Source organism: Lytechinus pictus, chromosome 11 (assembly GCF_037042905.1).
Source record: "Lytechinus pictus isolate F3 Inbred chromosome 11, Lp3.0, whole genome shotgun sequence".
Lineage (NCBI taxonomy): Eukaryota > Metazoa > Echinodermata > Echinoidea > Temnopleuroida > Toxopneustidae > Lytechinus > Lytechinus pictus.
The window spans coordinates 32,338,768-32,407,788 of record NC_087255.1 but is presented as its reverse complement, the minus strand read 5'-3'; the positions used below and the strand labels follow the sequence as shown (position 1 = coordinate 32,407,788).

Sequence of the window (69,021 nt, the reverse complement as noted above, 5' to 3'; positions counted from 1 at the left end):
TAAACATCATGGAATCATTCCCATCAAGAACAATCAAATTGGTACACGCCTCCTCCCGATTCATAAAAACATCCTCTTGCCAAGAATGGGAGGGTTACAACCAACATTTCCTCCAAAACAAAACAATTTCCTAACAACTGTCAAAGTCAAGGTTAAACCTATACACCCTCAGCTGTGCACTACAAGCCCAATTCACATTCTCCTTCAAAAACCAAACGTAAAACCTGTCCAAAGCTTAGGTTCCAATTTCTAAATGGCAAATCTGTATTCTCTGGTGACTGATATTGCGGAACAATATAAAAAATGCTAAAAGAATGTAAGTTTCATGCTGATAAAGTTTGTGAATGAATTTTCATGTTCACTGAATTCTGTGAAATTTTACCTTTTTCTGTATTGTGGAAAACTGTGGACTATATATGTACATGTACATGTAGCTAATATATGGAAAGGTTTGAACAAAAATACATGATTTTTTTTCAAGTCTAGTGACCCTTATATCCTAATTCATCAAATGATTATTGGTGGTAATTTGAGTTTGACAACAGATACATTCTCTTGTAAAGAATGCAATGTAATCATTTTTGCTTTATGGAATTAATTAAGAGTGTCCAAACATTCATCCTATAAATTTAAATAGTTTGTATCAGAAAAATAAATGCTGTTATAAATGCAGATATTGTATCTGCAAAATGCTGTCTTATTTTATGCTTGACAAGTGGATTTATACCAAAAAGACAAAAATTAACCTTTGTCTCAGACCCAACTTTTTAAAATACACAACAATACAAATTTTGCTTGTTATCAGATTTTATATTGCATATTTTCTATTTTCGCATGAATGTTTTTGTGATAAAACTTCATTTCATCTGAATATCAGAAAGTTGAAAATGAACATTCATATAAATTACCAAAAGTTGATGTTGGTATTTCATGTCACTTGTATGTTTTTCACACTGCACATATTTTCTTTAACCCCTGGAAATTGGTGGGGCTCAGGGGGGGGGGGGTTCTTAGACCCATCAATTTCCTGGGGTTAAGCTTTACTTCGGTTTCACACTACGTTTTAGCAAAGTGGGCTAGCACGGTAAAAAGTATGGTACTACATGTACATGTATCTGGCCCTGCAAAAATGCAGGGTTAACCGGTTTATTGCAGTGCTAGCACCACGCGGTGCTAAGAGATGCAGGGTAAAATGAAACTGGGCAAAGGAAAAGGGGGGGGGGGCTATGCATTAGCCAATCACAGAAGTCGAAATTGCAAATGTGGCAAAATCGTCAATATTCATGAGCTGTGCGATAGTCCGGGGTTAAGGCATTAACCCTGGCTAAGCAAATAGCATGGGGTTAAGAAAGACAGTGTGAAACCAAAAAAAAAGATAGTATGGGTTTAAGGGTAGTCTCGTTTTTTTTATAAGGATAGTATGGGGTTTAGGAAATGCAGTGTGAAAAGCATATTGGCGTACTGTTCCTTCAAACAACCCAGGCAAAAAATTACACAGGGAATGGGGGTAATTTAGCCCCTGAAATGCTAAAAACAAAACGAGCCCTGGAAATGCCCATTCATTGCAATGTAGAAACTTAACCAATGTTGCAGACTTACATGTTAACGTTGTGAAAAGAAGCACCCAAATTAAAAAGGATATAAAAAAAAATTGCATTCAAAACAACCATACATATTTTTATCTCTTTTGTCTGAACACAGGTTGCGATGAGTGAAGAGGATGGATACGGGACAGGCATGGCTATTTCTCACGTGTGTGTCATCACCAATGCCCCTGGTTATTAGCCATCTACAATCACAAACATGCAACTTACATTCGACAGCTATTTCAACTATTTGACCTTACACTGTACATGTATATGTATATGAAGGCCCTATATTATATGTTTATGCACCCCTCCCCCCCCCCCCCAACCTCTTCTACACTCTGGATGTTGAAGAAAGGTATGGCATAATTTTCAAATTTTGCTGTATTTAAATGATAATAATACAGAATACTGCTAGAATGCAATCAAGAGACTCAATGATATTACACATTCTTTGGTGAAATTTCAAATATTTTAGTTTCCCAAATGATCCTAGAATACATGTAAGAAAAATCATGGTCATTTAAACTTATCTTCAAAATCAATACTATAAAGATTTGGATAATGGATACAGTATATTTCATGAAATATATAATGGGTGTTTGACATCATAGAGTTCTGCATTTGTATTTTGAAAAGAGAAATGCCTTGCTTTCCTATGTTTCACATTATAGAATTTGATGAAATTTTGAGTGTTAAAATGCATTGCTGTATTTGACTATTAATATTTAGAAAGTCAAAAAGGGGCCTAAGCTTTCGATCCTAGCAGAATCTTCGTCGGAGGCAAAATGACAAACATATAAAGTGGAACAACCATAATATAGACCACAAACAAGCTACAGCAACACTAGAAACAGGGAGACAAAAGGGGCATTAGTGAGTAGAGAAGACCAATCAGGTTAGTGAAGGGGATGAAAGAAAAGGAGTAGGCAGACACAAAGGGAAGTTAGTGTAAGTAAGGCCAGTAAAAGACCTCAAGCCAAGAGGGATTAAAATAATGAGGCAGGCAACATCAAACAGGATCTGGAACAAAACAGTGATAATGGGATGAAAAACAAGAGAATTAGTGAGAGGTGGGTCAAACAGGTTACAAAGAAAGGCTTAATAAACTGGTGCATAAGAGTGGGGGGAAAAAAAAGGAAAAAGAAGAAGAAGAAGAATGGGGAACAACTGATAATGTGCAAAAGACATATAAGTATATATGATAAAGCATTAAACAAACTAAGAGAAGAAGGTAAGTGTAAATATGTATCTATAAGTGATATGTATATAAATATATCCAAAAAAGAAATGTATATGAAAAAATATATAAAAACACATATGGTGTAACTGATATTGTAATCCGCTAGGTGTGACGGGAAAAAAACATAAGACTATATAGTAGGGAAAAAAAAAAAAAAAAAAAAAAAAAAAAAAACCTGTATATGTGAAAAAGAGGAAGCAAATTGCCTAAAAAGGTAAAAGCAAATATAGAAGAGAGGGGGTGTATTATGAAGAAACCATAGTATACATGTAAATAAGCAAATGTGGTAAATCTAAAAGAGGTGAGTGGAGAAAAAACAAATATATATATATATATATATATATATATAATAATTATTATATCGTCTGAATAAGGAAGGAAAAATTGGAGCTGAGCTTGTATGAGATATGGGAGGAAAGTAGAGTAAGAAACTATAATGTGACTATTCAAAAGAGCTGAGGGGAAAAATTATATGTATATATAAATTGAAAGTGGATAGGAAAGAAAAATCAGTCGTTCCCCTCTTGGATGTTCAGGCCATGAGGTTGGGTGGTGCGAAGTCGTCTCATCCAGAGCTTCTCCCTGCTAGTACGGACTGAGTCAGGACGGGTACCTAAAGATTCGATGCCCTGTAGCATCATGTCAGTGATGGAGTGGTTGGGGAGGTTAAAATGGCGGCCAACTGGAGTGTCCAGCTTTGCTGTGTTGACGGTGGATCTGTGCCCGTAGAATCGTTTCTTGAGTGTGGTCTTGGTTTCCCCTATGTATTGTACCCTACAAACTCTGCAAGTGATGAGATATACAACATTAGTGGTAGTGCATGTGATGTTGCCCTTGATTTGGTGAGACAGGCTGGTAGAGTTGCTGGTGAAAGTATCGCCCTCGTGAAGGTGTATTTCACATATGATGCACCTGTTGCTGGTGCATTTGAAGGTGCCATGCTGTATGGGAGAAGAATGGTTAGTGAGGGAGGGCACTTCAGCACGAACAATGAGGTCCCTGAGATTCGGTGGGCGTCGGTATGCTAGAAGGGGAGTATCGGGAACGGCCTGTTGGAGACGATCAGAAGTGTGTAAAATGTGGTGGTTATCAAACAGGATTTTGCGGAGAGGGGGTAGATTGGGATGGAAGGTGGTCACAAGCGGTATTCTGTCGGTGGTCTCCTTGTCACTTTTTGGTTTGAGAACTTCAGATCTGGGGAGAGAACGAACTTTGTTAATTGCCAGTTGGACTGCCCTGGCCCCGTTATTAATATTTGAATCAATTTTGGTGGGATGGATACGGTTTATTTATACACAGGAACTGCACTGAATGTGGAATTGAAAGCTGTACCAACATATTCATTATTTTTTCTCTTTCTGAACATACATTGCTGCCATTTAGGATAGAAATTAACTGCACAAGTTTCTCCCATTGTGCACTGTCACTACTAGAGTTTACAGTTTGAAGGGACATTCACCCATACATGTACGCAGACCTATATGTATTTTGTGGTATTATCAGGAATAGAATTTTAACAGTTCTAGTATAAACATTTATTACAGTTAAATCCTATTATCATCATTGAATCAACCTCACAGACCTTTGACATTAATATAAAATTCTATTTTCTGAGGTGATGCAGTAATTAGGTGGTCTGTCTATGACAGATCACCTATTATGTTTGTCCGAATTTTCTTTCTTTATTATTTATTATTTATTATTTATTATTTCTTATTTTTATTTCCTCCATTTCTTGTGGACAGCAAATCTCAGAAAGTTCATATTCAATAATCATCAAAATATCAGCACATATCAACATCAATAAGACCTCAATTCTGCAAGAATCTTAATGTCATGACGTCATCATGACGTCATCTAGACGCCATTTTGTAAAATCACATTATCAATCATATCTCCATTATCAATTATCAAAAATAAATCAAATTCACATGACATAAACTTCAGATCAAGGGTCATCAGGTCATGTCATCAAAGGTCACCTGAAGGTCACGACGCGCGCGTACGCGCGCGTCAAAATTTTAAAATGCTAAAAATCACTTTTTGACCAAAACAGAGTACGTTTTAGGTCATTTTAAGCATTTCAAAAAATTGCGCGCGCAAACGTATGCGCGCGCGTTTCCGCGCGTAACGCCTTGAATGCAACTCAGAAACACCGTTTTTTTTATTTCATTGCATTGATCATATAATTTTGAGCAATTTGATACCTTGATCAACCTTCTACGACCATTAATAAGGAAATTAACACCCGTTAAAGTTTGCAGCACGTGTGCGCGCGAGCTCTCACTATAGGCCATATATGGGCAAAAACATGCCTATAGAAAATCCGCTGTAGCTCTTCAGAACGCATGGGGACCCCCAATTTTTTTTTCATATTTTGATAGAGTATGAACTAGAGATATAATTTCATGTCTCATTTGACCCTCAATTATATTATGACGTCATCAAAATGGCGTCGGAATTCAAAAAATCCATTTTGCCTATTATGACGTCATTATAATTATGCAAATCTTGCTCTAACTCCGTGAATATTGGTCAATTTTCACCCAATTTTTGATATGTTGTAGCTTAGTTCTTACTCTTTCTGAGTTATTGCCTTTATTTTTCATTTTGATAGACAAATCATCCTCAAAAATTGCAAATAATAATGGCATGTCATTTTTACTCATTTTGCGTGTAATCTCTATGGGACATGACTTTTTCTCAAAACTAGATTCTACATTCTTCTATTTCGTAAGCCATATCTCCAATTTTTGTTGCTAGTTATCCCTGAGCTTTTAGTATGTTGTAGCTGAGATTCTAAGCTTTCGGTTGCGTTTCCTTCATTTTCCGATCAGATGTCGGGATCATGCCCGTAATTCACTTGCAAGATTGGATTTGAGATTCTGGTGTTTTGCTTACGTGTTAAGTCTATGGGAAATATTCTAGCTCAATCGGTTAGGCGTCAGACTTACTTCTCATTCCATCATGCAGGCAGGGGTTCGAGTCCGCGGGTGAACATGATTTTTTTTTTTTTTTTTTTTTTTTTAGCTATCTTGCCCACGATCAATTATAAGAATTCTAACAAAAATAGCTAAAATATTGCAAAATAAAACAGATTATAATTACTTTTTTATATCATATCTATTTATCTGTCTGTCTATCTACCTACATGACATATCTATCTCTCTGTCTAATATATATCTTTCTGTTTGAATACGTCCCTCTCTCTCTATCTATCCATATGTCTGTCTGTCTATCTACCTACATTGTATATCTATCTGTCTGTTTATCTCTCTCTCTCTCTCTCTGTCTAATATATATGTATCTATCTGTTTAGATATGTCTATCTATCTATCCATCCATCTGCCTGTCTCTATCTATCTATCTATCTATCTATATATCTATCTATCTATCTGTCTGTCTGTCTCTCTATCTATCTATCTATCTGTCTATCTATCTATCTATCTATCTATATGTATGTCTCTCTATTCATCTATATGTCTGTCTCTCTATCTATCTCTGTCTCGATCTCTATCAATCTATATGTCTGTCTCTGTATCTATCTATATGTCTATCTATCTATCTATCTATCTATCTATCTATATATATATCTATCTATATGTCTGTCTCTCTATCTATCTATATTTCTGTCTCTCTGTCTATCTATATGTTTGTCTATCTATATGTCTGTCTATCTATCCATGAAGCTATCACGAGAAGGAGAACCATCTTCCAATTTCTCTCTTAATCCTTTGTTATCGCTTCCTTCGGGCGAAGGAACGATATCTAACATCAATTGGCGAGCCGCCAGGCGAAAGTTAGAGCCCGCTTACATAACGCGATAGGACCACGCAGCATGAAGCTATTACGAGATAGCTCGTAATAGCTTCATGATATGTCTGTCTCTCTATCTATATATATGTCTGTCTATCTATCTATCTGTCTATCTATCTATCTGTCTGTCTCTCTTTCTATCTATATGTTTATATATGTTTTATTAATATAACCACCAATCATCTCTCTATCTATCTATATATCTATATATCTATCAATCTATCTCTCTATCTATAAGTCTGTCTCTCTATCTATCTATATGTCTGTCTCTCTATCTATATGTCTGTCTCTCTATATCTATCTATATATGTCTATGTTTTATTAATATAACCACCTATAATTTATCTCTCCATCCATCACTCCATCCATCTAATATAATTATCTTTCTTGTATGTATCTGTTTGATTATGTAAATCTGTTTGTCTATCTATTTTTCAATCTAATATCTGTTTAAATATTTTTTTCCTGTTTATCTATCTATACGACAGACCACCTAATTCGTCCGCATGACGAATTAAAATCTAGTTATGTATTATGCTTGTCGTACCCCAGAGGGTCCTTGAAAAATGTGTCTAACTATATGACTGTATGACGTAAAGATGGTCTAAAATAAAGTGCCGCTAGCATCGTCTTCGGTGGCAGAGGTTTAAAAATAGGGACAAAGGAAGGGAGATACCGAAGCAATTTCCTTCTAAATCTGGTTCAATTAGAATGCTGAGCTAGACTCAAGTTTATTGTATTTTGTCTAATCACAATCAAATTTCTAAAGCTACCAATTTCTCAGCATTTTGAAAAATGTTTTTTAATATCTGCCATGTAATCATTTCCTCTTGACAAAGATTTGTCTTTAGAATTAAATTGTTCAAATGAATATCTAAGTTGAACTTCTATGGAAAGAACTGTTTGCACACTTTTTAGTTAATTTTCTTGTACATTGTAGCATTTTTTTAATGATATAGGCCTATTATCAATTTATCATTTAATGCACACTGTACATATATGTTTGTTGTTGATATTTCTAGAGGGGATTTATTATTGCTTGACTATTAAAAGCAATGATGCTCAAAGGTCATAAATTATAAGACACAAAGTAAAATAACATGTACATGAGTGTGTCACTAAAAGAATATAAAACTGCTTGGTTTTTATATTAGAAACAGCTCTGACATAATGCATTTCTCTATAAAATCAGCCTGATTTTGATACTTGAACTTGCATTCATTTGAAGGTTGGGTAGGCCTAAATCATAAATTCATAGTAGATATTATTCTGCATAAATAACTAATACATGTACTAGTTTCAGAGACACAATTCCTCATTGTAATATTTGACATTTCAAAAGGTTTAAGGTTGTACATCCAGAGTATGTGTTTATTGGCATCCTTATGCGAGAGCGGATTATACTTTGTATGCTGAAATGTAGGTCTGCAAGTCACAGACTACATATACATGTATGTATATATACCCATGAATTCTCATTTTCTCTTTTGACATTTGAAGGATTTCTTTGTACCGTAATGTATTGGGATGGAAATGAGAAATTAATTTTAATGTACACTGTACTGTGGAGGAGGGAGTGCCAATTCCATACACAAAAACTGGTAAACAAGTGATTACCGGTATACATTACATGTACTTAAAGTGTACTGTACTACATATTATGAAAGACACCAAAACATCAGCTGCATTCGTAATGAAATATTCTAATTTCAACTGAGTGACTGCTATTCCAGGATGATACATGTACGCCATGCAACTTGGGGATTTGGTCGAGTGGGTTTTTTTATTGGGTAAAGATGAAAAACAAAACAAATTCAAGTGAAACAAATGAATGAAATTCAAATCAAATAATAGAATGTAGATATCTATCCAAAATAATTTTTTAATTATTTCAGAATACATGTATACAGTACATATAATTGCCTGGTGAACTGGCATATTCACAGATATCATTCTCCTTTTTTACAGCACTTCAACGTCAATGCCACCCAAGTTTTGTAATCTCATTCATAACTATACTCATTGCAAAAAGAAGGGAAAATGGACTTGAAACAAATTGAAGGTGTTTTTCGAGACAAATGTGATAAGGCCTACCTAATGTGTCTGCATATCAAAGTGTAATTTTATTGAGAAAACTATTGTGTCAGGAATCTTACGAATCAAAATATTTTAAATACATGTAACTTGGACAATTAATGAAAAATATTAATAGTTATTATTTCAAGTACCATCAAAATTTCCAAAAAAGCCCCTAAGTGGTCAAATAACATGGTTGCCTATTAAACCTGCACATTTAATGTTGTATAGCATTTCTCGAGACTGAATATGTTGCAAAATGTGGGAGTTACAGCACTCCCATATCAGAAAAGTCAAAGTTGAATATAAACATCAAATATAAAAAAATTCTGTGACCAAACAAATAAAAAGCCTTTAATACTATTTTTCATCACAAAATTTTGTTTATCTACATGGTACTCTAGTATAGAGTGCTCTCATTTACTGACTGAATCAATAGGAATAGCAAAAGCAGATCCTTGGAATTCAGAAAATGTGGAGAGTGATTTCCTTGTTTGATATCATGTGACTAATCATATGACTTATCATGTGACTTCTTACACTTATATGTTTTTTTTACAATACAACAGAAATATACACTGTACAAGTAAACATTGGTTAGTTACTAATCATGTAGGTATTGATTTTATTTGTCTTGAAAGATTGATGCCATATTAAGGGGGGGACTTGGTAGAAATAATAAATGGAGGCAAAAAAAAATTAAACAGAGTTCATGATGTTCATCAGACGAGCACATGTACATGCTCCTGTCTTTCGATGTTTGATCACTCATTAAACATGCCCTCCAATGGCACTTTTCTAGAGATACCAGTTCAAGACCCGAACTGGTATAGACTTGCTTTTTCTTCAAGAAAAAAACGGTTTAAAATGAGGTACTCCGGACTGAAAATATTTTAATAGAGTAAAATGCACACAGTAAAATGCTGAAAATTTCATCAAAATCTGATAACAAATAGTGAAGAACTTTAATATTAAAATTCAAAGTTTAGCAATACATTGTGAAAACAGTAATACGCTTATCGTCATGAATATTCATTAGGTGGGCTGATGATGTCATATCCCCACTTTCCTTTTTCTTATGTTATCACATGAAATCATAATTGTTTCATTTAATTGTATATTTGTGAATGATATGTTTCCCTTATAATGAAATAAGTTGCAGCAATGAATATCTAATGCACTATTAAAATCAGTTGTCAATCCAATTTTTTTAGTTGTTGGAGGAAAAAAATTGAATACACCTAATTTCTTATGATAAAATAAAAAAGAACAAGTGGGGATATGACATCATCAGTTTGCTCATTGAATATTTATGAAGGCATGCCTAGAACTGTTTCACCAGAATAAAGAAAATCTTTTAAAAGCCATAGCTTTGTTATTCTTTGTTCGATTTTGATTAAATTTTAAGTGTTTTGGTTGTCTGTTTTTTTTTCTATCTGTGCAAATCATTTTATTTTCAGCCAAGTCAGCTTTGGAAAGAAGCCATTCAAATACTTATTCATTTGACTCTAGTAAAATGACAATAATATTTAGCTGCAACCTGCAACTAATGTCCAAATGGAGTTGTTATCAACATTGACTTATTTTGTAAATGCCTCTGAAATGGGCTATCTGCCATACTTTATATGATTTGTTAATTTTGAACATGTATATTTGAGTAGAGTTTTTCTAATATGGAATTGAATACCAACATTAACAAGTGGGGATTTTCATTTTAGTACAGGTAGATAGAATGGGTGGGTAGGTAGGTATATATATGGAGATCAATGATAGATAGATAGATGTAGATAGATGGATGGATAGATAGATAGATAGAGATAGGTAGATAGATAGATAGAGGTAGGTAGATAGATAGTTCAATGGATGGATAAATAAGATAAATATAAAATAAAGAGAAATAAATGTAGATGGATGGATTGATGGATACATGGCTGGGCTAGGGGATTGATGGATGGGTGGATGGATAGATGGCAATAAGATAGCTAAATAGATAGATAGAAGTCTTTGGTAAAGACAATCATACACTTTACATGTATCATGTACACTGTACTGTTAAGTATGCATGTGCAGTACGATACAGACCGAGGCTCATTTTAAAGTTCACTATTTTTCAATGTGAGACAAAATAACTACATGTACAAGCAAGTCTACGAAAAATGCAACATTAATCTTGTATCAAATATTAAAGAAATTTAGACACTGTAAACTATAAGGTGTAATGCATGAAGTTGTGGACATTGAAAGAATGTAAAAGAGGAAAAATAAATCCCACTCCATATTAAAAGGCATCTTGATTGAGGCCACTTGACATTTGCTCATTCAACAGCGTTTGATAATGGCAGAGTGAAACAGAAGGATTCCAATCAATTTCTACGAGGGTGTCATCGTTATAGAAAGGCTTAGCCCAATTCCTGCTTCGTTCCTCCGCTTGCTCAAGGTTCGTGTCGCTGATGTGACATTTGTCTGGTTTGCAAGGATGCATGCTCCAGGATGAGAGGGGGTGAGAAATAGAGAGAGAGTGAAAGAGAAAGAGAAAGAGAGAGGAGGGATGATATGAATAGGAGATGGAAAGAGACAGAGACAACAAGGTATAGGCCTACATGTACATGTAGACAGGCATTGACAGGGGTGGTGAAAAGTGAAAGCAAAAGAGAAGGAGAGAGGAAGAGGGAAACAAGGGGAACGGCTTTATCTGCAGACTGAGATAGAAAGATGTAGACAGGTACATGTATAGAAATAGGCAAGGAAAAGTGAAAGTGAGAAAGGGGGAGTGGGAGAAGACGGGATGGTATGAAGAGACAGCAAGAAGTAGACAGGCATAGAAATTGGCTAAGACGAACAGAGTTTGAGAGAGAATAAAAAGTGAAACCGAGATTGACAGGTAAATTGTAGATGCCTGATAGAGTCAGAGAAACAGAAAGACAGACAGACAGATACAGAAAGAAGGATGTGTAGAATACATGTAGATTGGAATTAACAATTAAACACAGCAGAGATGATTTACATGTAACTAAGGAAGATTTGTTTAGCTACTTCTCAGGGGTGATGGGACAAAAAGCCACCAGGGCGGATGCGGCTCTGAAATCGGAAGTGACAGCGAGAGAGACATTGGAGAGGAAGAGTAGATGTAGAAATGAGAGAAGGATGAAATAGAAGATGTAGACAAGAGGAGAGGAAAGAGGAGAGAGTGGGTGGGAAGAGAAAAAAAGAAAGGAGATGGAGAGATAGTGAGAGTTATGAGAAAATGAAGCTGAAGAGCTAATGAGATACTTGGCTCACGGGGTGAGATGGATGAGCAAGTAGAGGCGGTACATATAGGAGAGATGGAAGATATGAGAAAATAGAATGGAGTAGCTGCATCAGAGTGAAATGAGAAGAATCATGAGGTGAGATGGATGAATAAAGAAAGGAGATACACGTAGGAGAGATTGTGATGTCAGGAAGAGAAGATGGAAGGATAGTAAGAAGAGGAAAACTGCATTGAGAGCAAAATGAGAAAATCATAACATGGAACGAATGAATAAATAAAAGATGGGAGAGATGGAGAAAGATTGGAAAACAAAACTAAGAAGAGTGACTGACAATCAATAAGGAATGGAAAATTTGAAAAAAAAGAGAAAACATAGTCCTTCTCCATTATTACAGTATTACCCTTGGTGTCCAAGGGGAAAGGACAGTCTTTCCCAATCTTATCTCTTTGTCAGCCGACTGTTTAATCAGATCTATAAGTCAGGCGCAGGTACAGACTCTAACAGTAAAGAGGATACATCAAGAAATCTCTGAATATCACCAAAGTCATTACTGTCCACTTAAAACGTACCTTGACAAAATTATTGAGATGTCCAAGTTTCTTTCCTTTAGTGAGGCCATTGTTTCTGGTCAGGCTTGTAAGAATCTCCTGTACATTATCCCTTGGAGCTGGAAAAAAAAACATATTTCATTAAACATCGCAAAAGCAAACTGCAGTCCAATCTCTTATTTGGCTCCATGGAATTGGTGCCGTCCCTAGGTGAAATGGCTGGATATGAGAGCAATGTAGTGGGACACAAAGGACTCATTTCATAAAACTTGCAAAATAGTTTAAAGCAACTGAAATCATTCAATATAATAAGCTGAAAGTAAACTTGTTTATTACAGAAATTATGCATTTGTTATTGTAAAAAAAGTCTTTTATTGGGACAAAGGGCTAATCAAAGGCCATTGAAGGCCTTGGCTATGGATACCCTTTTGATTGGCCTAAAATGCTTTTCTCATTGGTCATGGAGATTTGCCACGTCCTTTATTCTTTCTTTATTTGTACTGTAATATAAAAATGCCGCCACAGAAAATTTGTCATAACCTACAATTCCTACGAATATCTAAATCTATGGCATGGGAAAGAGGGTGAGGGGTCTATTATTGTAGAAAAGATACATTTCTCTGGGTTTTGGATGATTACAAATTATCGATTCTGCCAATTTTTATGTACAGTGTACCAACAAGCACAAAATGAAATTAAAGAAAACAGAAACTAAGTTAGAACATGTATGCCTCTTTTCTTTTGTTTGGATGAGTGATGATTAAGAGATGATATAGAGAAAATATGTGAACACTACTTAAAATGAGGTTTAAAAAAGACAAGCAAAAGGTTTAAACTTTTAAAAGTGAGGAGCGGGGGAGGAGGAGGGGCGCTTCATTTAAGGGAAAATATGCAATTTTGAGCAGAATCAAGGAAGGAGCATGGTTCCCTTTGCTGCCTCTGGCATTTGCATCATTTTAACTTGAAAAGACATAATAGCACACCAAACAGTAATGGGCTTTTTTTATAGATATAAAAAAGTTATTGCCCGAAAATAAATCATTTTGTTGAAAAGCTTTCTGGGAAAAGGCCTACACGTAGAATAGCAATTTTCAACATTTTTACTGAGCAACATACAGAGAGCAACATACATGTACATTTTAATTAAAGCAATCAACAAAATATTCAAATGCCAGCACGCAGCAACATCAGTTCATCTAGCTTCAACATTTGAAAGAACATATTTAATATTAAATATTCTGAATCTCCCAATTCCCAAATTAGTATTTTCTAATCACAATCCATGTCTTTCTTTCAATCCACCCTATTTTTAGAATTTTCTTTTCTAGTGCACTTCCTTTCACTTTCTTTTCTTTTTTTTCAATACAGTTGTTTCTCTGTAATTCAAAATATGTGGGGATAGGTAGTAAAAATAGGGACATATGGTATAGGGCCTATATTATCTTTCCCTGTCACCAAAGAAAGAAATAGGTAATTTTACTGAAATGAAATAGTAACTTTATCCCAACTATTCATGTTTACATGTTCCCTGCATGGCGGGTCTCTCTACTATACTCGCATATATTTGGGGAGAGCCTCCTCCCCCCCCCAAAAAAAAAAAATCATGCATTTCTTTTTTTTTCTGTAAATTAGTACGGAAATATATTTTTAAAATGTAAATAAAATTATACTGCCAAGTACATGCTTATCTATATTATAAAATAAATAAGGCAAAGTTCTAGAATCCATAAAAGGTAACCGACTCAAGTCAAGACGTGTGTGTAAAAATTTCAACAGAAAATTCTACATAAGGTAAACAAGGAAGTCATAATGAGGTCATCGGCTCATCACCATGCACCCTGTACATCCCACACATAAACTTGACCCTGCGAGCAGGGAGAGAGAGCTAAAATAAGTCTGACGTAGAATAGATAATCCTCCTTAAAATAATACCTTGGAGTGCTTCTCCTCTCTCCTGCCAACATAAACAACCATGCAGGGAGTCTAAACACATCATTGTTGATTTGTTTCATGGATATCAGCACAGATCTTAAATTTGTAGTTCAGGATGAGAGCATGGGGAATTTCTTGTATCCAAACTCAATCTTTACCTGACTACACATACATACATGTACCTCTCAACAGACTGGTCATCTTACCAGGTGTATAATAATATTTTTTCTAAATTCTTATTTCTCAGCATTCCATGCTTGTATTTGAAAGATGTTTATTTTTATGATTGACAGAGAACTAAAAAATGAATGAAGAAATCAATATCTAAAAAAAAAAAATGAATTACCCTAATGATAAATCAAATAAAGCAATGAATTAGGACCTAAAGTAAATCCATACACAAACATTTTTATTCATAAACAAAAGAATGAACAATAAAGAATAACTACGGTAGTTAATAAATCTATTTGATTCCAATATTAAAAGTTAAAAATAAAGAGACTCAATAGACAGAATGTATCCATGTACTTGACAAAAGATAATCCAACTACTACCAAATACATGAACAGTTCTACCATAGTTATATTAGTATAAAAAAGAAGTAACATTTCCCTCCAGTTGCCCATTAAAGTTTTATGTCCTGATAATTCGTACATGGCTTAAAAGAATTACTGGGTGAGAGGTAGGAGCAAGTACTATTGAGGCGCTTTCTAAAATGTTCAATATCTCCTTTATTCAGGAAGCAATATTCCAGTGAATTTCTTAGGAAAGAGGAGTCCATTATGCCATAAAATGACAGAAGCTGTTGGAAACCAGGAGGATATTTCCTCCATAATTTTTAGAGACACCATAAATAGATCATAGATGTCACATGAGCGAAGAATCACCTGGTTGGTAAATAAAGGGCAAGTTTTATAAGCTGATTCCGGGGGCTGATACTCAGACAGAGCGCAATGAAACAACAAACGTGTCTATGATACCATGGACCTATTATGATGATACCCAAGGAAAAAACACCTAATTTTGAAAATGTTGTAATGATCAGGATATGTTTGACAGCATAAAAAAAATAATGAAAAAAATCCATGATTAATTCTTTGATTAATATCTTTCTGATATCATGTGAAACTTGAAAAAAAATTAACTTCCATTCAAATTTTCATATTTTATTTTTGCTTATTCCCTTTCCTCTGCAAATAAGTGTGTGTGTGTGGGGGGGGGGGGGCTTAATTGACATTTTAGGACTCCATACATTATCATGTGTGCAGTATGCAGCATTGTTCAGACACTGCCTGTGAGTGTGAGTAATTTATAAAGTATTTCCTGTTTATATTCCAAATTACCATACGAGAATAATTACCGACCCATGCTCTAACATGATGAATTGAATTATTATTAATTTATTTATAAAGGGGCTGTCCTGCTTGACCTCATACTCTCAAACAACAAGGCCATGATCATGTAGCTTTTGCAGCCTCCTGTACATGTACACACATATCCAAAAGCACAAGAAAATATATACCATGTACATGTATGTATGCCTGGAGATTGAGTTTGGAAACTCTTGCTGAAATGCCACCCCCCCCCCCTCCCTGGAGTGGAGACAGTGCATAGATTGTATGTGGGCAAGCCAGAATCCCATAACTGGAGTAATAATATCAACTGTAAAGTTAAAGTACTATCATTACAAAAGTGAAATATTGTCTCGTCACTTTAATAACACAGGACTTATCATGTGCCATCTACCTATTTTTACACTTATTCTGAGGAATATGGGGATGAAAAAAAAGTATTGGAATTTAATACAGATAATTCATAACGTCTGTGTGTAGTTGCATACTTGAAATTCGCTTACAATATTTGATACCAAAAATAAGATGAATTCAGATAGGATATTTGCTTCAACCTTCAAACAATTCTGCTATTAGGCCCAATCAAGAAATTGCACTTCAATAAGTCTTCAGTTCATGATATAGTTTTGTCAGGGAATGATACATATTTCATTACGGTATTCTAGTTATAGAATCACTTTGCTGTTTTGCAATTAAAATGCCCCATTTCCACTCCTTAGGGAGCAATCAAACAGGCAGTTATATACAATCACACACATCCACTAACAATTTTATCTGCTCAGTTTGAGTGACTAAAATATATCCTTTTACAGTCTTTACAGATAAATAATGTGAACGTTTTCTGAAATACAATACCCGTACTATACATGTTACTACTGATTATCAGTAGAACCCTACATTTGGTATACAATAATGTACAGTTTGACATTTCAGTATATGAGTGGGTTGTCTTCTGGGGTTCTTCACAGATAAATAACAAATTCATCATTCACCAATTTGACATTTACACAATGAATACATTCTGAAATCAAGTTCAGGTTCAAGCATTAACATTTTCTCTAAACTTTTCGAAAGGTTTCACCTGTTTACTTAATACACTCACACAGTACTGTATTTCTAATTTGTGTGAACTGACTTTTTTGTATCCGACTTGATGGGTGATTCTAAACCTCTAGGAGAGACAAACAAATTCACCCATGACTTTTACATCATGGATGAAAATGCATGTACATGCACACTGTTCAACTACCTTTCTAGCATTCATACCAATTTTTTTTTTTAAATCTAATTTTCTGACAAATTTCTATGTATGTGCATAATTTTTCTTTCTTTTCACAAAAAAACTACAAAGTCAAACTAAATATTGGATTTAACTTAACAGATTCGGCTTGAACTGGCTTTATACAAAACTATATAAATCCATGAAAAATATTCAAAACAAATTTGGTGAAATGTTTTATGAACTTCTAAGTTTTTCATAACAATCAAATCTTACAAATGAGTAGTAATTTTATGACTGTCAAGTGTCATCATATATTGGTTAAATCTGATTCTTTGTGAAAATTTAAAATAGCAGCCATCATCTCTCTCAGGGCCTTGACAACACAATACATTCATGTTTTATTTTCAATTAGATTTGACCCCCTCCCCCCAAAAAATGTCATAAAATGGATTTAAAAAATCATTCTTCTGATAATCTCAAGTACCACACAAAAGGCCATTACCATTGTCATGTACAAATTTCTTAGGCATGCCTAAATCTAATAGGGACACTACATGTACAATGGTGTGAGACAGTAATTCTAATTGCACAATAGATAACTCCCAGGGTACAGCACATTTATTGTGTGACATGATCTTTTCTTTATTTCACGCGATGTTTATACTTTATACATGTAGTATCCTTGAATAGAATAAAGTTAAATGTGATTGATTAGAATACAACATTTTTGTGGGTTAAAGGAGAATGAAACCCTTGAAACCAGCTGAATCCATATCAAAGAGAAAAATCAAAGAAACATATTGTTGAAAGTTTGAGGAAGATTGAATGAATAATTAGAAAGTTATGAGCATTTGAATATTGAGATCCCTAATGCCATGTAGATCCTCCCATTGGCAATGCGACCAAGATCTGTGATGTCACACACGTACAACTCCCTCATTACTTTAGTACTAATACTGTATTTCACTTATATTCTCACTTTTATAGAGTCTATCACAAGGTGAGGTGTTCTCTTTATGAGAGGACAAGTACAGAGGTTTCACAACATTATATCATTGATGAATCGTTTGTCATATGATTAGAATGAGCAAAAAGAGATGTTTTGGGGTATATTTTCAGTGTCCAAAAGGGGAGAGTTGTTCATCTGTGACATCATAGATCTTGGTCACATTGCCAATGGAAGGATCTCCATAGCATTAGTGATCTCGACATTCAAATGCTCATAACTCTTCTATTGCTAGTCCTATTTTACTCAAACTTTTGTTGATCTTATTCTTTGATTTTTCTGCTTTCACAAAAGCTAACTTGCTCCAAGAGTTTCATTCTCCTTTAAAGTATTCTCTCATGCATGTCAGAGTCATGCATTATTTCATTACAAAAAGAATGAATATAATTTTATCTTGCTCAGGGACAGAATCCATGATTAACACAACAAACAGACTGACCAATCGCCTACAGAGCACATGAAATAATTAGTTTCTGTTTTACTTTTGTTAATTAATGTAAAGGGATGTAACAGGTGCAGGTTGTGTGTCCTGAGAACATTACTTTGATGGTTTTAACTTTTAAGGACGTTCCCCAGTTGAATTTGTGCACATCCCTATCAGCGCATATTTACGCCATGCGCGTTAACGTCACAATAAGTGAACAGGTAAGTAATTAGCTTACAGGTATCAGCTGATTTTCCAAGCATCTGCACTCTAACAGCAAAACTTGATGTGTTATTTTACGAAGGTGTTAGCCAAGGCTCGACATTAGCGGTGGCCCGGTGGCCCGGTGGCCCGGGGCCACCAGAAATTCACCTCGGGCAACCATTATTGAAAAAATATTAAGTTTTGGTGGCCCGAATCGGGCAACCAATAATTTTCAGAATAGCGCAATTTTTCTCCCCATTTTGCACGCATTTATCAACTTTCTACAGTTCAAATTGCAAGCCAGTTCGTCATGCGCCCTTTTTGTTGATCTACACACAAACACACACACAAAGTTGGCCTACCGCTATAGCATTAAGTAGCTTTTATCAAGCCGGCCGCGCCGGCCGGCTGGCGTGAGCTTTGCATGCTTGAAGCAGCTGTGCATTAGCAGCCTATTCAGACTCAGGGAGCTGTAATACGAAATGTTGCTGCTAAGAAATCTTCCACAGAACTGTGAAAATCCAAGTCAAAGTCACATTTTACACCAATGAAATGCCCTTCTACATACCTTTTTGCTAAAATCTGGTGTATCCTGATTATTTGCAAGCATTAAAAAGAGGAATCATGACCTCTCTTTTGACTCAAAAAGACCGATTTCCAAATGAAAATAATACACATAAAAACACATAGGTGAGTACATCACAGTCCCACATGTGCATTTGTATGTATGTTGTTACTTGGTTTCTTTCGAAGCTGTGTCTTTTCCGGTCTTTTCTAGCCAAAAATAAACGGACAGTTACTTTCTTTCTTGTTTATAAATGACTTCTTAAACAACTCTTGAGAAAGTAAATACTTTGGGAAGGCATTTCATTAATATGAAATGTGAATTTTTCCAACATTTTGGCAAATTTAGGGAAGGACTTTTCTCACACTTTTTTTTGCCGTTTTATTTTCTTTCATTTTTTTTTACAGTGGTTAAACCATTTATACCCATTTATTCATTTTTACTGTTTTTCTTTATATTTTTCGGGCCACCAAACTTTAATATCGGGCCACCAAAAAAAATTATTTGAAGGTTTTGGTGGCCCGAACGGGCCACCACCAAAAAAAGTTAATGTGGAGCCTTGCTGTTAGCTGAAAATATTATGTGGACCATTTTTTTAACGCCCCCTACCTCTTCAGAATACTTTACTCTGCAGTGCAGCAAAGTATGACTTCTGTGACCTCAAGTTTAATTAAATGGGATAGTGGTGTAGAATTTTCCCTTTTGAAGATACAAGCATTTTTACACAATTTTTTTGTATTTTAAAAGCACATTTGCTCTAGCAAAACAAGCATATGAACCCCCAATTTTTAATGTTCAAACCTCTTTAGTACACCTTTCTCTACAAATGCACAAAATTTTGTGAAAATGACATGGGTTTTAAATAAAGTGCAGCATATATAATGTACTTCTTAAACTTTTTATATAAATTTGAAAGTTTTAGATAATTTTTTTTCGCCTTTTACACCTTATGTTTAAAATTGAAGGTGCTACAACTCTTTACAGATCATATGAATAGCAATATGGGTGGATTCTTTATCTTAAATATATAATTCTGTACTATAATGTAAAATTTTGTGAAATTTAGATGGATTTTGACAGAGTTATAGAGGGTTTACTCTCAACGTTGTGATCTCATGGGGTTTAAAAACGGAAAACTATATTTATTGTGTATTTCTCGAGACCTTGCAAATGGGTGGATTTCAAAGCTCGATAGCAAAAAATCAAGTGCATGAACCCATGTTAATTTTTGCATATTTGGAATATTCAGGTGCGAAAGTAACTCTCTAAAAAAATTGGTGAAAATGACATAGATTTAATTTTAACTGTGGAACGTCCTTAAAGGTTATATCAATGATCTAAAACAAAAGTTTATTTGAATGCATACCCATCATATTGACATAGGCAGCCTTCAATGATCAATTCTGTTAGAACAATCTTAAATACCAAACCTTAAAGGAGAATGAAACCCTTGAAACCAGCTGAATCCATATCAAAGAGAAAAATCAAAGGAACACATTGTTGAAAGTTTGAGGAAGATTGAATGAATAATAAGAAAGTTATGAGCATTTGAATATTGAGATCACTAGTGCCATGTAGATCCTCCCATCGGCAATGCGACCAAGATCTGTGATATCACACACGTACAACTCCCTCATTACTTTAGTACTTATTTCACTTATATTCTCACTTTTATAGAGTCTATCATAAGGTGAGGTGTTCTCTTTATGAGATGACAAGTACAGAGGTTTCACAACATTATATCATTGATGAATCGTTTGTCATATGATTAGAATGAGCAAAAAGAAATGTTTTGGGGTATATTTTCAGTGTCCAAATGGGAGAGTTGTACGTGTGTGACATCACAGATCTTGGTCGCATTGCCAATCGGAGGATCTACATGGCACTAGTGATCTCAATATTCAAATGCTCATAACTTTCTTATTATTCATTCAATCTTCCTCAAACTTTCAACAATGTGTTCCTTTGATTTTTCTCTTTGATATGGATTCAGCTGGTTTCAAGGGTTTCATTCTCCTTTAATATCATATGAAAGTATCCAGAAATTCTCTCAAATATATGAAAAACTTTTTTTGGTGTGCAAGTCAAAGCTTGATTGCACTAATCTCCTTGTTCTGTTGTATGTAGATCTGAAGGGGTACTTTTAGAATGCAACGCATTACTTTACTTGTGAACTAGTTGATAGAACTTGACATCATATTATACCCTACCTCTATAGGTAGGTAGAAGATTAGAACCTCTATAGCATTGCAATGCCCTCTATAGCTAACATTGCATTGTTTTCCAAAGGTAAGCAGACCCATTTTTATCAATTCTTGGTTGACAGAATTCAAATAAATATAATTTGATAACATACAAAAGAATAGTAAAGTGGGGATATGACATCATCAGCTTGCAAATTACATGATGACATGCATAGAACAGTAGTACTGTTTCATCAAAATAACACAAAGCTTAATAATGTCATAACTTTGTTATTTCTTGTCCGATTTTAATGGAATTTTCAGTGTTTCATTTGTTTAATTTTATTTTGTCTATTCAAATTAGATTATTTTCAGCCTGGAATAGGCTTTAACTGAATATTGCCTCACTTCAAGGAATTACTATGAATATCAGGTACAGTGTACCAAAAAAACAACCTTGAACTTGACAGATGATTACTAGAGGTCTACATGTAGAGAACCACTTTGGATAGGAAATGACAGGTAAAAGTGGCAAAGCACAGATTGTGAGTCTTGTGAGAGGTGACAAAGTGGTGACTTACGTTAATACAAATAAGCATGCAAACAATAACAATATCATCCAAACCAGATCTATGCAAAAACAAAGCAACACTGTCATTACAAGATGAAAACAATACCCAGCCATACTGGACTTGGAAAATTTACAGCTAGCACTAGTAACAGGTATTCGATAATTCATCCTCCGATTCCCCAGTGACACAACCTAGCCTTTTCAAAATACTGGTTTTGTGTATGAGCATAGCATCTAATGGCAAAGGCCCTTTTGTCACTTTTTTTCAATGCCAGGCACAGGCCCCGCGCAGGCCCAGGATCGAAAATGCCAGTGACCAGCTGGATTGGGCCAGTTTATGTAAACTATCTGATCATTTTAGTTCATAAAATGATGCCCTTCTTTCATGATTGTACTTTTTATAGATTTGTCACACACAATGTCAGCATGATTTTTTTAAATATTAGGCCTTTGGGGACTAAATAGTCTACATAAGTACAATCGTGAAATAAAACAGCATCATTTTACAAACTGCAAATGAAATATGGACTAGGTCTAAAACCGAGGGGAGGCACACAGTATGTAATGCATGGTGGGTATGTGCCGCGGAGAGGACCACCATTTTTACACACAAATGTCCGTTCCAACGCATAGCATTTTTATCTTACTGAGAAAATGAACAAAGAAAGTTGTTCAAAAGCATATGTAGCATTTTCTTCTTATTGAGAAAAAAGAAATTCGTTCCAAAGCTTCGCATATTTTTCGTCACGCCGTTCCGGCCGCATTGAGCCATTACAATGAGCTGTTCCATAGCCTAGGGCTAGGCCCTTGGGAGGCAAACACACTCACACACAGGCGGCCCGTTCCAAGGACCCCTGTTTTCACAAACATTTTGTAGTTCCGAAGCCCGTTCCGAGGACCCTCCTTTTTACAATAAGCACTTTGCTTTCCCTTAATTTGGCTTTGCCAAAGGCAAAACTTAGCCTAGGCCCTAGCCTTAAATTTTTGTCTCGCCTGCATACCAGGTACCACTTTTTTGGTACCCCCCCCCCCCTCCCCAGCCCAGGTCTACAAACAACATCAACCTGGCCAAGCCCAGCTGGTCCTGGCTAGCCAGGAGGCTTCTTGAGAGTAAAAATCATTTACTAACGTATGCTTACTCTCTGACTCTATGAAGCCAGGGATTCCTTCCTATTCATCTGCGTGTACCGCCCGGGGGGGCCACTTCCACTGACGAGTGGATACCATGCGCGACCATGGGGTCTCGAAAAGCACCCTAAACACGTATTTTCCATATTCTGAAAATGCACCCCTTAACAAGTATTGGCGTGTGAAACCCTACCCTTTACAAGTATTGGAAACAAAACGATACTCTTGGCAAGTATTCCCTGAAATGAACCCCTAAACAAGTACAGGAATATTTTATTGTTATGTCACGGGTCCTTTGGTCGTCGGTTTTACCTTTACACATCATTTGGTTTAGTACGACCCCACCTTTCACACCTCGCGCAAATCGGACTCTTAACACGTAGTGTTGGGGCAAAAAGGACATCCTTTATAAAACATTTTAATTTTGTTTTATCATCCCCGCAAATTCGACCCTAAACACGTAACTTTCCTAGCGAAATAGATACCCTTTTTTCATTATTTTTGTGTTTTTGACACCCTTATCACGTTACGTACGTAATGTGCCCTATCTTGAAAAAGACATCCTTTTTACGTGTTTTTTTGGTCGCGCATGGTATCCACTCGTCAATGTAAATGGCCCCCATCCCCCCCCCCCCCCCGGGTGTACCGCTAAAAAACCTTAATTTAAAGTTAACTTTTAGGTTTTTTGGCTGTACACGCAGATGAATAGGAAGGAATCCCTGGCTTCATAGAGAGTAAGCATACGTTAGTAAATTATTTTTACTCTCAAGAAGCCTCCTGGCTAGTCCTGGCTTGGCCATTCATCGACCCTGTACTGGGCTGAGCCGGGCCCGACTGGTTTTGCAATCCAGCTGCTGCGCTGGAGCTTGGAGCCGAGCTGCAGTGCCACGGCATCAGCGTGCGCGAAACCCAACACAGAGACACCAACGACACCGGTCGTGCCGGTATCGCGCGGAGGAAAATGAGTGAATGAGATTTCGCGTCCTTACCTTTGCTTAAATCCAGTGGTACATCAGTATCTCCACTATCATGGCGGCCTGAAATGAAAGAGAACAAAGGTAGAACACTTCTTAATTCATTTGTCCAACATTCATCACAACAAAGACTCTTTAATCAATGAAATTCAGCTTACCTTTTGATCGTCTTAGGCTTCTTCCTCTGTACATGGTGGCCGCCATGATGACCAGACATAAAACGCATGCGCAGTTTGCATAATTGACAAAACCGGTTAAAAATCTGCGGATGAGGGAAAACAAATAAAAGGTGAATGAACTAAAGGAAACGCCCATGGTATGGATGCAATAAAATCAGCTGATTTAATATCCGATTTATTCAGACTCACCCTACATAATAACAAATATTCATGGACTCTTGGTTTCCATTTCTACATTAAAAACTAAAAAAAAGATAAATAAATAAAAAAAAATAGACAGGAAAGGAAAACACAGGTACAAAAGAAAGAAAAGAAAACAGGAAAAGAATGGAAAGGAAAAGTGCACTGGCGGATCCAGGGGGAGCAAAGCCGGCCCGTGCCCCCCCCCCCCAAATTTTGTCAAATTGTCAAATTTTTCCCTGGAAAAATGTGCCCCCCCCCCCCTGTTGGAAAATCCTGGATCCGCCCCTGGAAAAGTGCAAGTATTCATTTATTGTTAGGATATTACTTTTATCCTCTGTCACAAAATTAGAATCTAACTTTTTCAACTTGCCCGCTCGATCGCTTCACTCGCTCGTGTCTTCATCTTATTCTGCCCCAATTTTGACTCATTACATGCTAGAAGCACCAGAGACATGTAACATTCAGTATAATAAAAGACAGATCGATGCCTCGTCATTCCGGCGTGTGTAGTGACAATCGATTTAGGATGTGTATATAACAAAGAATGAATTTGAAAATATTCATTTCAATTTCTGTTGTAGTTTTTTTTTTTTTATAAAGAAGAGCTTTAAAAGATGATCCGGGTTGAAGATATTTATATCTCAATAGATAGAGTAAAATTCACAGAGCAAAATGCTGAAAATTTGATCAAAATCGGATAACAAAATAACGAAGTTATTGAATTTCAAAGATTTTAATTTTTCCGGTGAAACGGTTCTAGGCATGTTTTCATGAATATTCATTAGGTGGGTTGATAATGTCATATCTCCACTTGTTCTTTTGTATTTTATTATATGAAATTAGGTTTATTCAAAATTTTCCTACTAAGAACTAAAACAATTGGATTGACAACTGATTAAGTGCATTAGTTATTTCTTGCTGCAACTTATTTCATAATATGGAGACACATCATTTACACATTTATGAAAAAATGAAACAATTATGAGTTCGTGTAATAACATAAGAAAAAGGAAAGTGGGGATGTGACATCATCAGCCCACCTAATGAATATTCATGAAGACATGCCTAGAACTGTTTCACCGGAATAATTCAAATCTTTAAGATTCAATAACTTCGTTATTATTTTGTTATCAGATTTTGATGAAATTTTCAGCATTTTGATTTATGAATTTTACTCTATTTTTTTACAAAAATATTTTTCAGCCCGGCGCATCCCTGTAAGTCCAGATCCAAAGAGAATGTCCAGGGGTGTATACTGCACAATGCATCCAAATGAATGAATAATTAAAATGATTGTGATAAAAAAAATTATTGGCTTACAATAATGAGAGAGATGATTTAAAAAATACCAGCACCCCTGGAATTAAAAGAATGACATACGCCGCAAAAAAAATGAGGGCGCTATATCACATTTAGCTTCACCCTTGATGGGAGAAAGTCTGCAGTGGAGAAAGAGGGTGTTTTGCTAAAAAGCAGGCCCTCCGCTCTCCTTCAATCTGTCGGCTCCCGCCCCCTATCTCGAGTATCTTCCCCCTTTCTACCCTCTCTCCTTACAATAAAACATGTCCGTATAAGTACTGCAACGTCGTAAAATTTGCTTTCAGGCAAATTCCCCTTTCTTAATTCTTTATAGCTCTTTTGTGTAAATTAGTATACATTAAGATGAATAATCATTATTGTTCACTTAAATAATATTATCTAAAAGATTCTCGGCCACTCATAATAAACAATTGTTTACCTCAGGGGGGGGGGGGTTCCCCTGACTCAGAACAACCAGGCAGATCAGACACCATAAGACCATTCAATTACATGAAATGCCCTTATTTTCTGTTATATCCCGCAGAAACAAACGCATGTCTGGTGATTAACGTTAAGGACCTTTTTTAGTGTCACCCCCCATGATCCATATTAAATAAACCTCTAATCAAGGAGATATCTCGATGAATACGATTTATTGCCCTTATAAAACAATGGTTTGTGGGCGAGTATTTTAAGACTTGCAATGAAAAATTGAGAATATCTACAACCTTGTAAAGATTTTGGTTATGATAATTCCAACTCACCTGACAGTGTTAATAATCAAAGAATAGTAATTTTCCCCTCACAGAGCATCTTTATTAATTTGGCACGGGAGAGTATAGGTCTACTGCACAATACAATTACATTCCTGAAAATAAGATGAACTAATTCGAATATTAATTGTAAATTATATTATGAAGGGAAACATGGTACAGGGGCCGCAGAAACGGAGGGGGGGGGGGTGGGATAGTGGAATGATCCACTCTCTGGAATAGACTTTTCACCCAAATCCGTGATACTCCTTCCGTTGAGGCCTTCAAAGGCAGACTAAGACATTTTTTTGTTTTCTTCTTAAATGTAGTAAATGTTAATATACGTATGTATATTCCATAGACTTATTACTTTTATGTTTTATAATTCAATATGTTACGCGATATGTAGTATATATGTATGCTTTAATAATTCACTGTAAAGCGCATTGAAATGTTAATGTAATTCGCTATATAATTTATTTAATGTAACATAATTATATTGTATTGTATTTTAGGTCTATTGGTGGGATTCAGCCCGCCCCCCCAACACTTATTTTCCTAAACCGTGTACAAAAGCATACAAAAATTCGATCTGATTTTGATTTTTTGCATGGTCAGCCCCCTCCCCCATATTTTCAAAAGCGTTCCGTGGCCCCTTTAATATATGTTTATAGTGCAATACCGTATTTTGTCTATCTCCTTGATAACTTGTGAAGTGCATTTTCTCATTTTCATTATAATTTCATTTTGTATACTGGATTTTTCTTAATATACCATTAGTTTGATCATTATTACATTATTGTTTTATGCTACATGTGCAATTGTTATACCTTTGTAAATACATACTGGCTGCAGTGTGTGTATGATTGTTTTACTGGAAATGAATATACCATGAAATGAATAAAATGAAGTCTGATTACCTTTGAGCAGGGGGGGGGGGGGGGGCAGGGTATACATTTTAGCGATTGAAAACCTGTCACGAGTATTAAATGAATCTTTCCAGTGGTAATAATTTATTTTCCAATAATAATCAAAATGTTTCTAGGCACATAATTCACAATTTATGATCCCCGGAATTATTAATGAAAAGAATGAAAAGAAAACTGAACGAAAATCTAAACTTGTATCATTTATTCTGATAATATGAAACAGTTTGAATTTGAAGAAGAGGGAGCAGGAGTACTGTTACAGTACATCGAAAGAACATGTACGCTCTTTGGTCACAAGCTGGCGCTATACCTCTTCCAGACTCGATGCTCTGACCAGGGTGCCGTTTTATAAAGACTTGTTATAATAACATCATTAACAAGTTTGATACCCGCCAATCATACCGATTAATTTCAGTAGCTTTAAACTGTTATTGCAAACTTAAATTGTTACTATAACAGTGGGCCTAAAATGGAACCTTGAGGGACACCACAACGAACTAAAAGAGAATCAGAGTCGCAACTGATGAAATTGACATATTGCCTTCGATTAGTTAAGTAATGGTTGAGTTTGGAGAGTAAAATATCATGATTAAGGGTGTCAAATGCTTTTATTAAGATCGCAAAAGATGCCGACTGCGTGTACTTTGTTCGCTATGGCATTGTTATTTTGTCATAAATTTGAAGTAATGGTAAGTATGTTGAATAATTTTTTCTAAAACCATACTGATTACAATTTAGAAGTCTTGCGTAAACTATATAGAATTTTAGATATAGTTATCATAATATTGATAATTACGATGATGATGATGATAATAATGATGATGATAATAATAATAATGACAATAAAATAATAATAATAATAATGAATATGATGATGATGATGATGATGATAATAATAATGATAATAATAATGATATTAATAATAATAATAATAATAATGATAATGATAATAACAACAACAACAACAGTATTAACATTTTTATTATTACTACTACTACTACTACTACTACAACTACTACTACTACTACTACTACTACTACTACTACTACTACTACTACTACTACTACTACTACTACAACTACTACTACTTCTACTACTACTACTACTACTACTACTACTACTACTACTACTACTACTACTACTACTACTACTATACTACTACTACTACTACTACTACTAACTACTACTACTACTACTACTACTACTACTACTACTACTACTACTACTACTACTACTACTACTACTACTACAACACTAATACTATATTACTAATCATAACAACAAAAATAATAATGATAATAATCAAAAGCCCCTCTCCTGCAATAAACTTTGCTAATATAATATGCCTTTGCGTATACAACCAAGTAGTCAATTCTTTTGCCCCTGTTTCGTTGTTCTTTCTTCAAAATGAACCCCGGGAATACAGCAACCCAACAGGAAATATGAGATATGATGAGTCACGTTTATAGGAATAAAGCCTCAAGCTGCTGGCTAAATACTTGGGTGGTGCATTCTAATCACTCATAGGACCCTTCATTTCCGATGAGAAATCGATGCAGATAGTTCGGTTTATTCCCTTTATCCATGTTCTTAAACTGACAACTCTAATTAATCAACGGTCATCTTCCGGGAACTCCCGAAGTTTTCCGAAGCCTTTTAATGCTTGCGAGTTATAATGAGGTCATTTCAAAGTTTCTAACACAGCATGCCCTCCCAAAAATAAAAGCAAAAATAGAGAGAAAAGAGAAATTCCTCAATTTATTGTTTGCTTTCCGTGTTTTAATATTTCGTCTTAATATCTGCCTCGATATTCATTAGACATAGCGGCGGCAATTAGGCAAATATAATCATGCTATCGTGAGACCGAGGATGAATCTTTCAAGAACTCTCAACATTTTCAGGCACCGTAGAATAATCCTCTCACAATAATACTTTTAAAAGGGTTGGTCAAAAGAACAAACAATTTGTGAAGGTGATTGCGTTCGACAAAGAAAAATGTTAAAAATTAATCGGAATTCTGGTAGATTCTTACCAATAAAAGGTTTAATTTTGACAATTTTTTACACAAAAATATTCACCACACATTACTTTGGCTAATCATTGATGAAGAGTCTAAGATTCATTTTATTGACAGTGGTGGATGAAGGGGGATGGGGTCCAACCCCACCCAGAGGAAAACTGTGAATACACTGCAAAAACTCCAGTGTTGATTTAACACTAGCCCGAAATCTATATCTGTCCACACCAGAGAAGTATTGAAATAACACCAGTTTGGAATCAAACCGATGCTGTTTTAATATTAGTTGGTGTTGTATAAACACATATCTGGTGTTAGACCAAAACCAAACTGGTGTTGTTAACACTTCTCTGGTGTGGACAGATATAGATTCCGGGCTGGTGTCAAATCAACACCGGAGTTTTTACAGTGTAGTGCGTGAATTTTTTGTATTGCTTGTTTGTTTGTTAAAAAGGACAAAATGGATTGGAAAATCGCAAGCGTGGTAACATTTCACTTTTTTTTATTGCTGCTTGTCAGATTTTTTTAAAACCAAAAATTTACTATTCTGGCCCCTCCTCTAAGAAATCCCGGCTCTACCACTGCTAACTGACATGGGATAGCTACTATATAAAGATATTGGTTCTATAAATTTCTATAAAAAACACTTTTTATCATGAATGGGAAATGTCTCCTTCCACATCTCCTGTCTGTATCAGAGGAAACTGCTGGCTTACATTCCCCGTGAGATATAGAAATGTACCTTACATAGTGCTCAGGTATCACCACGATCATTCTATAAATAACATTCATAAAGTTTGGTAATGTTTGTGAATGTAGTTTCTCTTCAAATACGAAAGATAAGAGACCAATAGCAATACCTTCCCTTGCATGCATTGCCTCATTATTTTTTGTGTAATGTTTCTTGAACAACATAATGGGGAGCAGCTAGTGGCGTATCTGGGAATCTGTGCCAGGAGGGGCAAAATATTACTGACAGCCCCCCCCCCCCCTTCCATGGGGAAAAATAGGTCACCACCATTTCAGGAAGTACTTTCCGTAAAATATTATGACCACGACAACAAATCTAAACATTGTAAACAATACTAGGAAAACAGAACTTTGAAAGTTTTGGACAAGGAACAAGAAAGTTGTGGCTCTTCGTTGAGGAATTTGAAGTCACTAAAACTTTGTTAATATCAAGTGAAAATATGGTGAGTAGATCGTGACAAGACATGTGATTACTCTCTCTCTCTCTCTCCTTTGCTGTTTTGTCTTCTAAAAAACCTTTCAAAAATGCAACACTAAAACACAAATAACATTATATCGTCGTATAATGTCCCCATAATAAAGTAAGACATCGTTCTGGGTGTTCGTCATAAACAATATGTGTTGATTTATTTCATTTTATTAATTTCTTACGAAATTCATACAAAATAATCTCTATTGCCCTTTTCGTCAAATTTCCATTGATATGTATATTTACGTTATTTATTAAAAGGAATTGATTTGTTGCTGGCCTTTTTCTTTGATATATAGCCAACTAAATACAAGAATTAACCAAACGTTTTTCTTAAAAAGGGTAAAATATAGTATATTATTCTTTGCCAATTTTCGACTTGTATTTATGTAAAATGGTCAACTTAGGATTTAGTGGATTGGTCAACTTTTAAAGGGGAAGTTCCCCTAACGTAAAGCTTGTGTAATGAAAGGAGAACCCCACCAAAAAAAACATCAGAAGATCAGGCAGAAATCAATTAAACAGTTAAAATATTGTGAACTAATGATGGATTTAAAAGTTTTGATTTTTGGAAGTTAAATGCTATCACCCCCATGTTTTTTACAACAAAAAGAAGAGAAAATTATCTTACTTGTGCATTTATGAGAGTCATCATATCATACCTGCTTCTAAAAAAAAATAGTTTTCAGTCGTCATGAACCATTAAAAAGGGGGATTTAAGGAATATATCGCCCGCTATGATTTTAGAGCAGGTGCTCGCGTGACGTCACAAATTCGAATCTTAAAAAAAACAACGCACAATTCTTTTAATTTTCCATTGGTTTTCATCGATCCTTCAACAATATTTTTTCTATTTTGTCTGTTTTCAATAAAGCATCGTCATGGTTAAATCCCCCCCTTTAAAACAAGGGCCTCTCTTGTGGACAATACAAAAACCACTTCTAGCAATATTGCTCATGAATAGTACTGTATCATATCCAAAGTCGGCTCAAGTCCAACTTTGACCAATCTCCTACAGATGAAAATGATGTTTGCCAAAAAACTGGTCAAGCGCTCTAATCAGAGCGATTAATCTTAGTTTGATGCAAACGTATGAACTTGCATTTGTAGAAGAACCGGGTTTTATGACACAATCCGCGATCCGATTTTAATAAAAACAAGTTTTCAAGGGAAATGGTTTTTCAAAGGAAAGTTCTCTGATCCGTCGTCTTTAAGATCCCTCATGGAAGATGTCTTGTCTGTGAGCCAGGGTTGGCGTGGATGTAACCCCTTCCTGTTTCCAAGGAGGTAGAGTTTCCGTGGCATTGATGGGGGTTATTCATAAAGAGGGTAAATCTATAACGCGGTCATGACCAAGAATGACTGTTGTTGTTGATGTTGTTTCGCATCTGTCAGGGGCAGGCACTCGGCATGTCACCTTGATTCGCGGTTGCTAATCCTTGGAGAAGATGGGGGACGATCATTCCTGCAAAGTTACATGGAAGTTTTACAATCCCTTCACAAGCTGATTGATTGCAATTAAGAAGCAGTGGAATGCTTGAGCTAACTTAGGCTGTGAGTTTGAACGAACGGAACCAAGGATATTGGTGGAAGAGTGTGCCTTCGGTAAGGACAACCTGGAAGGAGACCTCATTACATAACCATCGGATAGTCATTGGAGAAAGTTAATTGGGATGCCATCCTGGGTGAAGCAACCGGTCATCATGATAAAAGAGCATGGAACATTACCCATCTCGAATTAGCGAAGAGAAGGACCACCGAGAAGGAGAGCGGAATCATTCAAGCCCTGAAAGAATATGATAAATATAATTTAAATGTAGGACTGGGTGTTTTTGTAAAACCTTGCAGTGCACTTGAAAGGTCTGCCCTATATTAAATGACCCCCACTGATTGCTCATCAATTCCCTAGGCATCGAGGGGCAACGGTTTTTCGGAAGTGCGACCTCCAACAAAACAGGTGAATTCGGTCGAGGGGGGCAACTGATTACCCCTATGTTCCCCTACCTAACTCTTCAAGCTGCACCATCTAACAATAGAGTGGTATGGATATGGATATCTACGCAACCCCTGCCGGTGACATTGACAACAACATGGCGCACGAATCGGGAGGAGTGGTAAGTAACCATTTAGCTTCATTAGTATCGTGTGACGGGAGCATTCCATGGTTTTAATTGAAGATCCGTGTTGATTATCAATCTGTTTGATTTCCTCTTATCCTTTCGATTTATTTTTGTTTGTTTATGCATGCATAATTATGTTTTATGGTATGATTTGAAAGGTCACGAGTAACGAGTCACACAAGTTCCAACGGTGTACCCTTTTATCATGCAATGATGCATCCACTGCAGTTTCTATATGAGGACCTATTTCATTTTTTTGCATGTATATATATAAATTCAAATTAAATATAACATTTAGTATGGTAATTTACGTTTTCTTCATTCTAATTACAATTGCCGTTGATAGTATAAGTTCGGCTATATGCAAGTACGTGCTGCATGGCGTCGTATTATTTGTCGGCTATGCCTGGTTTTAGATGGCAAACACCTCGGAAGATAATGTAATGAAGCAATTCTTAATAACTTTTTACCTAAAACTATTCAAATAGTAAACTTTTAGTCAAAAGAATAACCAAAATAGATCATTCTGTATCTTAAAAAATCTGGGCAATTCTAGTGCAAACTACAACATTGTAAACAGCAAAATAAATGAGTAGCCTAATATGTCAGATCTGGCTAGAATAACGAGGAAGGCGCTTCATGTTTGATTAAAACAAATATTACAAAAAAACTGGTGATAAGGTGATTTTAAATCACTAATATCTACAATCGGGCTTCGCTTTAGTTTATGGAAGTCTCTATAACAATACATGTGCATTCAGATTATAATTAGTAATGAAAGATGTAAATATATTTTGTAAAAAATGCCAACAAAACACGTTTTGCTATTTATTATAAAGGAGGTTCTGTGGTGTTGTAGAATAGGTTCTAATCAGGGTTCGAATTACATTCTCAGACATCTTTCCATAGTTTCATAGTAGACACTTATCATGTATAACATTATTGTAGAGCCATCAAATGCTCAAATGTTCATTGTGACAAGTAACATCATTTGAAAAAGATGGAAAAGTAAATTGTATTATTATGTCATACATAGGGCCCTATTATATTGCTAGTTGAATTTAAGTAAACTATATTATGGTTAATTAATTCAGGAAAATTCTTGCATAACATTTCATTGTTATATGCGTATATAAGCAATATAATAATAATAATAATAATAATAATACACAATTCTGGGATTCTACTCTTGATTAAAAGATTCCAGCGCCTCAAGAACATTCTTTCATTTTTTAAAATAAAAACATGACATGAATCAACATGATCTAAGCACGTATAGGAGATGGATATATTTAATGTCAATTTCATGAACAAAAAATAATGTAGATTTATAGGGGCAGGATTAACACTGATTAAATTCTAAAAAAGAGTTGTCTGGATTTGCGTGTGTGATGATTGGCATGTTTTATTGCTTGCATTTGCAGTATATGATTTTGTATAGTGCAACTGAAACTTAGAGGGGGAGGTTTAACATGATCAATCAAAAGATAAACACAAAATTAGTTTTCGTATATCGATTCGTCACATCAACCATTAACATACGGATACACCTGTATCGACTAGTACCCATGTCTCCATTTCTTCACGAGTCGATGGGGGGGGGGGGGGGGAGATGATAATAATTATAGTAGGTTAGGTCTGGTAAATTGTATTTTGGATAGGGGGGGGGGGGGTAATTGATGCATTAAGTTATACATATGTAATATTTTGTACTTTCCTTTTATTTTCTTTTATTTTCTTTTCAATGTCAAATTTATTCTGTATTGCAATGTAAACCATTTTAATGTTTTTACGGACCCCATGGAGAACAGAGTAACCATGTTAATTACTCTGAAATGGGCAATACTTCGATTACACTATTCAACATAATTATTTGCAATTTATTTTGTTCATTTCAATAGATGCCATCTATGTTATTTATTTATGTTATATATTTATGTATTGTGTTTTAAATAATCGTAAAATAAACAAACAAACTCGCCTACCAATGTCTGGTGCATGTGCGTGCGTGGGGGGGGGGGGGGGCAACATTAGGGCTGGTGCACATGCCCTATATAACCCTTGAGTACTAAATTCTGCCATTTGAATGATCACGTTCCTCTAAATCTATATGATCAAAGGGCATGCATGGTTTCAGAAGACAACTGTTCAAATTGAGGAGCAATAGGAATTATAGCTTTAAAAAAAAGCAACCCCAAGATATTGTATCTATATGAATGTTGATGTTTGCTCACTTGTGAATAAAAGCATGTCCATGTTTCCCCCTATTTTTGGCTGAATCTGTCTTTGCCTCTCCTCCCGGTTTCGAAAGTAAACTGATGATAGAATTGAAAATGAGAGTTGACGAACTATTGATAAGGTTGAGATAAAAATGACGTCAAAGGTGTGTTTTAAATGACTTAAACTCAATTTTTTAGATTTACTGAAAAGAAACATTTATTATCTTAATCGATACATTAATAGATTCAGTATAGTACATGTAGTTGAGTTGTGTAAATCTTATGCAAAATTTGTGTAATTGACAAACCAATTAAGCTTGCCTAATATACCGGCAGATCACAATTGAACCCTTTTATATTCTTACAGGCAATAACAGGAACTTGGTTTTTACCTTTTTTTTCAATTATTCCAAAATTAGAAGCAAATGTTAGTTGCCTAAGCTTTATTTAGCACACATATTTGGCATCAGTCTTTGAATGGGGTGTCAGCCAACATACTATGGGGCGCCAAAGGGTCAGAGTAGATTTTCTGTTTATTGTCGTAGAACTTATTATACAGATTTCTTTATCATTTTTCAGCGGATGCAAAAGATGATAACAATGGTATCTTTAATAAATATATATATATAAACCAACCGTTATTATTATCATGTATGTTATTACCATTATCATTATAATTATTACTAAAGTATATCTTGTGATGAAAACGATGATTACAATGAAAATCACTCTTTTAATGATAATGATGATGCAAATGAATAATGATTATTCAAATTTCAAACAATGAAATAAATTGACTACAAAGGGATATTTTACAAGGGGCTCTTTTTACATTATATTGACTATTGCTTACTTCTAATTGTTCATTCTCTCTCTCCCCCTCTCTCTCTCTCTCTCTCTCTCTCTCTCATTCGCAATTGTATAATCTGGATGGATCATCAAAGGGGCGAATTTTGACACCTGTCACTGGCATATCTTAAAGTATTATCTTAACTAAGCCTATACCGTTCACCCTCCCCTCCTAAAGAGATTAACAAATCCATGACCGATTAGTGATGATGTAGTAATCTTGACGACATTTTGATTAAAAGAGAAAGAAAAAAACTGTAAATTTTGAAATCTAGTCAATAAAATCAAGGGCATGTTTTATTTATCATACGAGAGATTAGTGTAAGGTCCTAGGAGGCTTGCCCCAGCCGACCCGCAAACACTGGCGTATAAATAGCGAGGGATGGGGGTTTGAGGACACTAACCCCCCCCCAAAAAAAAAAAAGAGAGAGAAAAGGAAGGGGAAAGGGAACAAAAGAAAAGGGAAAGGGTGAATCATTATTCTACTTTCTAAATATTTTGTTTGAAGTTAGAACTAAAAATCTATTACCAAGTCAGATTTTCAATTAAAAAAAATTATTTCGCACTCTCGGGAATTACAAAAAAAGCGCCATGCCATGTCTTTTCAATTTTGGCTCATTACACCATTCTACGCAATATGTTAATGAACAGTCATGTAATTTCCTGTTTGAAATTACACTTTTTAAATTAAATTTAATTCAATTCAGGTTTGAAAAAAACATGATTGGCAGTCACAGACTGAATTGTACATGTTTACACAATGCCAATATAAAAATAATAAAAAATATTAAGATTAACAATGAATATACAAATTAAAATTACATAATTATGTGCAATTAAAAATGGAGTTAAAATGGGTTAAAAAATGATAGATGACACAATATTGCATTCATCACACAAATTGCAAACTCATTTACAATGGTACTTATTTTATAATCTTGTCAGACTTGGAAGAGCACTGTTCTGAAATCTTTTTGTTTTACATGGAATCTCCTTATATGTATTTACATGTATATGTCGTAAGTTGAAAGCGTTTGTTTTCAGTTGAGGTAACGAGTTTTTGTACAATTCATTAATTTCTAATTTTAAAGCGAAATTTGTGGTAAGTTTTACTCTTCGAATTTCAAGTGATGTCAAATTCAAGGTATTTAGAGCCCATGTTATATGATACATACTTTGTTCCTAATGTTATTGCATGCTCTTTTCTGGACAGTTTCAATAACTTTGATCTGTTTTCAAGGTAAGAGAAGCAGCGAAAAGAGGTACACTGATTCTTTAAGATTGAAAAAAATAACTATAGTGTCGGTGATAAAAATTGTGCCTGATCAAAAAATAGTGGTCAGAGTTAACCAAATCAAAGGTTTGAATTTCTTGTTGAATTTGATCAATATAATGGTCTGACTCGAACTCACCAGCAGATTGGTAATTTTTGACAAATCCCTTTTTTAGGAGTGCACAATCATTACCCTAAGATGGGGGCACCTCACCCATCCTACACTCTTGCAGTATGTTAACGCCTTTACCTTTGAGGTCGCATAACATATAATTTAAGTTATAATTTTAAAGGGTGTGTGTTAACTTTTTGCCCTCTTATTACAAATTTCCCAAATACACTCCTCTTCAATACGATTAGTATAATATTAAAATTTGGGACCAATTTAGAAGTGAATTACCGAATGTAAGTCTTAATGAGCTGATTGAGCTAATACTTCCTGGGAAAGCGAATAGACTGGCATTGCATACAGAGAGTGGGTGAACGAGCGTGTTATACCCGGGAGCTTGGACCGACTTTGACCAGGGATTTTGGCAAAACGTTTATTTCCTATATCACTGTAAAAAAAGAAAAGAAAGAAAAAAAATCCAGTGCGAAAATTCCACAAGTGGTGTTAACCAAGTATCACTGGGCTTGGGGTGGCAATGGACCCCCACCCCTCCCATCCCCAAAATCATGAACAAGAAAAAAAAGGCGGAAAAGAAAGCAACGGTAGAGACAATTTGAAATATATATTTTTTCTGAATATATGTCAAAATTTATCAAAAAAAAGTTATATTTTCATTTATTTGAAAACATGCTCCCTCGGTTCTCTAACTCTCGGCTTTTGGAAAAAAATGTCCCCACGGCTCGTTACGCAACTGCGGAGTACCATACTAAATATTGTATACCTATAACAATTATTATCTTATCTATTTATTTAAATTTATGATGTCAACTCAACATCCACTGGGGCTAAATATTTGCTATCATGTCAAGGACGACGCGACGGTTTTTTAGATGGGGGGGGGGATACCATCTATTTTCAAATTCAATTACAAGGGTAATATAGAGATACATAACCTATAACTCTGTTTTCTGTACTCTTCTTTCCATCCTCTTTCCTTTTTCTCTTTTTGTTTCCCCTTTTTTTTCACTAATTGAAAATCATAGAGTCGAGGCGGTCGCCCCCTACACCCCTGTAGTCTTGCCTCAAGTCATATTTAACATCAATTTGGGGTTACGACATTAATTTATCAATTATTAACATTTCCTATGATAAAAAAAATGAAATTCGACACACTCATTGTTCATGATGACACTCATAGAATAGCTTCCAAAGAACAAATCGAATGATATCTGTTTTTCTTTTACCGATTTCGTTTAAATAAATATATTTTCTTTTTCTATTTTTGTATTCAGTTTAATTGCTTCCATCAGAGTCAGTGGCGTAACTACGGGGGGAGGGGGGGGGGCATGGGGGCACGTGTCCTCCCTTCATCGGCTGACCAAAAAAAAAAACGGGGAAGAGGAGAAATAGAGAAAAAGAGGGAGAAAGGAAGAGAAACGTAGTGGGAAAGAATAAATTATTGTTCATTATCATCTCATATTTTAGTTATGTTATGTTATATTACATAAGAAACATTTTTTTCATAACTTTATGAAACATAATTTGCTAAGGGCCTATGTCTTCATTATTCCTGGGGCTCGCATTGTCTGTTTAACGAGATATATAATCCTGTTGTACTAAAACATCCCGTTTTCAAGTCAATATACACCAAATATATTTCCTCGCACTTCGAGTTATCATTGTTTTATGAAGTAACATATGCTTCTTTTTCATGACTACTTCAAGTGATTGCCCAATTTTAAGGTCTTAATATAAAACATTTCCTGTCCGTGCTTACGTTCGCATTAGTGGATTGGTGAGATATATCTGCTCTCCATGAATTTCTAAAATCAGTCCTTAGAATGTCCCTTTTGTTCTGATCTGAACATCAAAAAATTTCAGCTCGCGCTTCGCGCTCGCATCATTTGGTTAGTGAAATATGTATGGTCTTAGTGAATTCCTACGAACAAGCCTTAGAATGCCCCTCTTCAGGTCTGAATTTCCTACATTTTTAGCTCGCAATATTTGATCATTGATATGCGTATGATAATCATGATTACAATCACTACAAAAAGTGCTTCATGTGTTCAGATGTAATTCTAACAAAATCAACAGGCGCTTGGCACTCGCATTAGATGACTATGGTGAGATATGTATACTCTTAATGGATTTTAAAAAAAATAGTCCTTAAGATATCTCAGTTTGGGTTAAATATATACAAAATTTCAGCTCGCGCTTCGCGCTCGCATCATTTGGTTAGTGAAATACGTATGATCTTCGTGAATTCCTATAAACAAGCCTTAAAATGCCCATCTTCAGGTCTGAATTTTCTTAATTTTTAGTTCGCGCTTCGCGCTCGCAATATTTGATTAGCGATATGTGTATGTTATTAATGATTACACTGACTACAAGTACTTCTTGTGTTTAGATGTAATTCTAACAAAATCAGTATGCGCCTGGCACTCGCATTAGATGACTATGGTGAGATATGTATACTCTTAATGGATTTCTAAAATATATTCCTTAAGTCAATATATACACAAATTTCAGCTAGCGCTTCGCGCTCGCATTGTTTAGCGAGACAGGTACGTATCATGATTACCAAAATTTGATTAAAATGTCCCTTTTCTGCTCTGAATATCAAAAATTTTCAGACTCAAAATTTGTGCTGGTGCCCCCCCCCCCATGCCGTGACCCACGGTACGCCACTGATCAGAGTTTGTATTTTTTAATCGACATCGATTGACATTCTTTGCTTTGATTATTGGTAAATGATTTATTATTGGTAAAAATTTTCTCATTTCTGTTTCATTTTTTAGGGAAATCTATCACAGAGAGATACATTCACATATATATTGTACAAATTTGTGTGAGTCGTAGTATTGTGATATCCCGAGTGTGAAAACCTGAAATATTTAATTAATTCATGCTGCTTCTCGTAATAAGGTTGATAATTATAGAACATGACTTGTGCGGGGGCCTCAGATTTAGAAGAGGGATCTATGATAGCGAGGTTTGTAAGCTCGCTCTCAAGTCACACCTAGAGAATGTGGGTCAAAATGACGTGAATTTGTCATCCTCTTCATAATAATGTTTCAGTCACATCAATGAAACCGACTCCAAACCGACCGATATGCCATTCATAATAACGTATATTAGCTGTGATCGGTCTGGAGTCAGTTTCACTGGTGTGGCAGTCGTATAATGTCGTTGTGTATTAGCTGCGTTAATGAATCGAGTGTCGTTCCATGGAGTTTTGAGTGATTAGGAGGGGTAATCCCCGACCCCATTCTTCTACCCACCGAGTACCCGCTTTGCAGGTGCGGCTAGTCTGGTGCCACGCTGTAATATATTTAATTTGGGTAAATTGCCACTTGGTCTAAACCCACTTCGTCTACATTTTCTTTTGTCTCATCCCACATGGTGTGATCCTAGTTCATCTCCAACCAGTTCGTCTACCAGCCATTTGGTCTAATTGCCATTTAGCCCATATACCATTTTGTTTAATTTCCAGTTATAGTCTCATCTATTTCGTCATAATAGCATAATTTTGGCATAATATCACTTAGTCTATTATGATTTAATGCATTGTTTAGAAGTCAAATTTTCATTTCACAAAGTGCATTTGACAAATTTTGTATGAAAAATATGCCACTCTCTATGAGCGAGTGCAGCGAGTGATGAAAAAAAAAGATGGCAGCTTTTGTGATTATTTATCATCAAACAGGGCCTATACTTCTTTGAGTTTATTATCACGATTGAAGTATTTAAAAATGACAAAATAGAACTGAATTTATACATTTTCACTAAATTGTTCACTTCAAACTATTTATTAATTCCCCACCCCAAAACCCCCTCCAATAATCTTGAGGAGGACAACTTCCCCTTCTCAAAAGAACTACGCGTCTGTTTGTAGTTATAGTGCGCGGTGGTGCTACTTCCTAGTACATTGCGTGCTGCAAGAGAGAAACAATCAACTCTTCCACAGTCTTTCCATATTTTAATTAGATTAAGGCAAATTTACATTTTATTATATAAATATCTTAATAGGGTTGCCTTTGAAGACAGAGCAGGTGTGTGATTGGAAGAAAAACAATGCATTACATTGATGTGACCTAGAAAATATTCAGGTCAAGGCGAATCCATTGTTTAAAAATTGTATAGCCCTGACAGGCTCTTATAATCATGTCATTTATAAGCAAATCTAATTTAGGGGAAGGGGCAGTAGGTGGAATATTTTTATTTTGAGCTTCATATTAATATTTCCTCACTGAAAATTTAATTTCTTTTTGTTTTGTCTTCCGGGAATGGCTGTGAAATCCTCGGTAATGTCAAGGAAGGTCTTCTTTTAGAGAAAATGGGGAGTGAAAAAGGAGGGAGGATAGAAAATCAAAGGAGGTGAAAGAAAGGGAGTGACAGATGGGAGAAGATAGTCAGATGGGGCGGTCATCACCCTTTTTATCTAAATGATAATTTATCAGGTATTTTGCTAACGATTATTTTCTAGACGAGGTTTTGCAAAAGAACAATAATTTGTTAAAAATCAATTTTGACACGTAAAGCAAGATCTTTACAATTCATATATAGAAATAGCAGCATGCAGCTATGGCCGTTTTGACGAATAGGCCTACAATAATCATGACCTATAATTCCATTTCGTCCATGTATCATCAACGTATGAGTGACTAATCTGAACGGTCATGAGTATGGTGGCCCCTTAAAACCCTTCCTCGCGTTAATCACTACTTCGGCCATTGCAGGCTCCGATCAGCACTTTTGGCTGGTACTTTTTTTTCTTGGACAACAGCCCTGGCAGATAACACGCGATCAGAGAATTGGGAGGAGAAAGAGAGGAAGCTTTTAGTGTTTGTGTGAACGGTGGTGAAAGTCGTCTTCTGTAACCTGCTCTTGCCTCACGCCAAAGGGACAATTCCCGACGCGTTTGATGGCACCTGAATTCTGCAATGTGCGTGTAAATACTATGGATTAATGGGACTATGACGGCAGATCATAGATCATCCAGTTACATGCCCACCGGACCTTATAACCAACCTTACAAAATGGACATATACATGAATTTTACCAAGAACGGAAACCAAGTATGTATTAGACACGGGTACACCGGTATCCATCGATGCATGTTGCCATCTATCTATAACAAAAAAGTGAGGTCATACGGTGGACTTGATATGATGAATTTTAGATATATTAAATTTATTTTATTTGGTTTAAAATTCTACATAGCATCCTTTACTTCCCCACCATAAACAAAATGCCCAATCCGTCTTATCAAACCGGCAATGGCACCACTAAAATGAATTGTCAGGGAATGGCCGGTATATTTCATTTTTCTGATTATATTTTACTCCGTGATAATTATTTTCTTGCCACTGCTATGACAGGAATAAGTTAAGCAAAACATAAATGAATATTTGGTCGCACTATCTAAATCGTTGACAAACACTTATCAAAATCTTTCACTTTAAAATCACTTCAACCCGTTTAATTCGAAACTTCCCTGCATCTCTCGTTATGGTATCGAAAGTCACTGCTCAATTTCTGTGACATACACTAAATTTTTAACATGTTAATATGAAATCATAAAAGTGACATTTTTATAAACACATCAGCACGATAACATATTTCGGTTTTCTGAAACGTTTGGCGAGTTATTTTGTGTTTACAAAAAAAGTTTGTTTTTAAGTCCTTTTGACTTTCAATTGTGCGCTGCGGTATATTCTTGTAATCCAAATTATGATATAGGAGCAGAGGTTCGAGCCTGGTAACGTGTTTTTTTTTATGGTGATGATATTAAAAGGTCGGCCTCAGATATACATAATAATATCTGATTGTTATGCCTGTGAAAACTTTAAGTTACACAATCTAACGCGTTGTGAAGTGTTTGTTAGAAGAAGGTGTTTAGGAATAATTTTCGAATGGCTAAAAGATATCATATCAAATACACCTATTGACCCACGCCCCTATAACTATCCATCCTTAACACACTCCACTAATCATCCCTTGCATGATTTCGATTTCTTGTACATTTTCCCCCATTTCCTATCTAGATGTGGAAGTTTTGTAACCAGCCCAAATCCAAGTCAACGAACGACGGGGGGAAAAAAGTCGGAGGAAAGGGGCAGGGCCGGACTCCAAAAAAGGCAGTTTCTTTGGGATCTTTGACCGAAGAACCGGGGACAAGTCGGACATATCGGAAGCGAGATGAAGGAGAGAATGAAGCGGTTATTAAAGTATGTATCCAGCTTTGAGAAAAAAAAATCCGCTTCTGCTGCTTCTTCATCCGGCTTTGACATCCACTTCTCTGCTGAATGTGTTGATGGTATACAACCATCACTGATATGCTGCAGCATCATCACCCTCCTTATCATCGTCACCACCAATCACTATACCATCATTATCCTTCTCCTTTTTGTGGTTCACTGTGTATCGTGTTGTATCTTTTCATCGTGTTGCTTGCTCTGCTAAAATTATTTCGTCATGAAATATTAACATTTGTTTAATTTGGAATGTTGTTTTGGTAGTGACAGTTTTTTTTACACGAATGTATCGATTTTTTACAGAGTGAAATTGTTCCAGGGTTGTCACGGCAATCACGCAGTCAAGCTATGTTTATAGTGGCAGCCCCTGCAATATGGTTTAATCGATATGTCATAGAAAATACAACTTTTTTCATTGTTTTGCTTTTCAAGTATTTTATTACACAGCCTGTTTATTGTATATATTTTCTTTGTTAATTTGTTTATGAAAAAGTTGCAGAAATCAAAAAATGAAAAGATCATGATGATGGCATGATAGAAATTAATGTCGGCCAAAGGGGCCGCGGGGGTAGTCCCAAGTACCAATGGTTTTAAAAAGTAGCACTATTTTGACAGTTTAACTAATATTTACAATGCAAATAGAAAGGTTAACTGTAGTTACTTTTTCACATTTTATTCTCCAAAATTACCAATCGTCGATGTGACAATGTATTAATTTCTGTAGTGTGATCAGGAACGAAATGGTGCATGTTTGTTATTTATTAATTTTGTCATATTCAATTGTATAAAATACACGTCCCCCAAATGTCTTTATTATAAGATGTGATTCCCTACTTCATTAACATCGTATACATGGTATATAGATATACGGTGTATAATGCTATCTCGATCACATACGGCTTCAATTTCGGTAGATATATATATTCCGATTATAAGTTCCAAAATAACGTCACATCTGTACACTCCTCCCGATATATTACGCTTATAGATTTATAAAGGCTATTAATGATAAAACTTTCCCTTTCAAAGTTTCTTTAAGCGTATGTGACAGAGTTAATAAATGGGCGGTTAGGGTGAAGAATAAGATAGCCCACGCCACTGAAAAATATGTAATGATATACACAATAATCACTTCCTTACCAATGGGATTTCTAACGTGCAGATTAAAAAAAATGACATCACTACATGCTAAGTACATTCTATGATTAATATTAAATTAGTTAGGAATTCCGAACCACCTATGCAGTGTAAATTATTGACAAATGGGCCTATGTCATTAATTCAGGTAGTTGATAAGGCGTGGGGATATTATGTAATAATAATATAATAATAATAATATATGTAATAATGCAAATGACCAAACGGGGAAAAAATCATGGTGAACACCCACTTTGAATATTATTGTTGAACATGCCTATCAGATTTATTGAAGAGTTGGGACTGCGTGGGGACATACGTCATTGTGCAAATGACCAGACGAAAAAAAAGTTTTAATGTAAACACCCAGTTTGAATATTATTGATAAATAGACTTATTAGATTATTGTAGGGGATATGAGATAGGCATAGGGGGCAAACGTCATGCATTTGACCAGCAGACGGAAAACATATTTGATAATAATCACTTCCGTATTATTGAGATATGGAACGAATTAAAGATGGCGTATGAAAAAGAAAGAAAGAAAATGGACTATTTTCTATCTGGACATCGTGACAAGGTCTTGTGAGTAATTTAATTTGCCACCATCATCACCCTTTCATCATGGTCATCAAGTTGACCTTGTAGGAATATAATTTCTAAAGGAAATGATCAGAATTCAAGTAACCAAAAAAGAAGCATTGTTGCCAATTCTGTGTCGATGATCAATCGTTCTATTGTTCTTTATGTAACTAATTTCGTCTGGAATTGTATTTCGCTTTTAAACACAAACCTTTTAGATTGACATAAACTCATAATTTGATTTAATCCAAAAAGAATTAAGAATTCAGATTTTCTGTTTTTAGAGTGGTCTCGCATTTGAGCCATTTGAGGTTCCTTTGTTGTAGGAATGAAACACAAGGCGGTTTTACAAGGGGGATGTTGCCGCCCAGAAATTTCGAAAACTTACATTTTTTTATAGACAATTTTCACAAAATTCACCAAAAGTGTTCACAAATTTCCCCAATCTCACCTCAGAAATTGCAAAAGCGTGGCAATGAACAAAAAGCTCGGACTCATCGCTCCCTCACTTTCGAGTTTCTTCAAAAGTTTTATGCGTCTTGTCTCCCCCCCACCTTAATTCCGAAATAAATTTATGCCAATACGACAAAGTCTTTAGAACATTATTATGAACTATAAGTTTATCAAAGGTGTGTGTGAAGGGGGGGGGGGGTATAATAACATAAAAAGTAGAACAATGACTTCGCGGAAAATGCGTCTATTTGTTCTATAGTATATAGCCTGTGATTGATTGATTGATTAATTAATTAATTAATGAAGAAACTATTTTTAACTTAAAATTTTCAACACTTAAATTACAAAGCAAGGTGAATTATATAAGACAACATAATGAAATGAGATTCTTCCTGGGAAGCATAACTTGGCAATGAATAAATGTTCCCTAATGCCATATTAATACAAACTTCAAAATATCTTTAAATGTTATAAATACGAACCAATCATAATTTTGGTTCATGAAATATAAGATAAAAAATTAATGTCTTTGAAATCTACTCACTGACCTTTTATTGTTATGACCCAAATAAAAGACAAATGAGGTTGGATAATCAGATATTAAGACAAGGCAATGGGAAAACATGAAACAAAACGTTACAAGAATGGGACGCGACAGACCGCTGCAAGAACAAGCTGCATCAAATAAGTGAAAACCTTAATTAAAGTATGACTATTAAACCAAATCTGAATAATTTAATCAGAAACATTTGCGAGCTTTTGAAACATTACTGGTTATAATCCATAAACAATGCAAAATCGTAATTTATTTTCCGTTCCTCTTGTAAACCTCATTCATTAAAACATTATGATACTATCATCCCAAGCTAATTGACTTCATGTTTGTTTCCTTTAGTAGCCTCACATGTAATAATCACGAGACGTAATGACTAATATAAGTTTATGCTCACAATGCAACCAGCTGATAAAACATGTTCTTTTGTTTTGTTTTCTCTTTTTGTCTCTCTCTTTGCCTCACTATGGGCTCTTCCTTTTTTGTTCTGTGTCCTCTTTCCTATCTTTTCTCACCTTTTATCTTATCTACTCCCTTCCTCCTCTTTTTCTTCTCCTTCTTCCTCTTCTTCCCCTCCTTCTCCTCCTTCTTTCTTCTTCTCCTTCTTCTTCTTTTCCCCCTTCTTCTCCTCCTTCTTTCTTCTGCTCCTTCTTTTTCTTCTTCTCCTCTGTCGTCGCCCAGCCTTTGATGAATGAACAAAACCAGAACAGCGACACCAACGGCGGACCTAAGTTTCATCAAGCCAACATGGTCAAGGACGTGGAGGATCTCAATCTAGCCAACAGAGATCCCATCAATATGACGTCACACGTCAGGGTAAGACTCGAAATCCCCCCCCCCCAAAAAAAAAATACAAACAAACATAGCCAGAAAAAAAGACGTAGATGCAAATAATGAAGAATAATTTCCTACACGATCAGCATCAATTAACGATAAACGGATTAAAAAAAAAAGGATCTAAAGGTTTTGTACATCGAGATCGTCCAAAGGAGGAGGAGGTGGAGTGGATCAAACCACGTCTTCGGTCACGGCTGTAATCATGGTAATGTGGGACAAGTATTAGTCGATGTCTCCAGAGTTGAAACCAAAATGACTCATAATGTGAAGTTAATATACAAAAGGAGGCTATACATGTTTTGATTTGATTTATCTATTTACCAACAATATTCACATGTTTACAGGTTATAAAACAAATTGCAACACAGTTACACATGTATAAAAATACAATGGTAAATGGGACCAGAAAAAAGCACAAGTGCTAATCGAGCCTGGCCCCACAAATATCACAAAATGCACATTTAAGAAGGAAAAACAATGTTCAATAATACTATGAGCATTCTTAGCTAAAGGTTGGCTGATTGGCTATATTTTTCACTATTAACCCATAGTCACACCTAGGAAACCTATATATTCTAAACCGATCGATGGGAGGACATGTTCATAACGTAGTAGCTGTGGTTGGTCTGAAGTCAGTTCCGCTGGTTTCAGTGACCGTAGCATTATAGGTCAAGTCAACCCCAGAAAAAATGTTGATTTTAATAATAGAGAAAAATCAAACTAGCATAACGCTGAACTAATTTTCATCAAAATCGGATGTAAAATAGAAAAGATACTACAATTCAAAACTCGCTTATTTTTCGCAAAGCAGTTATATGCACAACTCAATGACATGCTAATGAGAGAGTCGATGATGTCCCTCACTCAATATTTCTTTTGCTTTCTTATTTGAATCATACAGTATTTCAATATTTACAGATTTTACAATAAGGTCCAACTTGACTGAACATAAAATGTTAAAACAATGGTAATACCACATGTTCAGGGAGGAATAAAACTCTCATTGTTTCACATGTCAACGGGAAGAAAATTGGAATGTTTCAATAGTTCATATAACAAAATACATAAGAAGTAGCGAGTGAGTGATATCATCAGTCCCCTCATTTGCATATCGACCAGGATGTGAATATAATTGTTTTGTGAAATTACGCGAAACCCTAAAATGTCATAACTTTCTTACATCCGATCTTGATGAAATTTTCAGTGTTATACTTGTTGGATTTTTATATTTTTCTCAAATCAACTTTTTGTTGGGGGTGGACTTGTCCTTTAATAAGTCGAATCGAGGCGGTCAACGTACTCTCAAAATGTCTTGTTCTTTCTCAACCCCCATTCTCTTACATCCCCATCTTACCATGGACCATGATCTTACTTACATCTTCCTTCATCACGACCCTACGACTGTCTTCTATCAGATTGGCTTTGAGGAGGTGTTTGCGGAACCTGACCATCAGCAGAGCTTCGATGCAGTCTGGACAACCAGCTTCATCGTCTACACCCAATCGAAGATGTGGTGTTATCGACTCCTGTCCGCAGCCTTAGCCATTCCACTAGCTCTCATTTGTGGTAAGGTGTCAAAACCTTCACAGTGGTGTTTCGAAAATTATTGTAATATAGGGGGCCGTTTTATTAGGTCTTACGATAATTGTAAGTTTGTAATTGTTATAAATACCCTGGTAACAGGGCTCAGCAGCCTATCAACCTCAATACGTATATGGAAGTACCATGACTATGATAGTTTGCATAGTTACTAAATTGTAAGCAGTACGAATTCATTTATCACCCGCAAAACATATTTGCCAAGACAGAGAAATGCAATCGATGCCAAAGAACCAAGAGCGAAGTGTCGTGGCCGAGTGGTCTAAGGCGCCCGACTATATACACCATAAAAGTCCGGGGTTCGATTCCCGGCAGTGCCCTTGACCCGAGGCATTTTTATAAACATTGCTCTATTATCTTGCATCAAATGAAATGAAAATGCTTCATGCATTATTGGTATCAAAGTGTGCACGTGTTAAAAAACAACAACGATGATTGCACTAGGTATTTCACAAAGATTGAAGAGCGACTCCATCTAAGTCAAACTTAAATCTTTTATGGAACACCCCTGGGGTGGTATTCTGAGATCCATTTTATCTCAGATAAAATAAAATATTTTATCTCCGTTAAAATCAGTAAGATAAAATACCCTTAAAATCTCTCCGAATTGGTATTCTGAGAACAATTTTATCTTCATTTTATCTTTGTAAGACACACCTATTTTTTAATCAATATCCAATAAGAAATGCGCTTTTATAGCTCTCTCATATCACTCAACCAATGGAAATCCATTCCGCTAGGAGGTGTGGCGAAGGAGTGAGATTGCGTCAATTTATTGACTTCAATACGCTTGCACTATACGCTTGTGCGTCTTTACAGAGATTTCTTTTTAACAAAAATGGCAATACTCTCATCTTTTTTTCGAAGTCTATATCGCATCTTTTCAAGCATAATTTCAAAGACAATATTAGTCAAGAAAAGTCTTATGAAATGCTTCCTGATTGTACAGGAATAACTTTAAGGTGTTGTTCTCAATGAAGATATAATTTTTCTTAATTTTCATGCCAACATTTGGAGTTCATTCACTTAGAAATATTGACGAAATGAACGTCGCGGAGATAAAATAGCCCCTACCCTCTTTTAAGTTTATTTTATTTTTTCTTCAAAGTAACTTGGGCGCAGCACATCACCCGCGTTGCAATGGCCAGATACGCGATGGGTATGTCTACGCAGCCACTGCTCTGTTGCGTATCATCATAAATACGCAAGATAAAATGTATACGCAAGATGAAATTTTAAATTTTATCTGAAGATAAAATGTCATCTCAGAATACCAATTTCATTTTAAGAGATAAAATAAAATATTTTAAAGATAAAATGACCTCAGAATACCGCCCCTGGTCTGATATCTACTCGTTATTTCATTGATTTCCCCTCAGATATGGTTATCGGTTAAAATATAAACGGCATTAACAAGACCTATCCAGATATTAACAACCTTCTGTAGTTAACTAATTCCCCATCTTTAATGTTTCCTCATTTACATGCAGGAGTTCAACTAGCCTTCTTGACCTTCTGTCACATCTGGTGGGTAGTACCGTGTTCAAGAGTATGGATCTTCATATTGAACTGGGTAGGAAGCCTATGGGCAACCTGCATCCGTGCCCTCTGTAATCCCATCACAGAATCATGCAGCATGCTCCTAGGCAACGTCAAGGTCCAGATGTACACCCCGCAACACGTATAGCAGATGTCTGGAAGAATGGGAAAATGGTGGAAGGACTGCAGAAGTAGGATTCCAATGTGATGCCCAGAGGACGTGCTTGGAAATGTTAGGGAATTTAATAGTGGTCTTACAGAGAGACGTTCGTGGAAGAACATAGAGAACCTAAAAATGTGGAGACAGGAAGACGCGCATGGGTGGAAGAACAAGGAATCATAATAATGATGATACATTCACAGGAGAACGATCGAGGAAGAACTAGGGAATGCATTGATTCACAGGATGACGTTCGTGGAAGAACTAGGGAATGCATTGATTCACAGGATGACGTTCATGGAAGAACTAGGGAATGCATTGATTCACAGGATGACGTTTGTGGAAGTACGAAGGAATGTAATTATGGATTCACAGGACGTCCATGGAAGAACTAGAGAACGTAATGATTGGATTTACACGAGGACGTTCCTGGAAGACCTCGAGAATAATGGATTCCATAGACACGTGGAAGAACGAACCAAGGCTTTTCACAGTTGCCCAGAAGGGTATCTTCCAGAAATGTTGTGTGTAGGGAAATCTGTAGTGAGATTCATTGAACGATGAAAATGTTTGTGGAGGTGTTCCAGACCCGGGTGCCAGATGATACAGTGTCATCTGGAACACTGGAAGAACTAAGTGTTAGAACAGGTGGGATACGGCGAGCAGCAAAGCCAACCAGGAACGCTGTAAAATTAGAGCACCTAACATCAGCACAGTCGTTGCCTTGTGGATGGATATCTGGGGACGTTTCTTCAACAAATTTTCGTCTGACAGGATGTCAGATCTGACTACTTTTCTCGGGTTTTGATTGGCTGGGAAACTTAAGTGTCTGACTGTTACTATGGTAACTGTATGACAACTTTCATGAAACGGTACCCGAGATCGATTGATATATATAATAAGTGGTATCCATTTCAAAGATTGGTATATCTCCTGGAGTTGTTTTCAAGATCATGTTTTATATTTCTTGGACCTTCCGACTGAAGATGGGAAAAAAAAACATTAAAAGGGCTAACAGAGCATGAGGAGCAGTCTTTTAGTGCAATCATCAAGGAACACATTTTTGTTTCGCGTCCAGGAAGCAAACATCAATAATCAATGGCTTTGGTGATTACGATTTATTTTTTATATTGAACCTGCTTGTCATCACCTGAAAAAAAAAACACCCGAAAGATTCTACTCCACGTTACTCTTAGATTATTTTTACAGGACATACACATGCCTTGTCAATGTATTGTATAATTCGAAGTCAAGCAGATGTTCCCAGGTATAGCCCCAATGACGTCTCTATCATCCAGTCACTTTGATCAATTTGATGATTCTTGTGCAAATGGGGAAAACATTCAATTAATTTGAATGAATCACTGAACACATTTTGGATCTTCAAGGGGCCAGTCAATGACTCTTGTTCAAAACAGGCGAGCACATAACGCCTGTTTGATACCATTTTAACCTATTCGTTGTTAACTGGAATTGAAATCAATAGACACGAATTGTGGAGGATAGAAACAATGAATCAGTACAAGTCCATCATTATAATTTTTGAATAATTTGTCACTAGCTATTAATTTGCACGCATTAAAAGGCATAGGACATCGTTCGAATGACCAAAAACTGTTCGTGCAACCGACACCTTAAGAGACTTGAAGAAGCGGGCCTTGGCTTTGGGAAGTTGAGATATATGACAAACACTACCAGGGGGGTGTGACTTCGTAGCCCCCTCCCCCTCTGAGAGGAGTAGGCTTCGATGTGCCAGCATTTTTTTATGTAGCTGATAGAGAAAAAAAAACTACTCTTAACTCTCAAAGTGATAAAAGAGTGTAGATAAATGCATTCAGTTTTTAACCATACATTATACATATTAGTCTACGAAAATCCATACAAAAAGCGACATTTTAGATATTTGAGTATTCAAGTTTGATACATCATAAATCTCCTAAGAAGCATGATATTCAGTTGGAATTTCGTCCACATGACAATAGTATATAATTAAAGTTTTCTGGAACATTTCAATGTAATTGCTTCATTTTTCTGTGATTTATGTAAAATCAAGTATTTTCCAAATTTTCCAAATTTTCCATTTGGGGGGAAAATACCCCCAAAAATGCAGTTTTCTATATAAAATCTCAGCCAAATGACCTATTTATCCCCTATTAAAAGTATTAAATTGTAGGAAATTTATTTATCTATCATATGACACCAATTGTGTCGTAATTGAATGTTTATATAAAGATCTATGTACGAAAATTTAAATTTTCTGACAATTTGGCGGCTATTTAAAAAAAAAGCGCCCCACGGGTTTATTTTCAGGATATAGCCTATTTACTTCATATTCAGCGTATAAAAATGGTCTAGAAGCACCATATGAAATATTCTCCTTCTCCGAGTGAGACCTCTATTAATTATAACCCGGACTAACACATGCACAATGCATAAGCATTGACGTGTCATTTCCCTCATCTCTGCTTTGAGAATGATAGAGATTGGCGATTGAATCAAATGAATTGAAGTCAGTAAAAGTTCGGATATGAAAGCAGTATTATGACTTTTGTAGAATGTTACTATTACATTTGAATTTTTACAAATTTCGAATGACCGTTATGTTATGTTTTCATTAAGTAATATCCTCGTAAAAATACCTGATTTAGCGGCCTCTCTCAGTAAATTTAATATGCAACGATTTCTGTCAACATACAGATACCTTCTGACCCTTCTCTTTTTAAAAGGCCACGTCCACCCCCATCAAAGGGTTGGTTTGAATTTTTAATGGGACAATTAGGAAAAAAAATATATCACGTCAGATTTCGTCAAAATCGAATGTAAAATATGAAAGTCATGGCATATTAAATTCATAAGACAGTGATAATTGCACATCACAAGCTGTATACGAATGAAGGTGCCGATGATACAACTCATTCAGTATTAAAAAATACGATATGAAATATATATTACTTCAATTGTAGATATGATTAAGCAATTCATAATAAATTATAATAATGACAATGTCGTTGATAATTTCTTTCCGATTATATACAAAGTCATTTTGAAATGATCATTTAAAGGTATATTTGTGAATATTTGTGAATATAACGTAGACATATCAAACCTGCACTCAGTGTTACTATGTAAAGGTTTTATGAAATAATTATTTCATGACATAATGATGATAGTAAATGAAATTCTAGGACACTTAAAGAGTCAGAAAAAATTGTCCTTTATTTTTATGACGCTTATGTATTTTTTTTATATTTTCCAGTCAACATAGCTACAATAAATTACAATGCCTGTAAAGCAAAGATTATTCCATATATCATAAAATATAAGATTTCTATAACATTCGATGAAAAATCGTTTATATAAATACTGTACATATATATTATATATTCTCTGTACAAAATAAAGATAATAAATCGTATAATGAACTTTACCAGTTTTTGTATTTTTGTATCCTATTTTCATCGCAATAATTCAAATGAAATTTCAAAACAATAAAAACACAAATAGACAACACATCGCCTTGATTACGAAACTAAGTCATAACAACCACTTTTTCATATTTAAATACGTTGATCAAAATTATTTAAGTATATATAAAACTATACACGATGATCTAAACCATGAACAACTTTTACATAGATTTGTAGCCGATAATAATATATTATATTTTAAGCGATAAACTTGAAAATCATTGAAGGAATCTAATCAAACAGAAAACTTGTTTTAAGAGAACAAAAAGAGAAAATAGACAACCAGACGTGAAAGATTGGACAAACGATATGAAAATGGTGACTTTTTGGGGAAGCTGAAAAATTCGTAAGTCCTATAGGGGATAACAAATTTAGGCACATGAGTTTCGAGTTATAAAGTCAAGCTGAGGAAATGGAGTGACGTCATTGTGATGTGGTAACGACTGTATACTCCTCCAAACGGCAAAATGACTAAAACGTAAATCTTTTTTCAAAAGTTGTTCTTTCAAGTAGACATACATGTGCTATCTTGCACCTTAAAGGAAACAGCGCTTTGAGGAAAAATTAAAACCCCACCAACCCTGATAAATATGTACATGACCTTGATGACAAGATCTATTCACATGTTGCCAATTTGAGGTTTCCATAGTTTTATTGATCTCATTTTTCAAATAGCGATAACTTTCTTCCTTTTCCAAAATCTTTAGAATTGTTACCAATCTATTGGTCTTATTTCCACCTTTCACACAAATCGTGAGATTGGATTCCCTTTAAAAATAAATATTAAATGAAACAGGAAATAAATACCCCAAATAGGATCTATTCAAATTCTACCGTTATCAGTAGTCCTACTTATAAATCATATGAAAATTACTTTGCAAATTTATCTGCTGCCCCGGTGTTCACAAGTGGTACTATTAAATTTGCTCATTAAAAAAACCCTGACAATAGTAGGCAAGAACGGCATGAATGCGATACTTGATAAGAAATATGTTTCATGAAAAGATAATGAGAAAAATATACAGTAAAGCATATATGAATTTTATTTATCACAATAACTAAACAATGATCATACTCGGACAAAAGGAAGGAAATTTTACTGTATTATGCTTCATATCGAAAGAAAGAAAAACAATATACATGTACCGCACATTTCAAAATCAGTATTATGATCTTATGAATAGCAAATTATTCCGATGTCTTCCCTGAGTTGGAGCATGGCGTCCGGGTGTCTGTGTGGTACATTACCGCTTGGTCTACACTCATTTCGTCAACTTTCCGTTTTGACTCATCCTACGTGTCTACAACCATTTCATTTGGTCTAATTGCCATTTATAGCCCATTTACCACTTTGTCTAATTTCCTGTAAGGCTACACACTTTCTCGTCTAATATTAAATTGGTCTTATACCACGGCTAGAAGAATTGATTATAAAAAGAATGTTTAATTGGGAAAGTAAAAATAAACGGTAAGTCGACGAAGTGGGAAACTAGACTGCATGGGCAGAAGACTAAATGAGAATAAGATGAAAGGCGTTTCGCCCCCCCCCCCACCATGGCCCTTGGAAACACCCCTTCTAAATTTGCCAAGGGGGGGGGGGGCTGCGTGTGTTCACCATAGGCAACACCCCCTGGAAATTAGGTTGCTAAATAGCAGTTTGCAGTGAAAATCTTTTTTTTTTTTTTTTGCTTGTCAAAATTTTCCTGGAACAAAATCAGCTTCATTTTGTAATGAAACCCTTTTTGTGTTAGTTATTTATTTTATTTTTGCTTGTTAAGAATATACAAGCACCCTCATTAAAAATCGTTTTCAAATGGGGGGGGGGGGGGGGGCTTACGAACGGGGGGAACTGGTTGGTCGATGAAAGGGTGAAATGATGTGCTTGGAAACTGCTGACAGGGCATGAAAAGGGGACCGCACATACCCATACAGCCATTATACGTGAATGCCTCCATCTCGGGAGTTTAACCATATCGGAGAAGTCGATCGAACGCTTGTATACCAAGCTTTCGGGTTCTGCGTCCATACTGACCATGACCCGGACCATGACAAAGTTGGTACCGCATCTTGGTTGAAGATCAAACATTAGTCTCCCAGATGACAAACTCATCATTTCCCTTTGCTTCCCAATCGACAAACCGAAAGCGACGTCGATCACATGATTCGACACTGCCTCGAAATCGATGACCAAGGACATGGGGACATCCTTCCGTGACCACCTCTAGCTCCTCATCAGGCCTGCGGTGGTCATGCGCGATGCTCGACAGCGTTCCATCGGTGACACAGAGATTGAAGGAGACGTCGAGATGTCGGACGTTCGTGCAGTGCAGTGAGATGTAGGTGATCGTGTTCGATGTCATGTCGAAACATTCTCTTGCGATCACGGTGTGGAGCGAGTGGCAGGCACTCGCCAGGATGTTGAGACCAGGGCCGTGGATGTCGAAACACCGTGACACGTCCACGTGCTCGAGGTATTGGTCACAGCCGCAAGCGATAAACTCCAGTCCGCGGTCAGTGATATCGTGGTTGTCGGCGATGTCGAGGTGTTGAAGAATTGGTAACCATCTACCAATGTGTTTTAATCCACGATCCTGGTGTATGAGAGAAACCGATTTACACTTAGGCCTAATAATAACGAAACTAAGTAAATGCGCAATAAAACACGGTTATTCTTTGCCAAAATGGTCATCAATTTTGATGCTTTTATGTTTCAATTCTCAATACAATGATTTAAATCCTTATTCAATTTCAATAAATTACAATTTGTAGTTTTAAAATTTGGCATACAAAAATGTTTTAACCAAGAAGACTGGTTTCTCATTCCTTCACTTAAATCACCATCAATATTAATCATTTCAAGTGATATAATTCTTGTAAACTGAACGCCTATATAAAATGTTGATATCAACGTTGTCCATCAAACTTCATCCTTAAATCTTGAGAGCAACTAGATTTTGTTTTATTATTATTACTTGTTAGAATATTCCATAATCATCCGCTTACATGATTAAGAAAACTAAGCTTTCTTCTCAAGAATAAAACTTTTAATTTGATGCATCCAACTCACGTGGAGGGAGCAGTTACGAAGCTTGAGTGTGAGCAGCAAGGAACAGTTCATTACAATGGCTTCAATGTCGGCATCACCACATCGGCTTTGGCTGATGTCCAGATACTGTAAGGTCCGCAGGTGCTCTGTTAATCTGCAACCCCACAGGAAGCAGCGAAATTAATAAGCCCCACTTGGAGAAACAGTTGCGGGTTCGACAACATTAACAAGACTCATTAGTAGGTGACATTCATGATTGAATTAAACGGCGCAACGTTTTTTTTTTTTTGGGGGGGGGCATTGGCGTATGGTGCAACAGGTCCATCTAGTCGCAAGAGGACAAAGCGAGGTGGTGATTTTTTTTTTTTTTTGTTTTTTTTTTTGCCTTTTAAAGCAAATACGAACAAGCAGTCTTGGCAGAATTTGGATGAATATTTGGATGGTTTTCAGTTGGGGACTGGAGAATGCTTCTGTAAATGGCGATTACTTTTGAAGCCTTTCATGAGGCTTTTCAGGTACGCTGTCTGAAGAAAGTTAAGACCTATGAGAGATTCTCGCATTTAAATGAGGCTTTTTACCAAGGACATACACCCCCGAACAAACAAACAAACAAACGGACATACACACACCCACCCTCACACCCACACAAACAAACAAATAATCCGTTAGCCCTTTGTACATACCTGTCTAGATCGACAGATCTCAGAGGATTGATCGCAACTAGACTCTTCTCCCAGACCATCTCAAGTCGCTTCAGTTTGCACCCATGAATGGACATGTCAGGCAGTCTATGTGGATCATTCCTCAGACCCAGGCAGAAGTTCATGCTAAGTTCTTCAAGTGAGTCGCCACTCAATCTGACGGAGAAAGGGGAGAATGACGATCCATTGGATAGTAAACGTGATACATGTTTGCTTTTAAGGTGATGTTGTTACCAATGTAATGTTGAGGAACGAGCCAGATTAATTGTTCTCAATTTCATTCATGGCTAGTTATGGCAGAACACAATGAGAAAAAAACACTGGGAACAATTAAGATTGTGTGAAAAAAAAGTTAGAGAAATATAGGACGAATAATAAGAGAGTGTTTGAATGTTGAGATCACTATTATGTGGACATCTCCAAGTGGCAATTGTGACCAACATAAATGGGTTATTAATAAAACTTTTCCACATTATCATTGTCACTTCTATCAGGTCTGTCCATAGCTCCGTATATATTATCAGGCCTGTCAGGTATTTTTTCATGAGAGGATGTAATCGATGTTTTTACGAAACATTAAGAAGGACAAAGGGTTCATACTATCATTAGTATGTGCAAAAAAGGGATGTATTGGTATAAAGGAAAAAGTTGTACTTCTGTGACATCATACTCTCATTGATCGTATTCTTTGATTTTTCTGCTGTCATACAAGCTAAGTTGTTCCAGTGGTGTGATCTTCCTTTACGTTGGGATAATAAAATTAGAGGACAAAAGAAAGGGTCTGGGGCCGGGTGGTCAAGCAAAATATCTTGGTGAGACAAAGGGAGGGAGGACTGAGGAGCAAAATTATGATGATGATGATGATAGTGTTGATGATGATGGTGACAGTGGTGATGATAATGATGCCATGACGCCATGATGCCATGTTGCCATGATGATGATGATGATGATAGTGATGATAATGAGGGGGATGACAGTGATGATGATTATGATGATGATCATGACGAATATTATGATAATGATGATGACAACGGCGATGATGATAAACGCAGAAACTTACTTGACAAAGAGATAGACCCCACGAGATGTGATGTTGGGACATCCGCTGATGTCCACCTTGAACAGTCTGACGATGTTCGCAAGAACCCGAAGACCACAGTTTGTAAGCAACTGACAGTAACTCACGTCCAGTGCCCTCAGCCCATTGCATACCTTTGCTAACTGAAATATGACATAATCGGTGACGTCATCGGAGTGTGAGAGGTTGAGTTCGGTGACGGATTTGGCTGATCGAGAGGTGGTCGACAGGAGGGTGTCGAAGTCGAAGGGGCGGTTGCCTGAGAGATCGATCGATGATGTCTGGTGGTGACAAGAAGCGAAAAAAAAGTTGTTGTTGGTCTGGACAGTTGTGTTTCCAGACAATCAAATTTTAAAAACAGCCATTAAAGGGATGGTCCGGGCTGAAAGTATTTATAGCTTAATAAATAGAGTAGAATCCACTGAGCAAAATGCTGAAAATTTCATCAAAATCGGATAACAAATAACAAAGTTATTGAATTTTAAAGTTTAGCAATATTTTGTGAAAACAGTCGTCATGAATATTCATTAGGTGGGCTGATGATGTCACATCCCCACTTGTTCTTTTGTATTTTATTATATGAAATTAGGTTTATTCAAAAATTTTCCTCCAAGACCTAGAAAAATTGGATTGACAACTGATTTAGTGCATTAGATATTTATTGCTGCAACTTATTTCATTATAAGGGAGACATATTATTCACACAAGTATGAAATAATGAAAAAAAAAATGATTTTATGTAATAACATAAGAAAACGGAAAGTGGAGATGTGACATCATCAGCCCACCTAATGAATATTCATGACGAATAAACAAGCGAAGTTTACTAGTACAGCGTGTTAGGCAATACTATAGATAGATAACAAAATAGTACATGTAGATGATTACTTCTATTGAATTTATATTTTTAGTGTCATTTCAAAAACAAAAAAGGAGGCTTTGTAATCTTTTGAGCCCGGACACCCCACCCCCATCCTCCATTTTTATATAGATTCCAAGAAAGTAAACACAAATTTAATTTGCAAGCATGATATTTACATGTACATGTATCTACTATTTGATTTAATGCCCAAATTTACAAAGGACAGGTACAGCTCCAAATCAAGTTGAAATCAACGAATACGATGTATATCAAAATTAATCAATACATATTGGTTCCATCGTGACATACTAGTACTCTGTCTGTAATTTAATACTCTTTAGTGTTTGTTCATACTCCATGGTGTATTGTAAATAGCACATGAGGCTGTGATACTCTCAGATAACAACATCCTTCAATCTGATTGGCTGATAGTAAATTTGTTATAGAAATTGTGCATTTGTTATCGTAACAAGTCTTTATGAAACAAGAGCCTTGTGTAGTTTTAACACCAACATTTTTACAGTGCATGTCTATAAACCAGCTTAACGAATTAAAAAGTTAGATAAAATGTTGTTTTTGTTTCTTGCACTCGTTCGACCGCAGTTGGACAGATATTTCCTTATCAATACCAAAATGAAACGGCCTTGAATTGCTCCCCTTCTTCCATTCATACAAAGAAAAATCAGGCCCCCATTCCACAGAAAGGAGACCTTTGAAGGACCTTTCAAAGACCAAAAATTGACAAGGTCTTACAGCAGTCTCCAAGATCACTGAAATTTGTCATTTCTGTGGAATGGCTCAGAAAGACCCCTCAATGAACTCCGAAAAAGTGATTGGTACATCTTGTCTTATTGGGCTTAGACTTGTCCTAAAGAGATCTTTCAAATGCCTTTTAGAGATCCTTTATGTAACAAGTGATCTTTCAGAATTCTTTCCATGAACTTTGCCTTGTCTTTCAATGATCTCTCACGAGTCTTACAGTGATCTCCGGAAAAAATCTTGAGAGACTGTCGAAAGATCATGGAAAAACTATTAAGAACTTTGAAAGATCATCGAAAGACTGCTGAAAGACCATCAAAGAACCAATTTCCTGTTAGACCGCTGAAAGACTGTTTTGAAATGTTTCAAAAAGTTTTGGAGATCATGGAGACCATGAAGTCCACTGAAATCCATCAGGAATCGTGAAAGACCTCGGAGATCTTTGAAAGTTCGTTGAAATGCCTTTAAAAGATCAAGCAAGTTTCATGGTCTTACAGCAGTCTTTCAGAGGTCTTGCTCTCTGTGGAATGGGGTTTTACCTTGTACAAACTTGACGTTTGCAGGACATCATACAATCGTTTTGACGTTCCTCGCAGTTGGGCAAAGGTCTTACTGAGAGGGTGGATATAACTCAAAATCTTCATCAACAATTCATCCGGGAGATCGTCGAGAGAGGGCGACAAACAGCAGGACTCTTCTGTGAGGAATGACTCGTTCGAAGAGAACTCAAACTCTGACGAGGAGAGCGGGTCGCTTTCTGATTTCATGATAAATCAAATTGAATCTAAATAGTTTGTTTACACGTTAACAGAAAACTTTTTTTGATATATGATATAATTCGAAAGAATTAGTAAAATAGTGGAAATTTGTTGTAAGTGAGGTGAATAAAAGTCGGTATGGCCTATAAGGCCTGTGCCGCTCGTATACTAATTTTCGGTCATTTTAAATTATTAATTATTAAAAAAAAAGAAAAAAAATCATGAGCAGGACAGCGTTACGGGGGAAGGTAAGGGGAAGGGATGAACTTCCTCTGTTAATTTTTAAGTAGTGAAAAATAATAACAAAAAGAGGAAGAAAAAAGGAGAAGAAAGAAACCTAATATAAGAAGAGAGATATCGTCTACGACTTGTTAATCTATATTCCCCCCGAATTCAAACAAAATGTCTTGCCGCCCCCTATCAAAATACTTTGGTCCCCCCAGACCCACCCCCTGGTCATGGGATTCACTTCTTACCTTCATCACTGCACTTTCGTCTCGTCTTTCGTTTTGTCTGTCTTTTCTTTGCCCTTTCTTCAAAAGTCAACTTCTTTAAGGGTGAAATCATAGACTGCTTCATGCAACAAAACTGTAAAGGGAAATAAAATCGTTCTATTAGATTTTCCTTCAAAATATTTTTAAATATAATTACTTATTTATTCATTCATTCGTTCGTTCCGTCGTTCGTGCATTCATTCATTCATTAATTCATTATTGATCTAGGCTATTTCTATATTTCATTTATTTATTAATCATTATTCATAATCCCAAGTTCATCCCTTCTTTCATATTCATTCGTCCTTCCTTCCTTCCTTCCTTCCTTTCTTTCTTTCTGTCTGTCTGTCTGTCTGTCTGTCTGTCTGTCTGTCTGTCTTTCTTTCTTTCTTTCTTTCTATCTATCTATCTATCTATCTATCTATCTATCTATCTATCTATCTATCTATCTATCTATCTATCTATCTATCTTTCTTTCTTTCTATCTATCTATCTATCTATCTATCTATCTGTCTTTCTTTCTTTAATTTCATTTGTCCATTCATCCATCCATCCATTCATTCATCTTTCCATCCATTAATTCACCCATCCATTCAATCAATGTATTCTTTTATTCTTTCATTAATAATATCTTAGACCTAGATCTCCTTGGTCTTATCTATTCTTTATCTATTCTCAAAAAATAATTCCGTTTTATATTCTTAAAAAGTCAAAAGAGGCCTAAGCTTTCGATCCTAGCAGAATCTTCGTCGGAGGCAAAATGAGAAACATATACCGTAAGGGCACTAGTATTCAACCCGTTTGGAGAGTTTCCTCAAATATATAGAAATATAGAATTTACTTGAATTTCAGACCCGTCTTATTTCCAAGAGCAAATGCTGGTTATTCTTTTTCCGTTATTTTTTTCTTCAACCAGTTGACTGTGTGCGCGGGCGATCGAATTATACGGCGACGGATTTTGGTACTAGTATTCAACCCGTCGGTACTAGTATTCAACCTAGCGATGAAAGATGGCCCTGTCTCTCAATCTGCCCTTGTCCCATCCGACTATGGACTAGACCATTTGAGATGAGACCAAACAGGGAATTAATCAAAGCCAGAGACTTACATAGATCTAGATCTAATTTAGCAATCTAAACCCTTTTGAGATTTGCTATCAATCCTCACTAGGTTGAATACTAGTATACCCAGTTGTTGTGTGTCCGGACGGGTTGTGTGTCCGGACGATCAATTTTAGAAAGTCATTTGGAAAAATTTACAAGCGAAGTTTCATCAATTTTTAGTGCAAAATGTAAGGAAATATTATAGAGAACAAAATGGAAGATGATTACAACTATTGAATTCATATTTTTAGTGTAATCCAAAGACAAAAAAGAAGGCTTCAAAAATATAAAGTGTCCGGACACTCGACCCCCCATCCTACCCATTCAGTGCAAAAGGCCATCGCCGCATAATTCGACCCTCCGCGCATACAGTCGACAGATTGACAAAGAAAATATCGACAACAGATTACCCTGGAAATAACAAAGGTGTGAAATTAAGATAAATTCCCCATTTCTAAATATTTTGGGGAATATGTCAAAATCTTTGAATTATGCCGGGTTGAATACTAGTACCCATACGGTAGGTGGAACAACCATAATATAGACCACAGACAAGCTACAGCAATATTTTATATTCTTATTAGACTATAGATTTGATTTAGGGCCTAGATCTAATTCGTTTTTTTTACACCCATTTATTCATTATTTTCTTCCCATTCGATTCTTTATTTTTTTCTTAACCTCGATCCCTCCTTCCTTCTCTCCTTCATTGTTGGCCTAGATAGACCTGTTCTAGATACTTTTCTGAGAAATGTCAAAAGTAATAATAAAAAAAAAACAACAAAAGAAACACTCACCATAGCGTACACCAGGGTGTAAATAGTCTCCCTTAAAAAAGGAACAGGAATTGATAGATCTTGCTAAATTGTCAGCAACAACTTGACAAATAATTTCATTTTAACCGTTAACAAAATGTTTCATTTAGGGATGCGCGTCAGACAAAATTTGAATGCCAGACACCAGCGCGCCAAAAATACCCGCATCCCGCATATTTCATGGATGCGCGCATTGTCTGGCATTTGCTTTTGTATGATTTTTGTCGTTTTTTATGATCACGACTAATCCTAGTAAAATATTATAATAAATGTCTTTTTTTAGTATTTCTAAGAACATGATTTTGCAATTGTGGAATTGCTTTGTAAATTTTAAAGTAGGCATGGACCTGTAATTTTCATGAAACACTGTAAATCACATTTTATGTTGTCCGATTTCCTTTTTTTTGGGGGGGGGGGGCAGCATGTAGCCCGTTCGAATTTGTTTCACTGTTACAGACGCCATACATTGTTATATTTAAAAAAACCTAATAACATAAAAAAACAAATTCTAGATTCTAATTCAGAGATGCAGCATCCTGAAGAGAAATAGATGAGGAGAAGGTGCACCGCTTTTGATAACTCACACTGTCTTCCCTGGGTTGTGCGCCCTTCGGTTGAATCAAACTTCAAATTTCTGAGAGGACTGATTGTATTTTAGTTCATAGTCCGCCAAGTCGGGCGGCCCAGTTGTAAATTTTGCAGTTTTTAACCAATTCTCGTTAAAGATGGAGCACATTCAACCAATGTGCTAACGACCTAGATATATTTATTTTCAAATATAATTGGAAATAAAATCTACCGTGTGAGTAAAAAAAATTGACACCTCACAAATCCCAAATTTAAGGAAAAAATAGGTCATAAACGCGAAATCATTATGGCTGGAAAAGGTAATAGGAAACTTTTTGCATTTTAAGAGGAAATTGAAAGAATATCTTTCACTTGAGAGTAAAAAAGAAGATGCAAATGATATGTTGTACGGTTGATTTAGCCTGAATACTGACCTAGTTCTTTTCTCTTCTCTACTAGGTATTATTATGTACTTTACATAGTTTGATTGAAGCTTCGATATGTCCTTTCTTCTATTCTTTCTATTTCTTTTATCTCTTCCTATTCTCCTCTTCTTGTTGTTATTGTCGTCACGTTTTTGCTGTTGTTCTTCTCCTTATTTATTTCCCTTCGTTATCAGTTTCTTCCGTCTCCTTCTACTCCTCGTCCCTCTCTTCTTCTGTTCCTCCTCTTCCTTCTCCTTCTTTTCTTCTTCTTCTTCGTTATATTCTTGTATATATCTTATTCATTGTCTATATATCTTATTTATTGGTAATAGTAAATTCTGATTTTTTCTTCATTTTTAATATGTAAATAGTATAATTTTAACATTTTATTATCTTAATTCTGTATATTGAGGACCCCACTGGAAATAAGCTTTCGAGCTTTCGTGGGTCATCCTGTGCAAGCCTGTTGTTTTAATGCTACTGTATAAATGTTATGGTGACTTGCCAAATAAAATCAATCAATCAATCAATCAATCCTCTCCCAAATAATTCCATGCCATATTTATGTCTTCTTTGCACTGTAGGTAAGGCAAGGCTGCATGAATCCAGATGCCAATGACGTCATAATCCTGCATGGGTTACTAAACATATTTGCAAATCCCTTTTCAATGAAATAAACTTGAGTATTGATACTAAAAAGAGTTTATTAAACTTATAATGTAAATTATTGAAAAGGGGCTTTTAAATAGATTTTGATTCAACCCTTGTAGGGTTATGACATCATTGACATCTGGATTCATTTGCAGTCTTTGGCGCAAATCAAAATTTACATCACTGCAAAGAATACCTCTGATCATCCAAGCGTTAACACATAATAATATGGCATTATTATTAGGTCATAATATATAATATTTATGTGTTCATGACATACTTTTTCCTCAAATTGGGGATTTGTGAGATGTCAATTTTTTTTTTGGGGGGGAGTCACACGATTGTGAGGAATCAATCTCATCGACAAAGAAATAGTGGAGGGGCGCCAGCTTTTGTCCGTTTTATGCATTGCAATTCCCCACCCTTCAGGATTTGAGCTAAGCAGATGCAGATCAAAGCGAAGATTATATAAAAACGCTGATTCATTGACGTCTATGCCAGTTGCAGTTTTCCACACTGCCAAATCTACACCTCTCATTGATCATACTTTAAAGGAAAGTCCACCCCCAACAAAAAGTTGATTTGAATTTAAAAAAAGAAAAATCCAACAAGCATATCACTGAAAATTTCATCAAAATTTGATGTAAAATAAGAAAGTTATGACATTTTAAAGTTTTGCTTAATTTCCCAAACAGTTATATCCTGGTGGCAGGGGCGGATCCAGCTTTCGCCAATAGGGGGGGCCGAAAAATATTTTCATCAACATTTTTCTCGATTGGCCGCTATAATCTGATTTATTATTTTTTTTTTTGGGGGGGGTTCAGGGGGTAGTCCTAACTAGAGACTGAAGTTTTAAGTATATGTTAGTTTTTATTGTTATAAACAAGATAAGGTATCTCATGTGGTCTTAATATATAATGCGAGCGCGAAGCGCGAGCTCAAATTCTTTGATATTTTATGTCCTTAGACCTGAAGATTCTGAGGAGATTTTATAATCATGAAAAAGATAAGTATCCAACTAAACAATGCGAGCGCGAAGCGCGAGCCGAAATTTTATCATAGTAACGTGAAAAGGGACTCAATTAGGACTGTTTTTAGTGATTAATGAAGAGGATACAAGTATCACCAATTAAATAATGAGAGTGCGAAGCGCGAGCTCAAAATTTTTGATATTCCGACCTGAAAACTGGACAGTCTAAGCGCGTTTTTATTTAAAGGAGAATGAAACCCTTGAAACCAGCTGAATCCATATCAAAGAGAAAAATCAAAGAAACATATTGTTGAAAGTTTGAGGAAGATTGAATGAATAATAAGAAAGTTATGAGCATTCGAATATTGAGATCACTAGTGCCATGTAGATCCTCCCAACGGCAATGCGACCAAGATCTGTGATATCACACACGTACAACTCCCTCATTACTTTAGTACTTATTTCACTTATATTCTCACTTTTATAGAGTCTATCACAAGGTGAGGTGTTCTCTTTATGAGATGACAAGTACAGAGGTTTCACAACATTATATCATTGATGAATCGTTTGTCATATGATTAGAATATGATTAGAATGAGCAAAAAGAGATGTTTTGGGGTATATTTTCAGTGTCCAAATGGGAGAGTTGTACGTGTGTGACATCACAGATCTTGGTCGCATTGCCAATGGGAGGATCTCCATAGCATTAGTGATCTCGACATTCAAATGCTCATAACTCTTTTATTGCTAGTCCTATTTTACTCAAAGTTTTGTTGATCTTATTCTTTGATTTTTCTGCTTTCACAAAAGCTAACTTGCTCCAAGAGTTTCATTCTCCTTTAAATACAGAAAAAGCTGTGTGTCTCAAACAATTAAATGCGAGCGTGAAGCACAAGCTCAATTTTTTTTATATACTGACATGATAAAGGAGCATTTTGACAAATTTTGGTAAGAATTTCCAAAGAGGATATAGGTAACTCACAAATCAAACAATGGGAGCGCGCAGCGCGAGCTGAAAATTTTGATATAAACAATTTGTGTAAAACAAAGTAAATATTGTGTGCAAATTGATTTCAGATCTGGATATATAAGTGTTATTTAATCCTCTTGAATGGGATTCATTGGCACAGGCAATGCGAGCGCGAGCGAAATTTTTTATATAAAGTTCTTTTTCCAATTCTTCCCCTCACCCTTTTCTTGTTTCCTTTCGGGGTCGGACCGGCCGTTACGAGGTTGTAAATTACATCCTGGGTATGATACCTCTTTCCTACTTTTCTTTAGTGTTTTTCCTATAGTACACTTTTTCTGCAGGTTGTCAAAAAATAGGGGGGGGGGCCGGGGCCTTTGGGCTCGGCCCCCTCCTGGATCCGCGCCTGTGGTGGGTATGCAAATGAGGAGACCGATGACGTCATCCACTCACTATTTCTTTTGTATTTTATTATATAAAATAGGGAATATCCTATTTTTCTCCTCATTGTCAAGTGAAACAACTATTAATTCCTCCCTGAACATGTCGAATGAGCATTGTTGAATACCGGTTTCATACTATATGATTCAGTCAAGTTGGTCTTGATTGTCAAATCTATACAAAATGAAATATTGTATTATTCAAACAATAAAAAAATAGAAATAGTGAGTGAGGGACATCATCGAATGTCCTTTTTGAGTTGTGCATATCACTGTTTTGTGAAAAATAAGCAAAACTTTAAAATGTCATAACTTTCTTATTTTACATCCGATTTTGATGAAATTTTCAGCATTTTGCTAGTTTGATTTTTCTCTTTTCATTCAAATCAACATTTTCGTGGGGTGACCTCGACCTTTAAGGAAAATGAAATTAAGTGGGCGTTACACGAAGCTGGCAAATCTTGTAAATGTATAAGGGGTGCAGAAATAAAACACATGTCTTGCCATTCGTAAAAGTTCATGTTGCTCACTGGTCATCTTTGTACAAAAGAAAGTGATTTGTTATGAAAACATCGATACCCTCGCCAATTTACGATAGAAATTTGAAATCAATTACCCATAAGATCCTGACAAATATTAATCATATCCTTGATTTTTGATAATATATATTTATTTAGTTATTATTTTTTTTGTTTTCTTTTTCTACATTTTACCTTCTTCGATCTTCCTTAGGTTGCTCTTTACTCAATGGTACTTTTCACAATCTTAAGGCCCGTTTACACCGCATCCGGCACGGCGACCGTGCACGGCATTCCGGCACGGCATACGGCACGCCGTGCTGTTTTCCAGTTTCCACTGCCCCACGGCGCGGCAATAAAGCCGTGCACGGATCCCGTCCAGCAGGCAAAAACCGTCCAATGTACCCATGAAAACCCAAGGCAAAGAAGCCTGCTTCAGGCGTGGCAAGAAGTAATTTTTAAGGATTTTCGTGTATCTATGTCCTATGTATAAATTAATCTTGTCTTGAATTCCACCAAGAAGCATCAATCTGACGGACTGCTCATTGGACAGACACAAATATTCTTTGTTATTCACTCATATCTATACGGGAATTGATCGTTCTATTTAAATGTAATTGAATTTTGCCATGATTAATCTTTTTATTTTACACTTTGCTTTCCATACTTCACTTCCCATTTCTATGCCATTGTCACCTGTTCATCTCATTCCTTAGTTTATCTCATTCCTTACTCCTTAGTTTATATATCAGATTCTAATGCCATTACAACTCCACATGTTTCTATTGTCTTCTCATTTACATGTATATTCAGAACATTCTTCTTCATTCATGACCTCGTGCTCATTGGTTCACCTTTCACCCTTAGTTCTTCCACTTTTCTTGATTCTTCTATTCTCTCTGTTTCTATTAGTTAAATTGGTTATACGAAATTATTTCTGAACATATTTGAATACGGTATATTATTTGTTTAAAGGTCAAATCCACCCAAGAAAACTGTTAATTGAATAAATAGAAAAAAGTCAAACTAGCATGATTCATGCAGAATCGGATAT

At 35.7% G+C, this 69,021-nt stretch overlaps 2 protein-coding genes across 2 annotated transcripts; one reads left to right on the top strand and one right to left on the bottom strand.

The window, feature by feature from the left end:
• The first annotated feature begins 41,961 nt into the window (after positions 1–41,961).
• On the top strand, positions 41,962–53,771 carry LOC129271682 (caveolin-3-like). The gene is made up of 4 exons (XM_054908966.2): positions 41,962–42,307; positions 46,893–47,027; positions 48,464–48,614; positions 50,138–53,771. The coding sequence occupies exons 1-4, from the start codon at positions 42,206–42,208 to the stop codon at positions 50,332–50,334; spliced, it is 585 nt and encodes a 194-aa protein (XP_054764941.2). The 5' UTR covers positions 41,962–42,205; the 3' UTR covers positions 50,335–53,771.
• A 2,120-nt stretch (positions 53,772–55,891) lies between these two features.
• On the bottom strand, positions 55,892–61,026 carry LOC129272143 (F-box/LRR-repeat protein 2-like). The gene is made up of 5 exons (XM_054909373.2): positions 60,799–61,026; positions 58,621–58,919; positions 57,543–57,716; positions 56,881–57,013; positions 55,892–56,404 (listed from the first exon to the last, which is right to left on the bottom strand). Exons 1-5 carry the CDS (start codon positions 61,024–61,026, stop codon positions 55,892–55,894), a joined length of 1,347 nt encoding a protein of 448 aa, XP_054765348.2.
• Positions 61,027–69,021: the final 7,995 nt, after the last annotated feature.

Coding starts and splice junctions, on each gene's coding strand:
- LOC129271682 (XM_054908966.2), top strand. CDS start 42,206: ATGACGGCAGATCATAGATCATCCAGTTACATGCCCACCGGACCTTAT. Junction 42,308..46,892: donor TTACCAAGAACGGAAACCAA/GTATGTATTAGA, acceptor GTCGTCGCCCAG/CCTTTGATGAATGAACAAAA. Junction 48,615..50,137: donor TCCACTAGCTCTCATTTGTG/GTAAGGTGTCAA, acceptor ATTTACATGCAG/GAGTTCAACTAGCCTTCTTG.
- LOC129272143 (XM_054909373.2), bottom strand. CDS start 61,026: ATGAAATCAGAAAGCGACCCGCTCTCCTCGTCAGAGTTTGAGTTCTCT. Junction 57,717..58,620: donor GGGGTCTATCTCTTTGTCAA/GTAAGTTTCTGC, acceptor TTTCTCCGTCAG/ATTGAGTGGCGACTCACTTG. Junction 56,405..56,880: donor TTCGTAACTGCTCCCTCCAC/GTGAGTTGGATG, acceptor CTCATACACCAG/GATCGTGGATTAAAACACAT.